Genomic DNA, 72,089 nt, shown 5'->3' with positions numbered 1-72,089 from the left:
TCCTTGGCTGGGTTGTGGTCGTCTTGATCCTCGCAAAGAGGCAGATGAGGATGAGAAGGGTATTAAAACCCTTGCGAGTCAGGCTGGAGGCTCAGAGCCCTGACAACGAAGCAGGGCCACGGAGAACTCCTGCTTTGCCAAGCCTCAGGGACTGGATTCTAAGACAACCATGGAAATCAATGTGATGGGAAAATCAGCTAGAGCCTCGCGGATAGGCATTTGCTGGGCCGACTCGTGCTTCGCTCCTGGAAGTCAGGCTGTGGCCCCTTTAAACAATGGCGACTGCGCGGTGGCAGGGGGAATCCTGCTGCAGCCACAGCAATGGCGGGATGCAGGTTCCAGTAGGGGGCGGCAGGGGAGAAGGGGCTGCGGGGGTCCCAGGGCCAAACTCCGAGGAGTCCTGTCTTAAAGACTTCCTTGAGCTGACTTCCACCGGTGGAGGGAGAGCTTCAGGGTACCTGCTGGTATCTCAAGACCCCTCTTCAGATCCGATTTTGGACCCCTCTGGGTGAAGAAGGATAGGCTCACCACATCTGCTGAGAAAGGAAGGGCCTCGTTGCAGGACAGAATGATCACATGGGCCTCAAGCCATGGTGTCAGCAGAAAAATCACTGACCCAAGAGCCCTCTTCCTCCCTCCTCCTTTGAAAGAGCAGTCACCTGCCCCACTTGTAAAAGCTCTGGGGCCCTTGCAAGCTGATACCTCTTTCCAGGACACATGCAAACAGGGACAAGGGCGATTCCAAAGTGGAGCAAATGCCAACACGCATGGCACTGGCATATCCCAGAGCAGATGGTGTGAATGTTTGTTACCAAAGGCATATGGGGCAATGGCGAAACACAAGATGGTGTTCAGGCATGTGCCAGATGGAAGGGGGGCACAAGTGACCTTTCCATCAATGTCAAGGAAAATCAAAGAACACCAGGATCCAGGAGGGGGCTAAAAGATTCAGGGAGTCAGTCCACCCGGGAGCAGAGGAGAGAATATTTCTCAAGAATGAGACAGGAAGTGCAGAGGAAATGTGACACCACCTGTCTTAGAAGACTAGGCCCATCACAGTGGCCTACTGCTCATTCTAGGCAATCCACCCACCGATGAGATGAAACATGGAGACCAAGGTAGCTTGCCTGTCTGAGACAACTATGGAACTCAAGCTCTCCAGGGTCATCCAACCAGCCCAATCAAGCAGAAACAGGTTGGGAGAGAGAAACAATCATGACAGGGATGTCCACCAACTGTCTCCCTGATGGACTGGGAAGTGATCTTTGTTGGAGACATTCAGCCAGACCAAGAGGCATCTAGGCCACTCAGAAACAGGGGAGACAGAGCAAGAGGGAGGACAGAGCAGAGGCCAGAGCCCAGGGAGGATACAGCACCATGCCACTGCCACAGGCATAAGGGGAGGGGTGTCAAACGGGTGACTTGTCCGGAGAGGCCAGCATCCCAGGGACAAGGATTGCTGCCATCTCCCATTCCCGGCTTCCTCTTCAAGATTGTATCCTGGTGTGGCTTCATTTCTCAGAGAAGAGCCGTGAAAAGATACGACCATCTTCCCTGACGTGGGTCCGCTCCTCTCCTGCAGGACAGTGAGCTCCTGTAAGGATTTTGTCCTTGGCTTCAGTGTGGTCATCTTGATCCTAGAAAAGAGGCCGCTCAGGATGGAGATGAGATTTCAGTTGTTCCGGGACTGACGCATCTCCTCACGCCGTCGAGGCCTTCACACACCCAAAGCGGATCCGCGGCGGTGAAAACGATCGACAGCCGGCCACATGAGCCAGGCAGCGATGCAGAAAGAGGCTCACCAAAATCAGGCCGACATGCGAGAAATCGCTTTTTGGCGCACAGGGCACATTCGTCCAAAGACACAAGCACAGGTGCACACACACACACAAACTGACAGAGAGAGGGAAAGAAACACACAGAGAGTGAGAGACAGAGAGAGAAGAGCGAATGGGAGACACACACACACACACACACACACACACACACAGAGTCATACAGCAGTGGCACAGAAGCACACACCCCCACGCAACTCCTGAGGCTGTGCGGTTCTGCTCTCGACGACAACGACCCTCGGGTGAGAAAGCAGCCCAGCGACACGCAGGCCGACCTGTCCTCGAGATCACGGGGGGCACGACTTTTGGGGAGACTCACCCGAACACCGTCCGGGCAGGCCTGAGGCTGGGATGCCGCGCTGCTTCCCCGGGACTCTGCCTGTGGTTTCGTCATACTGGTCCGCCCTTTGAGACTCCTGGCATCCGGAGACGTTCCTGTCGACCCCTGGAGAGGTCAGGCCTGGGCCTCGGAGCCCCGACGCCCAAGCACTGCCACGGAGGGCTCCTGCTTTGCCAAGCCTCGGGGACTGGTTTCTAAGATAACCATGGGAATCACTGATGGCAGAATCCTCTGGCGCCTCGCGCATGCGCATTGGTGGGGCCGACTCGCGCTCCACTCCTGGCAATCAGGCTGCGTCCCCTTGAAACAATGGCTGCTGCGCCGCTGCAGGCGCGCTCCTGCTGTAACCTCGGCCGCGGCTGGATCCGGGATCCAGTAGCGGCAGCGTAGGAGAGGGGTCCGCCGGTGACCTAGGGCCAAACCCTCAGGAGTCCTGTCTTCAGGACCTCCTTGAGCCGACTTCCACCAGTGAAGAGAGAGCTCAAGGGCGCCTGCTGGGGTCTCAGGACGCCTCTTCGGATCCGACCTTGGACCCCTCCAGGTGAAAAAGGATGGGCTCACCACATCCGCTGACCAGGCAGGGCCTCGCTGCAGCACAGAATGTTCCCATGGGCCTCAAGACGTAGTGTCAGCTGAAAATTCACTGACCCATGAGCCCTCTGCCTCCCTCCTCCTTTGGAAGAGCAGTGGCCTGCCCCGCTTCTAAAAGCCCTGGGGCTCCTGCAAGCTGATACTGCTTTCCAGGACACATGCAAACAGGGACGGGGCGATTCCGAGGTGGAACCAAGGCGACCACGCGTGGCACTGGTGTATCCCAGAGCAGATGGTGTGGATGTGTGTCACCGAGGGCATATGGGGTGATGGCGAAACAAGCAATGGTGTCCAGGCATGTGCCCAACTGAAGGGGGGTACAAGTGACCTTTCCATCAATGCCAAGCAAAATCAAAGAACACCTGGAATCCAGGAGGGGGCCAAAAGATTCAGGGAGTCAGTCCACCCAGGAGCAGAGGAGAGGACATCCCTCAAGAATGAGACAGGAGATGCAGAGGAAATGCGACACCGCGCCCGTCATAGAAGAAAAGGCCAGTCATGGTCGCTTACCATTGCTTCTAGGCAATCCACTACCCATGAGGTGAAACATGGAGACCAAGGTAGCTTCCCTGTCTGAGACACATATGAAAGCTAAGAGCTCCAGGGTCATCAAACCTGCCCAATCAAGCAGAAACAGGTTTGGAGAGAGACACAATCATGACAAGGATGTCCACCAACTGTCTCCCTGATGGACTGGGAAGTGATCTTTTTTGAAGACATTCAGCCAGACCTAGAAGCATCTAGGCCCCTCAGAAACAAGGGAGACAGAGTAAGAGGGAGGACAGAGCAGGGGCCAGAGCCCAGGCAGGATACAGCACTGTGCCACCGCCACGGGCATAAGGGGAGGGGTGCCAAAAGGGTAACTTGTTCAGAGAGGCCACCATGACAGGGCTTGTTGCCATCTCCCATTCCTGGCTTCCTCTTCAAGACTGTATCGTGGTGTGGCTTCACTTCTCAGAGAAGAGCCGTGAAAACATACAGCCATCTTCTTGGACGTGGGCCTGCTCCTCTCCTGCAGGACAGTGAGCTCCTGTGGGGCTTTTATCCTTGGCTGGAGTGTGGTCATCTTGATCCTAGAAAAGAGGCCACTCAGGATAGGGATGAGATTTCAATTGCTCGGGGATCGACGCATCTCCTCACGTTGTCGAGGCCTTCACAAACCCAAAGTGGAACCGACAGGAAAACGATGGACAACTGGCCACAGGACCCAGGGAGAGACGCCGAAAAAGGCTCACCAAAGACCGACTGACATGCAAGAAATTGCTTTCTGGTGCACGGGGCACATTCGTCCAAACACACACACGCACAAGGGCACACACACACACACATACAAACCGACAGAGAGAGGGAAAGAAATAGAGAGTGATAGCGAGAGAGAAGAGAATGGGACACACACACACACACACACACACACACACGCACACAGTCATACAGCGGTGTCATGGAAGCACCCCCACCTCAGCCGGCAGGCAACCCTTGAGGCTGCAGGGTTCTGCTCTCCACGCGAACGACACTCGGGTGAGAGAGCAGCCCACGGACACACAGGCAGACCTGTCCTCCAGATCACGGGGGCACGACTTTTGGGGAGACTCACCCGAACACCCTCCGGGCAGGCCTGAAGATGGGATGCCGCGCTGCTTCCCCGGACTCTGCCTGTGGTTTCGTCATCCTAGTCGGCCCATTTCAGGTCCTGGCGTCCGGAGACGTTCCTGTGTACCCCGTGGAGAAGTCAGGCCGGAGCCTCGGAGCCCCGACACCGAAGCCCTGCTACGGAGGGCTCCTGCTTTGCGAAGCCTCAGGGAGTGGTTTCTACGACAACCCTGGGAATCGCTGTGATGGGGAGAAGCGGCTCTCTCCTTGCGCATGCGCATTGACTTGGCCAAGTCTTGCGTAGCTCCTGGAAGTCAGGCTGAGGTCCCTTTAAACAATGGCAGCTGCGCGGAGGCAGTGGGGCGGTTCTTGCTGCAGCAGCGGTGGCGGCTGGATACGGGGCCCAGTATGGGGCGGCGTGGGAGAGGGGACCGCGGACGTCCAGTACCAAACCGTGTCACCTGGAGTGACTGGCTCTCCAAGGGCCAGCTGGCCATCGTATCCTGGAGATGGTCAACAAAGCTTTGACCCTGACCAGAAAGGAAAATGCTGGCAGTGCCCTGGACTGAGGACAGCCAGGACGTATCACGCTTACCTGGGAAGGGCCCATACACAAACGGTCCTGGAGAAGCACAGGGCCTGTCACCAAGATGAACAACATCTGGGGATTGTGACCCTGGGGACTGGCTATGTGGGTGTACTGTGTGAGCTGCCCCAAAATGCCACCCAGAAAGTGGAAATGGCCCTGGAAAGCTGTAGCAGGGAAACCCCTCCCTGGTGAGTTATTCTCCACCTGCCTCCCTCTGTTCCTGGCAGCCCTGCCCCATCTCGATTTTCAACTCCAGTTGTGCCTGCCTGGAGGGTGGCATGGCCAGCGTTAGTATCTCCTTCTGCAGCTCAGTGATGGGCTCCAGCAGCCCTCACCATGCCTCAGAACCTGAGACCCTTAGGGAAGGACAGGACATGCTGCAAACACAAACCCGGTGAGAGAGGGTCCTCCGGCCACAGAGGTCACAGGTAGGGGTCTATAGACTCCAGTTCTGAGTTCCTGACCAGGTTTCAACCATGAGCATGCTCTTTAACCTTATTATTTCTTGTCATTCCCATCTGTGACGTGGGGAAGGCACCCACCTCAGAGGTTTTGTGAGCAATAAATGAATACGATTAAAGTGCCTTTCCTGGTGCTACACATAAAGCCAGGCATGAGTCCTCATGCAGCTGCCCCCCAACATCCAGGTCCCACAGGCTAGCCCAGACCCCAACATTGGGCCAGTTCTCAACAGATGCCTGGATGCCAGGCCCCCCTGGAGATACTGGGACCCTGGCCTGGGCCTGGACAGAAGGTGTTGCTGTGCCATTTGGAGATGACCACATAGGTGAGGACTGGGGCCTATGTGGCCCTGTGAAGGGGTGTGCCCTAAGGTGGGGCTTGGGTGCCTCACTGGGAGGGCACAGGATGGAAGGGCAGGCAGGTGAGACCCAAGGCCACTCTATACCACGTTTTGAACAAACCCATCACTCTCCACCTGCAGACTCAGCTCTGCATATTTAAGACACTATTGGGCCCTTAGTTAAAAAATGATATTTTGCTTGCACACTCAGCGTTCTCATCCAACATCAATGGGGAATCAAAAATCTTTTATTTGGAAACAACAAGTAAGGGAAGTAATGCTGAAAATTTGTCATGGCTCCATAACCCATATCTCCTCTGAGGATTAATTATTTTCTTAAAATGCAACGTGTACTGTTAGTTTAAATCATCCCAACTGTGATAACACTCTTTAAATCTTCAGTAAACCTTCACACTTAAACCACCTGCAGATGAGAGTAAATCCGTTAGGTGAGAGGAGAGTGAGCACTCAGTGGAGGTGAAATAAAATCAGGTAATAAGAACTTAGATTGTGGTCTCTCGACACCTCCCGCCCTCCCCATCAGAATGTGGCAGCTGAACAAGGAGACATGGCAGGCCTGGCCACAGTGCCCAGTGGGGTTGCCCACCCTAGCTCTTAGGAAACTGGATACTTGGGGCCAGTGGCCACCCAGGGCCTGTTGTCCACCTGGGTCCTAGGGGTAAACCTAAGACCTGTGTCCACCTGTGTCTTAGGAGTAAACCTAAGACCTGTATTTCCCCTGGGGCCTGATGTCCACCTGAAGACTGGAGTTCACCTGTGGCCTACTGTCCAACTGGGGCCTGAGGTCACTAGGGTCGTAGGTATCCCTCTGAGGCCTGGTGCCCACTTGTCCCTGATTTCTCACTGGATTCTGGGTATCCACCTGGAGCCATATATCCATCATAAGCCTGGTTACCTTCCTGGGGCCTGAGCATCAACTGGGGGCCTAATGTACACCTGGAGTTCAGTGTCCACCTGGGGCCAGAGTTCTATGAGGAGCCTGGTCTTTACCTGGGGCCTGTCTCTCTCTCTCTCTCTCTCTCTCTCTCTCTCTCTCTCTCTCTGTGTAATCTCAGTTTCTATGAATAGTTTTGAAAAACAACTTTCTGGGTTTTTTTTGTTATTGCTCTTATACAGTTAAACTTCACATAAACGGACACATTGATTTGTTTCTGTCTTCTCATTTTTTCATATCACCTTGCTTCAGTTGCTTTATTATTTCTATTCATCACCACTTAAAGGGCCAATCACAGGATACCAAAAATGACTTTATAAGAAACAGTGATAAAGAAACATTAATCAAAAAATATGAAAATCTGTAACATAAGTATAATTAAAAGTATAATTTTGTAATTTTAATTTAGACAAATGGGATAGGGAAATAGGTAGAAAATTAATTTTAACTAGTTCTTTGGTAAGCCAGTACAATAATATTGAAAATCAAAAGTAAAAAAGCTGAAAAGGATATAAAAAACATGGTCAATAACTTTATCTAAAAGTATACAAATGTACATTCAACAAAGAAATATAAATTTTGTCATGTTTTCAAATGTAGGTCATGAACTAGACAACAAAGGAGTAATCAATGTATTCTAAATCATCAATATCATATTATATTCCTCAAAGCCAGCAACAATTAAAATTTTCAGATATTTGGAAATCACTAAGCCCATTATTAAGTAATCTTGAAGTTAGAGAGAAAACAATAGGTGAATTATGAAAACAATGTAGTATAATGATAAATACCTTTAGATATGTAAGTTTTTGAGAATGCATTTAAAACAGAAATTGGAGGTATATTTCTAAATTTAAGTACATTTTTTGGAAAAAACTAAAAATCTAATAAATCATCCTTCTGAAAACCTAGAAAAAGCATACAAGTAAACAAAAAGCACAACAAATTTAAGAAACAAACTAAGAAACAACAGAAGACAAAATATTAAAATGAGAAAATAATTTTTGATATTAGTAGCAACACTAATTAAGAACATAAGGTATGCAGATGAAACAGAATTTTGAAAAAGCTATTAATAGAGATGTAACATAGATAAAAAACGTGGTCTTCAAATAGCAGGAAAAAATGTTTATCCTGGTTCCTTTCACAAATTCCTCCAAACTCTCAAAGATACACAGAAAGCAACAAATATGAACAAACAGAAAATAGAAAAGCACAACAAACTAGACCTGTTCATTTCACACTCTCCTATTGGGTTGGTGTAAAAGTTATTGCGGTTTTTGCCATTAAAAATAATGTCAAAAACAGCAATAATTTTCCACTAACCCAATAACAATATTTTGTTTATAATTTGCCTTTTTCTGCATATGGGACTAATCCAAGTATTTAGTTTCTGTTTGGGCATTATGATTGGGATGGGTTTGTGGGTGGTGGATATATAGAGTGTTGGCACAATTTGCTATGTAGGGTTTGCTCTTAGATATCCAGATAGAGTTACCAGGCAGTAGTCCATCACCTCTCTGAGTCTGAAGGTCTGAGAACAGGGTGGGTCGGAGAATATAGCAAGAACTCTGTGAGGAATTAGAGATATGGGGGTTACACCCTTGACCTACATGTAGCCAGCAAGCCCTATTCAATGTGCTGAGTTTAGAGAAAGGCTCAGACAAGGGCCTAGAGGATGGGCAGGAGAATCCGCAAGCTTCCCAGGGTTCTGCCTGGGCCAGGGCCTTGCCCAGCACAGCCTTGAAAGGACAGAACTGGGGTCCTGCAGTCCACCTCTGTGGGCACCTGGAACTACGACCATCCCACCTGCCCTAGTGTAGACAGGGGCTACAGGAGACGAAGCCTCCGTTTTCTCCTGTATATAATGTGAGGTGCTTAGAGCATGAAACCACAGGGTTCCACATGCTTGGATAGTGTTTGTTGACCTTGGTTTTTTATGAATGACCCCGTGTGTGCTGAGACACTTGGAAAAAGCTATTCACTCTGGGGGTCCTTCGGAGCAGACAGAGGCTTGGTAGTTTGGGTGGATGAGGATTTGGGATAGGACAGAATGTGCCCAGGCACTGGACCCTGTGTCAAAAGTCCCGGAACACGATCGAACTTCATTTGGAAGTTGGGGGAAATTGCTGCCCTGGCTGTGGTGAGGACACCTCGAGAGTGAACTTTACACCCCAGGAACTGGAGGCAAAGAGGGGACAAGAGAGACTGCTGAGGTCCTTCTCACTGCCCTTGGAGCCTGCAGATCCTGCTCGTCTGCCTCCTGGGAACCTGGAGAGCCACTGACTTGAGGAATCCTAAATGCAGTTCCCTGTTTTGTTCTGTGATGCTCCTGCCTGAGGCTGCAGTGCTGATGCTGGCTACAGGGTGGGTGGGAGGACAGTGTTCTGTGTTCCTGGTGCCCACTGTGCTGTTCTCATGCATCTGGGTCCAGGGGAGAGTCATGCTGAGGTCATGCAGTTCCTGTTCTTATGAATGATCTCCACATTATGAGATGGCCAGAAGCAGGAAGGGGCATTTGACATCCTCCCATTTATTCACTCAGCAACTCTGCCCTTAGCATTAGTCCTGTGTGCCAGGTGCCCTGGTGGGCCCAGCATATGGTACTGAAAATGTCCACGTGGTCCCTGACCCTCAGGGGCCCACAGTCTGAGGACAGGTAGACATCAAGCCCCAAGTTGATACCTAGGTGTCGGGTGGACATCACGTCCCAGATGGACACCTCGGCCAGAGGTGGACTTCAGGTCCCAAATGGATATTCGGCCATAGGTAGATATCTGGCCACAGGTGGATAGCCAGTCCCAGGTGGACATCAGGCTCCAGGATGACATCAGTCCCCAAGAGGATATCTAGGCCCCAGGTGGATACCCACTGCGTACTTGTAAATTATCAAGAATTTTTTTTTAAAGCAAGTGAGAGCTATCATAAAACATGATAACTTTTAGTAGATTTTGAATATTCCTAAACTCCATGAGAAATCATAATAAATATTTTAAAAATCAGTGTGTATATGGAATGAGTATTTTTAAATGTATCTTTCATGTTAAAGTATTTAGAATAAAATGTTACAAAAGTTATCTGTGTTATTCGTAGAAAGTGTAGACAATGAAAAAAATCAGAGACTAAAAATACCTATATTTTTGGCTATGAGATAATCGCTGCTATGGCACATTCCTTCTAACCTTATTGCCATAGATTTTTTATACCTAATATTGATTTTATGCCACACATTTTATTACATATGCAATGGAGTATTACTTATTCATTACTAAGTCACAAAGAGTTTGATTGTGTGTATATTTAAAAAGGCAAAGGAGACAAATTTACAAAATTCAGGTTTTTCCACTTAGCATTTTATCAATAAACATGAGTGGTTGAGTGCATATGCATGAGAGATTTGGTTCTGCATTTATTTCGGATGGTCTCATGTCCTATGTGCTTATCACTAAATATGATGCTATTGTAAACCATATGCATTTATTTTTACATATGTCCTTGAACAAAAACATTTACCTTTGATGTTAAAGCAAATAAACAACAACAATCTGTTCTAATGCCAGAGGAACAGCAAACTGAGGGTGATTGTAAAATTATATATATGAATACATCACTTTAGAGGCCACTTAATTTTTTTCCAAGGGGATCTTTGACTATATGTCATTTGTATTTTATTTAATGATTTTATAATTTAACCCCTAAATTATAAATCTAGAATTTAGAAGGTATATTTCCTTACTGAATTACATTTTTGGAAATATTATTTTATATGTGTACAAATATTACAAGTCATTGTAGACACTGGAAAAGTATATTATTATTTAAAGGCAATAAAGATTCTACAATAAACTGGTATACCAAATAAAATTGTTGGTGCATTTTTTCCAGTAGATTTTGTACATATTACATATTTAACCTTTTTTATTCAGCACATATTTTTTGAGTATTTACTAAGTGTCTGCATTACGAACTGAGTTTAAAGAGTGAAATAACAGACATGGCCTCAGACATTAAAAATTAAAGTTAGGTCCCCTATTTATATATTTAAAAATGGTAATTATGAAAACTTGTTGAGATTTTTACCTAGATAACATTACAATAATACACTTGATGTTGTTAATATTTGCAAGTGAGCAAAAAAGAAAATAAAAAGATGGTTTAATTCATTCAATGTACACTTTAAAATTGCAGAAAATAGTCGTTTCTTTGCTTTGCAACTGAATGTCTATGTGTTTTTCTCTGCAACTTGGCTTTTGTGGAGTGAGAGAAACAATTATTCATCCAGCCCAATAAAGGCAGAAGAGTAACAATAAATCTAATATTTTAAATGCTGATCAAAAGATAGTAAACATATTATTTCAGAATACTGAGGTCAATAGGTTGACCTACAAAAAAAGCCAAAGTGACAGTATAACTGAATAATGAAAGGCCCAAAAGAGACAAAATACCTTTTGTTTTGTTACCTCGGTATGACACAACTTACCCTAACTATAAAGACCCTAAATTACCAAGATGGGTGGCTTATAATATGCAGAATAAACAAAGTCATTTCACTTTTAGCATTTTTATTTCTCTAAGAATAAAATGTGTATGAGGAATTTATAAAGAAATTGACACTATATGTTAATACTACAATGAGCACTTTTCGAGAAAAGACTTTTTTACTCTCTTACCAACATCATGTTAGCAGTATTTATTTTCTCCAGAAATAATGCGGCAATAAAAATATCAGTATGTGGGTAAAATTAGTGTAGTTTCTTAAAGAAATGAGTTAGGCCACAGGCTAATTATGTGTATTTCACTGGTTTTTGAATGCCTACAATCATATTCTTTATAAGACACAGAGAAGATTTTCCAAAAAAACAAATATGTGAACCTGAAAAGTAATTACCACTTGATAGTGACAATATGGATAGGGTGAAGGGCGTCATCAGGAAGCAATGAAAAAGACACATTTGCAGTTAAATTTGAAAACCATGATGTTTAACACATATGGTAATAAAGAATACTTTCTCCTGTTTCAAAATTATTATAGAATTCAAGATAGAAGCTAAAATACCTAGGGATAATGATATGGTTAATCACAAATTAAAAATTAAAGGGTATTTTGAGTATTATAAGTTAAGAATGAGAACTTATTACCCAATGAAAAGGGGATAATTCATTATGCTCCATATCCATTGAATTAAAAGGCCCCATAACCTGGGTAATTTAAAAGTTTAATTTTATTTAAAAGTCTTGTTTTGTTCATCAAACTGAAGGGTTTGCCCCCAGAAATATTCTAGGATTGCATATTCCCAACTCTGTATGAAGTATACAAATAATGTTATAAGGGTCACCATCTAAACGTTATTATGTAAATAATTTAGTACCATTTCATTTGCCTTTGTAGATTTAAACATGTAAATGGCTTTCTCATATTAGGAAACATCATTTTTCAAAACCCAGATAAACATAATATATTACAGGAGAATAATTATTTATTTATTAAAAAAAGAAATGCTGGATGCTAAGTCCAAAAGACATAAATTATTTTATACTAATAGCTACTAACATTTTATTCATTAACATATAAAGGTCAAAGATTTTAAAATAATCTTTAAATGATTAGCAACACGTTGATCTCTTTTTCTTTTTTTCATAAACCTTTTTGAGTCTTAAAAATACTAAATTATACAAGCAATATTAAATATTAAATTCAATAAACTTGAATTAAAATATTCAAATTTACTAGAATATGGACATTGGAAAAATGAAAATAAACAGAAGCATAAAGCAGCATATGTAAAATTAAGAAAGCTACTGAGAGTGTTTAAAGTACATATTCATCTGTAGTCTAACTTCTGCCATAAATAATGAGTCTTCTCAGTAAAACACAAATTGTTCATGAAGGGAAAAAACATGTTGTATTAGGGAAAAATGAACATAATTTTTTTAGTACTAACTTGTGCCTCGAATTTTATTTGTTTTTGTATTATGAACTTATGCACTTGATAATTTCTTTTTTCATAAAAAATTGTATTTACAACTCTATTCAAAAGCAGTTTTTTTTTTTTGAGACAGAGTTTCGCTCTTATCACCTAGGATGGAGTGCAATGGTTGCTACCTTTGCCTCCCTGATTCAGGCGATTCTCTTGCCTCAGCCTCCCGAGTAGCTAGGACTACAAGCATGCATCAACATGCCTGGCTAATTTTGTGTTTTTAGTAGAAATGGGGTTTCGCCATGTTGGCCAGGCTAGTCTTGAACTCCTGATCTCAGGTAATCCGCCCACCTTGGCCTCCCAAAGTGCTGGGATTACAGGCAAGAGCCACCATGCCCGGCCTCAAAAGCAGTTTTTAAAAGCAAACACAATATAACACCAAAGTTGACAAATCTATGCTGACCGAGTTTTGCCAGGTTTAAAAAATTATTTACAGAATATGGCATCAAAAATAAGGCAATAACCCAAAATATACCATTAAAGATGTATCCACTCCTACAACTAGAAAGAACTAATCTAACTGGTAGCGAATGATACTTCATTCAGTTTCAGCATGTCTGAAATCTTTTTTTTTTTTTTTTTTTTTTTTTGAGACGGAGTCTGGCTCTGTCACCCAGGCTGGAGTGCAGTGGCGCGATCTCAGCTCACTGCAAGTTCTGCCTCCTGGGTTCAGCCATTCTCCTGCCTCAGCCTCCCAAGTAGCTGGATTACAGGCGCCCGCCACCAAGACCGGCTACTTTTTTTGTGGTTTTTGTAGAGACGGGGTTTCACCGTGTTAGCTAGGATGGTCTTCAACTGCTGACCTCGTGATCTGCCCACCTCGGCCTCCCAAAGTGCTGGAATTACAGGTGTGAGCCACCAAGCTCAGCCTCAGCATGTCTGAAATCTTTAAGGACAAAAGTGATAAAACATGACCTTCATTCTTCATTAGACTCTTAGAACACTTGAAGGAAAATAATTTCCAAAGCACCAATTGGTAAAGAGGTGTAACCTTTCAAAAAGATATTCAGTGTTCAAAATCCAAGAATGCAATATTAGGCTGGGCGCGGTGGCTTACGCCTGTAATCCCAGCACTTTGGGAGGCCAAGGTGGGTGGATCACCTGAGATCAGGAGTTTGAGACCAGCTTGGACAACATGGTGAAACCCTGACTCTACTAAAAATACAAAAATTAGCGAGGCATGGTGGTGTGCACCTGTGGTCCTAGCTGCCTGGGGAGCTGAGGCAGGAGAATTGCTTGAACCTGGTAGTTGGAGGTTGCAGTGAACCGAGATCATGCCACTGCACTCCAGCCTGGGTGACAGAATGAGATTCCATCTCAGAAAAAAAAAAAATGCAGTATCGATATACACAGCTAATATACTGAATGAAAGAAATAGAATAATTTGAAGAGGTATCTTGATGAAAAAGGAGTCATGAAGAAAGTTGTATTCATGTCTCTGAATGAAGAAAATTGCAATGTGAGAAATAGTACTATGACTACTACACTAAAAGCTTATTGCTAACCTGTATTGAGTTATTAACCTGTGTTAGGCAGAGTACCATATAATTTAAACGTGTTATCTCATTTATTGTAGGTACAACATAATTTTGAACTCTGGGATTATAAATGAATTAACTGGAATAAACTTCTATTTAAGTGGTCATCTGTAAATTGGTATCTAGGAACAGGGTGATACAGTGCCCAAGTTTTCTAAGTATTCTTACTAAGTGTTGTTTTTCTTGGATATTGCTCTTTTTTGGTCATTTTGATTTTTTTTTATTTTAGAAAACTAATAAATTCACTCTTCCTGGTTTCATAGAAGAAAAAGTAGTTAAATTCTGTACCTTTACTTTTATTTCATTTTTTCTCTTTTAAAATTATTTTTAATTGGCATGTAATAATTGTACAGGTTTATGGGTTACAGAGTGATATTTTGATATATTTATGCAATGTGTAATGATCAAGTCAGAGTCATTAGCATATCCATTACCTAAATCATTTATTATTTCTTTGCAGGAGAATACTAAAAATCTTTTCTTCTAGTTATTTGAAAACACACAATAAATTCCCTTTAACTACAGTCACCCTGCAGTGCTGTAGAGAACTATAACTTATTCCTTCTCTCCAGCTGTAATTTTGTATGTGTTAACCAAATTTTTCTGATACTCCCCTTTCTCTTTCCCGTATATGGTAACCAATACTCTACTATCTAAGCTTCCATACGTAAATGAGAACATGTAGTTATGTGGTGTTTCTTTCTCTTTTTTTTTTTTTTTTTTTTCTGAGACGGAGTCTCGCTCTTTCGCCCAGGCCGGACTGCAGTGGCGCTATCTTGGCTCACTGTAAGCTCCACCTCTCGGGTTCACGCCATTCTCCTGTCTGAGCCTCTGGAGTAGCTGGGACTACAGGTGCCCGCCACCTCGCCCGGCTAATTTTTTTTTGTATTTTTAGTAGAGACGGGGTTTCACCGTGTTAGCCAGGATGGTGTCGATCTCCTGGCCTCGTGATCCGCCTGTCTCGGCCTCCCAAAGTGCTGGGATTACAGGCGTGAGCCACCGTGCCTGGCCTGTGGTGTTTATTTTTCTATGCCAGGCTTATTTCACCTAAGATAATGCCCTCCAGTTGCATTCATGTTGCCACAAATGACAGGATTTTGTTCTTTATTATAACTTAATAGTATTCCATTATATATGTATGTCACATTTTCTTTATCCATTCATCTGTTGATGGACACTTATGTTGATTCCATATCTTGGCTATTGTGAATAGTGCTGTAATAAACATGGGGGTGCAGGTAAGGCTTTGATATATTGATTTTCTTTCCTTTGGATATATATTGAAAACCATATGATTAAATCAATAAACACAATGAAAGCATTTGGCAAAATTAAACGTTCTTACATGACAAAAGCCTCTAAACAATTTAGTGTGGAAAACATATGCCTCAACACAAAAGGGCGTAAAGACAACCCTACAGCTAAGATCATACTGAACGTGGAAAAGGTGAAAAATGTTACCATGAAAACTGGAGCAAGAAAAGGAGGCCCACTTTCACCAATCATATTTCACATAGTGAAAGTCTTAGCCAGGGCAATTAGGTTAGAGAAAGAAATAAAGGGCATCTGAATTGGAAAGGAGACAGTCAAATTATCCTTGTTTGCAGACAATGTGATCTCATACACGGAAGAAACTAAGGTCTCTACCTAAAACTTCTTAGAGTGATAAATGAATTTAATAAAGCTGCAGGATATAAAATCAACATACAAAAAACAGTAGCATTTCTATATGTTGATAGTAAACTAGCAGAAAAAAAATTAAGGAAGCTATTTCTTTTACAATAGCTACAAAAATGTACTTAGAAATAAACTTAACCGAGGAAGTAAATGATTTCTATAACAAAAATTACAAACATCAATGAAAGAAATTAAAGAAAACACAAAAAAGGAAAGACATCCAGGTTTATGGACTGAAATAATTAATATTCTAAAATGACTCACTATCCTACGTGATTTACAAATTCAGTATAATCACTAGCTTGTATTTTTAAAAGCACCTTAGCTGCATATTCTTAAGTCATTCAAATGGCAATGCCTGGATTTAAGTGTAAGAGGTATTTTTATATCTATTTTATATTGGTCACAATATAGTGTGCTCGACCTCAACTTTGCTCGAAGATTGGAGCAGGTGCTGACAGCGAGGAGAACCCAGACAGTGGGGGCAGGCACTTCCGAGCCTGTGTGGTCACGGGGGCCTTCCCAGGCCCCAAGAGTGCAGAGGTGCCTGGGTCTGCAGCTGTGGCTTGAAAGGCTCCAGCTGTGCCTGGGAGGGTGGGGCTCCTGCCTTCTCCTGGCTCCCAAGAGCACAGGAGTGCCTGGGTCGCAGACCCTCCTTGGGCAGCTGCAGTTGCGCCTGGGGAGTTCCTGCCCTGGCAACTTGGAAGGGGCTGGGCTCCCACTTGTCCCCAGCTGCCACTGGCTCCATAGAGTGTGCAGCCTTGGCCGTGACTCCTCTCTGCGTTTTCCCTGCAGTAGTGCATGGGCGAGGTGCAGGTGGCATGGGGGCCCTGGCTAATGCCGCACAAATGAACCTGATGCTCCTGGGGCCAATCCTGCAAGACCCGGCTGCCAGCGCTGATGGGCTCCCAGATGTGGTAGGAAGCGAAATTGAGGCCGCCATGGAGGGTCTGCACCTGGCAGTGGGTCCTGCCCAGCCATTAGGGGGCGGCGGCGCAGTCAGATGCCTTGGGGACACAGGGAACGGGGTCCTACCACCGCCACTGCTGCTCCTGCTGCTGCTCCTGACAACACTGCCCATGCGGCCCAAGCGCTACTGGCATGATGGCAACTGCCACTCCAGATGGCCAGCCGCTCCCATCAATAGTGTCCATATCTGAGAAGAAAAGTCAGGAAATAAATTATTGGTCAATAAAAATAATAGCAATAATATTCCATGTTAAATTGACTGATCAACAGTGTTTGCTTTTGTTTAGGATTTTGTTTTTTGCTTCATATTTATTAAACACATTTTATTTTATTGAGAACAAAATGTTAGATTTTTGGAAATTCAGTTAGAACTTGTAAGGGTACTCTAGCAATGAAATTCTTAACCAAACAGTTTAGACTCTAGTTTATATTTTATTGGTCAGAAATATTGTGTAATGTTTAAAATCTTAGTATATGTCTACATATGTTTAGTTGCAATTTAACTTTACCTACAGTCAGGTTTAATAGCTATCCTTTTGTGAAAGGATGATATCTTACCCTTAGTAGATCCACAGTGCCTATCAACAATGTTTACTTGCAACATGTTGACAACTAACAGAAGCAAGGTATTAATTTGCTAATAACTTATTATCCTGGGGGACAGTACTATTCATTCCCAGGCACTTAAATTCATACCAAGACACATTTATATATAGCTGGAAAGAAATTAAAGAAAGCACAAAAAAGACATCCAGGACTGTACTATTTTAATTAATTAATTATTAAATTAATGTTTCAATTATCTTTAGTGCTTTCTCATATCAGATTTGTCTGGAATAGTAACATACCAGGACTTCTGCTTTGGAATTTCTTTTTTTGTGAATTTCTTTTTTTTGTGACAACTTAGCATTTTTTTATATCTTTCTATGTTGATACAGTTTTATTATTTCCTTCAAGAATTGAGAGTGTACTTACATATTAAGTATATTAAATTTCCCATTATATCAAATCTTTATTTATTACAAAATTCAAATAAGCTAATAGATCCTAATGTTGCTATTGTTTGCATTTTCCTCTAGCCTAAAATTATTTTTATTTCAATTTTTGGAAAATTATAACTCTTGTTTAATATCATCTCCCAACTCAAAACCAGATAAATAAAGCAATAAAGAAAACAGAGGCTAGGGACAGTGGCTCATGCCTGTAATCCCAGCACTTTGGGAGGCCAGGAATAGTTGATCACTTGAGCCCAGGAGTTCAAGACCAGCCTGAGTAATATAACAAAACCCTATCTCTATTAAAAATACAAAAATTAGCCACGTGTGCTGGTGCGTGCCTGTAGTCCCAGCTACTTGGGAGGCTGAGGCACAGGAATCACTTCAACTTGGGAGGCAAAGGTTACAGTGAGTGGAGCTGGTGCCACTGTACTCCAGCTTGGGTGACAGAGCCAGACCTTGTCTCTGAAAAAAAAAAAGAAAAGAGAAAAAAAAGTTTCCTAATTAGTAAAGATAGTTTATAAACAAGGTCAATAATAAACAAGATGTTTATAATAAAGATTAACAATAAACAAGACGTTTATAAACAACCACAATTACATAAGTTGGAAAACAATCATTTAGGTAAAGTTCTGGTGGTGTCATATGTGCCTGTAGGTGTGATAACATTTATCTATTAATCTTAATGTCATGCAAGGAGAGTATCTTGATTTCTGCAATCCAAATTATTTCTTATTAGTAAATAAAAAATAAGTTTATCAGCTAGCAAATATTGCTTAGAAACTCGAAACACAAAAACATTGATATTATATGTATATATTTGTCAACACTTAAAATATTCTACATTTGTCATTTGCTCAAGTCTGAATGCTTCGGTTAGAAAAAAAACTTCTAAATTTTATTTATAGAAGATCATGATCTGAATTTCATATTCCCAAAGTTAATAAACAAATATAGTTGATAATTTTTCACAGCTGAAAGATAGGCATTATGATATATAAAATAGAAAAAAGTGAAGATTTATGTGGTTTAGCTGAGTCAATGAGTCAAAAATGTGGAATGCTGAAAAAAATGAAATATTTTATCCCATTCATAGAAGCACTTCTTCAAATTATAATTTTCCAGAGATGATCATAGTACACTCAAAATTAATTTTTAAATTTTGGTAACTGCTTTAATAAGGATGATTGAGAAACTGCAGTGTATTAAGAATATAATAGTAGGGAACTAGGAACATCAGCCCTGACTCAGATTTCACCCGTAACTACTGAAAATGATAAAGAGAGGTTGGGATGACGTGATTCATATATTTGAATGTCTATCATGCTGAAAATTTCATTTTATTTTAATTTCTTAATTGAAGGATAAAATTTTATGTATTTATTTTGTACATGATATTCTGAGGTATATTTACATGGTGAGGTGACTGAATCTAGCTAATTAGCATATGTATTACCTTATATTGTTATGAATTTTGTGGTAATTAACATCCAAAATATATAAGAAATTCAAACAACTCAATAGCAAGAAGGCAAATGAACTGATTAAAATATAAGCAAAAGATCTGAGCAGACATTTCTCAAAAGAAGACATACAAATGGCCAAGTAGGCTTATGCAAAAAATGTTCAACATCACTAATTATTATGGAAATGCAAACTAAAGCTCCACTCTGCTGTCATCTCACACCTATTATAATGGTTATTATCAAAAATACAAGAATTAAACGTGTTGATCAGGGTATGGAGATAAGGGAACCCTTGTACACTATTGGTGGGAATATATTAATTTCGTGTAAAAGTAATTGCAGTTTTGCCATTACATTCAATGGCAAAAACTTCAATTACTTTTGCACTAACCTAATAAATTAGTACAGTCTCTATGTATTAAATATTAAGTATTAGGCCGCTAAGTACTATGGTTCTCCAGAAATTTTTTAATTGAACTACTATATGATCCAGTGATCCCACTGCTGGGTATCTACCTATCCAAAGGATATAAAATCAGTATATGGAACAGATATCTGCACTCCCATGTTTATTGCAGTATTATTCACAGTAGTCATGATATGGAATCAACTTGTGTCCATCGACGGGGGGATGGGTAGAGAAAATGTGGCATATACATACAATGAAATACATTCAGCCACAGAAAAGAAGGAAATCCTGTTGTTTGTGAAAACATGGATGAACCTGGAGAATATTATGAGCTAGGCCAGGAAGACAATTATCACATAGTCTCATTCATATGTGGAATCTAAAAAAGTTAACAAGCAGAGAGTAAAATGTTTTTTTTGCCAGCAGCTAATGTGGTTGGGAATGGACTTTGGTAGATGTTGGTCAAAGGATACACAACTACAGTCAGAGAGAAGGAGTAAAATTTCAAGAGATCTATTGTGCAACGTGCTGACTATTGTTAGCAACTTAATGTATTTTTGAGAAATTCTGAGAGTGGATTAGTGTTCTAAACCAAAATAATAATTATGTGAGATGATGCTGGAAACTAATGGAAACATTTCTTTTTGTATGAAGACAGGACTGTGAACAAAGGTGATTGTAGCATTGTTGGTTGAAATGCGGATGAAGGCCATTGGTTTCTTTCAATGTTCTTCAAGAGCTTTGGAATGCCAGGAACCAACGTGGCATGGAGAAAAAAATGTTACATATAGTGTCAGAAAACTCAGTTGATAAACTTCATAAATGCATGAATTTGGGAAGATAATTTACATCTCTCAGGATCAGTTACTTCATACCAAGGTTTATACGTGGGTTATTAGGAAGTCTGATTTAAATAATGTAAGTGAAATGTCTGAAACATAAGTTATTCTCAGTAATATTATAGTTATTTAATACAACATTTTAATGGGCATATGATATTAATGAAACATTAAACTATATTTTAATATTTTAAGAAAATACTTTTACAAAGGAGTTTCATTCTTGTTGACCAGGCTGGAGTGCAGTGGCACGATCTCGGCTCACTGCAACCTCTGCCTCCTGGGTTCAAGCTATTCTCCTGCCTCAGCCTCCCAGGAAGCTGGGATTACAGGCATGCGCCACCACGCATGGCTAATTTTGTATTTTTAGTAGAGACGGCATTTTGCCATGTTGGCAAGGCTGGTTTTGAACTAGTGACCTCACGTGATCCACCCACCTTGGCATCTCAAGGTGTTGGGATTACAGGCGTGAGCCACTGCAGCCAGCAGAAAATAATTTTATTACATTTAAAATACTAATAAAACTTATTTAATCTACATTTTCTTATATTACAAAAATATGGTTGCAATATGAATTCAGATGGTTTACATGTTAAAATTACTAACCTCTGTGGCTGAAAAAGTTACCTATAAATGTTCATTGCCTTTAATTGATATTCATTCATATATGAAAATATATCACACTAATCAAATTGCAGATGTAGTAATAAAAAAGCAAAACTGTGCTATGAGTTTTGAACACTAATTTAATTTGACAGAACTTAAGTGACCAGAAAGAAAATAGAATTATTTGCAACTGCAGAAATTGCTGCTGGGTTAAAATTGACATTGAAAAAGCCTACCTTTTGACACCTCCCTCCCCAACATTGGCAACTGTTGGAATCAGTTGTCATGTTCCCAAGGCAAATTATTGTCCATAATATCACAAAAAGTAATGAGAGCAAAAGAATTTCTGAAAGAACATGAGGCTTTCCTAAGCACTAAACTAACAAAGCTTGAACTTAGCCAAGAAATGGGAAGTTGCAGACACTGCACATTAGCAAAATGTCTTGGCAGAAGATGGACATGCAGAAGTGCAATCACTATCTTATTTATTTTCCACTCTAGGGGACACTAATATGAAAGTGACTAATATTGGATAATCATTCCCAGAACCAATTAAACATAGCATGCCATTTCTTGTGGAGAATATTTCATGCTCAGGGAAATTAAACCATTTTATTATGATTAAGTTTCCTTAGTCAAACATGCTTTAAACTTACATTCTCACACTGTTAACTAGGTGGGTATGAATTTACTTTCCTATGGTGTACAGGTGATTTCTGGAGGAAAATAGCTGAAGTGCTCATGTGGAATGGAACTAGAGTGTGATTCTTTTTGTATTCTACTTTGTATTAACTGAAATATTTAGTGTATTGGTCCCACTTCCCAAGTGAATAAAATGGAGTTCAGAAAGCTTACGTGATTTGCAAATTGAGGCAGAGCTGATAAGACACAGTGTTGTCTTGGCAGTGCAAGTTTCTGACTTCAAATCCGTTTAGAACACACAGTTTTATCTATACAGCATAATTATGACCAGATCTAAAAAATCAAATTCTAAAACAATAGAGACTACTATATTTTGATGATGCTTTACTATATCATCAAGAACAATGAGTAAGGATACATTTAAATGACTTTAGTGTGTTTCATCAGTTTAATTTTTATGACTGCATTGTGAATTATAGGCATTTTAAGCTTATTTTAATTGTATTTTCCAAATGCGAATTGGACAAATATTTAAAATTGTTGTATTCTCAACACAAAAATTGTATGTAAGGCAATGCATATGTTCATTAGCTAGATTTAATCATTCCACAATATATATACTTTAAAACATCATATTGTACACAATATGTACAATAGTATCTACAAATTAAAAATGAAAATAATAATAAATTATGTCTTAGGCAAATATTCACAGATATTGGAAATAATATTTATGCATCTCATTGACTCAATTTATACTAAAAGGCAAATAGCCGTCTTCCTTAATAATAGTTGTAGTATTTTCATAGCCATCTCTGTTTATCTCTGCAGTTTACTGTGGAGCAAATTTTCATACTTCTCTTCAACACTCAGAGGAATACTTCAAAGAAAAATTAAGATATGAAGGTTGGTTGAAGGTTTTATTGGGTAAACTGGGTTCTTTGTGGATAGACGTCATAGCACACAACCGTGTAGCAACTTATACTCAAGTACCATTCAGATATCTCCTCCTCACAAAACGCCTTCTGCTCCCTCGATCCCTTTCTTTAGGCATCTCCTGGTCTCTCATGGGAAGAATATGTAATAATAGTCAAGAGGGCTTGGGAGGAAAACAGACTAGTGTTGGCTAATCCATTACGTACTCTGGGGAAATTGTTTGAGCCATATTCACACCCTGTTAATAAAACCTATCCCATATGGTTAAAATGCGCATCCAATAACATGTCTTTAATGTGTTTAACACAACATCCAGCTAACTGTACCAATTGTGATAATGGTAACAAAGAAGTGGTCTGAAGCAAACAGAGAGGGAAAGCCCTTATTCCACTTCCATAATCTCCATCATTCTTGCCCCAAAGAGTATGTAACATACAATATAATTAAAAATGAGTATAGGACATTTAAGATTTCCAGGCTTATCTTCTGAACAACTTGCCATTAAATTCTTCTGCTGCAGATATTATAGACACTTTATAAAGTAAGCACTCAAAATCCTCGTCTCCCTGGTCATCCTCATGTTTGTTTGCCACTGGCATCCTAGAGAATGAACTGGCCTTCTCAATAACTTTTTTTTTTTTTTTGAGATGGAGTCTTGCTCTTTCGCCCAGGCCAGACTGCAGTGGCACAATCTCGGCTCACTCTGCCTCCCGGGTTCACGCCATTCTCCTGCCTCAGCCTCCCGAGTAGCTGGGACTACAGGCGCCCAGCATGGCGCCTGGCTAATTTTTTCGTATTTTTAGTGGAGACGGGGTTTCACCGTGTTAGCCAGGATGGTCTCGATCTCCTGACCTCGTGATCCGCCCGCCTCGGCCTCCCAAAGTGCTGGGATTACAGGCATGCGCCCCCGCGCCCGGCCCTCAGTAACATTTTGACTTGATCTGTCAAGGTGCTTTCGTCAGTGCTTCTGGGCCGCAGCCGCCACCTACAGCCTCCACAGTGCCCGGCGTCCCGGATCTGGCCCCACTCCAGTTCCTGAGCACCAAGGCCACAGCAGCTGAGGCCCCTGATGGAGGAGCCAAGGCCCTGGGGGTGGTTGCCCGAGTCCCGCGCCTGTCTCCTGAAAGGCCAAGGGTGGCCTGCACCTCGCTGACAGCTGTTCCCTGCACTGTTCAGCCCCTCCTGGGAAGCCAGTGACAGCCCCTGCAGCATGCACTCAGCTGCTCCTGCCCCGCAGGTGGGGCTCACTTGCCTCCAGCCCCACTCCAGCTCCTGAGACTAGAAGGAACCGGACGAGGAGGTGTGCAACCTGACCAAGGTGGTCCTAGCGGGCAGCTTCGCTCCAGCGCTCTTCCGGGGAGGCTGGCTCACTTCTGGGACAGTGGCCAATCCAGGCCTGCGACCACCTGCCGAGCCAGTGACCGACGCCGCCCGACCCTCCCTCGCCCGCCAGGGCCCAACGCCCGCTGGACGAATCCCTGCTGCACAGCGGGCTCTGGTACCTGCGGTGCCTCATTTAACGGGGTGCCAGGGCCAGGCGACTCTGGCTGCACTTTCAGCCCCAAGACTTCTGCGGCTTGGACCCCGCTGTGCGAGCTGCTCAGTGAGATCTGCTGCTGGAGGGGTGGGCTGCATCTAGGAGGGGTTGATGGTGTCTCATCTCTGCAATCCTATGGAATCAGGCTGTCTCAGAGAGGGGAGATGGGCTGTGGATACCTGGCTGGATGGCCTGGACGCAGCCCTCAGCAGCTTGGAGAAGCTGGAGGGCTAGATATCCACAGATGGGCTGGAAGCCCGTGTTCTGTGACACACCTTGTCACAGAAGTCAAGGTGTGTCCTCAAATCTCCCAGCCCCAGAAGCTGACCCTGAAGGGCTGAGGCCAGCACTGGGAGCTGTTCAAGGAACCCATGCAATCCTGCCATGAGAGCCAGGCCACGCCCCAGTGGACACCAGCCCCACACCCTCGGCAGCTCAACCTCAAGGGCTGTGAGGGCATTTCTGGTGTTAGCGCCTCTGGCTGCGAGTTCTGCATCCAACTCACCAAAGGCAAGCGACCCCCACCTGCGGAGCAGGAGCAGCTGGGTGCATGCTGCAGGGGCTGCCACTGGCTTCCCAGGAGGGGCTGCACCATGCAGGGAACAGCCGCCAGCGAGGTGTAGCCTTCCAGCAGACAGGCACCGGGTTCGGCAACCACCCCCAGGGCAGTGGCGCCCTTGTCAGGGGCCTCAGCCTCTGTGGTCTTGGTACTCCCTCCACACCCCCCACCCTGCCCTTCCACAAAAGTTCAAGGCCAAGCAGCTCATCCCACGGATCCTGGAAGCCCCTAGAATGTGGCTTGGCTCTTGCCGACCAGGCCCAGCTGTGCCTCCATCAGGCCTGGCAATGCTTGCCTGACTTTGGCATCTACTACCTCATGGTCAGGCTCAAGAGCAGAAAAGATCCTGGGACTCGTCAACAATCAACAGTTCACATCGACTTGACCATTGGTGATGTGGTGACCTGGGTTTCAGCGATATGTGGTACTGGGATGTCAACTGGGATACCAGCAGGCGGTTATCCACATGGCCTTCAGCTCCATGTCTCCCATCTGTCCAGTTATGCACAACCACATCAGGGGCTACATTTTCCTGTTGATCCAGAGTGGGCCCCTGGGGAGGAGCTGGATGAGGGGATCTCTTTCTGCAGCTCAGGGGTGGAGGCCTTCTAAGGGCTGTCTGACTGCCCTTGTCCTGCTCATCCTCTGCGGCTAGGCTCCCAAGCCCACACCCACTGGGTCTGGCTGCCCCACACCTGCTCCAGGCAGTCACTGAGCTGGGCACGTTCACCTGGTGCCACTGGCTTTGTGCAGGCCAGGGACCTGGCTGAGCCAGATTCTGCCATTATCCAGGCTAGGGACAGGGATCCTGAGCTCATAGGGTGCCCACTTCCCTTGTCCAAGAGGCTGAGGCCAACACCCCGGACCTCTCTGTAGTCCCTGAGCACACAAAGAAGACCAGCTCTAACTATGGGATGATGAGTCCTGGTTTCAAACTGAAGTTTATGTCTTCTTACTTTTAAAAACTAGAAATCACTGTAATTCCCCAGGAAGATAAGGTGTCATGAATGTATTTTTTAAGTGTCGTAGACTTATTGAAGTGAGTTTTGCAGTTCTAGTAATCCACAGGACACATTTTAAAAAACTGAATAATCTACCTTTGTTTCAGTGTCGGGTACTGATCTTGGTATGGCATTGGAAAGTAAACATGATATAAAAAATCGCTGGTCTTATATAATTTATATTCTAGCAGGTGAGAGAAACAAACTGTGTATTAGTAAAATATACAGTGCATCAGGTGGTTCTAAGGAGGAAAACAAAGCAGGGCAGAAAAATGAAGTGCTTAGAAAAACTTAGTAATACGATTAAGGTAGGCACCACTTTGAGGAAACATTAGAGCAAAATGATGAATACGGTAAATGTTCATTGGAAAAAAGTGGAATTTTTGTAAAATGGGAGAAGATGTAGGTGAAGAATTTGACAGTTGTGGATATATTAATTTTGGGATTTCCATTAAATAGTTAATTGGAGATGTTAAGTAAGCATTTAAATATATAAATCTGAAACTCAGAGGAGAGTTCTGGCCTGGATATAAAATGTTGAAAATCATTGTTATATTGTTCTTTTGGGCATGTTCAGCTGCATGGGTGCTGGCAAGGATTAGACACACAGACAGTTGCATTTAACCGAGGTTGTAATTTTGGCAGTAGAGTTGAATAAAGCAAGGGAAAGACAAATGAGTTGAAGTTGCATAAGCTCTAGAAATTTCAAGTTGACAATTAAGTTCAATTTGTTTGAGGAAGATAGATGGGAAGCGAAGGGATTATAGATAGTCAAAAGTTGATAGAAACAGTAGATCATTGTTTCTGTTGAAGCTCACACTTTATTTCTAGATATATTGTTTTATGGCCAAATGGAGATACTAGCATAAAAAATAGAATGGTTTGTATTAAATAACATTAAATGGAAAAGTGTATTTTGAGTTGTCACTTTATATAAAAAAGTTGAAGAGACATAAGAGTTACAGTGATTTACATATCTATAGGGTATTTTTAAAGAGAGATTTGGGGAATGATGAAGGTTAAATGATTAACACACAAACTAAGATTAAATGAGCTGGTCATGGAGACTCATGCCTGTAATCCCAACACTTTGGGAGGCTGAGGTGGGTGGATCGCTTGACCCCAGGAGTTTGAGACTAACCTGGGTAACATAGTGAGACCCTGTCTCTACAAAAAATACAAAAATTAGCCAAGTGTTGTTGCATGCACTTGTAGTCCCAGCTACTGAGGAGGCTGAGTTGGGAGAAACACTTGAGTCTGGGAGGTTGAGGCTGCAATGAGCTATGATTGCACTACTGCACTCCAGCCTGGGTGACAGACTGAGATCCTGTGAAAGAAAAGAAAAGAAGATGACAGAAGGGAGAAAAGGGGAGGAGAGGGGAGGGAGAGAAGAGAGAAGAAGAGAAGAGACTGAAGAGAAGAGAGAAGAGAAGGGAAAGAAAAGGGAAAAAGGAAGAGAAAAGAAAGGAGAAAGGGGAAGAGAGAAAATAAACAACAACAAAAACAACAATCAAATCAAACAACAAATAGATTTACAGAAGCAGAAAGAAAGACCTAAGCTTATAGACCAACAGATTGGAGCTCCAGATGACAGTGCTGAGAAAAAAAATCCCCATGGAATCACATGCTAAAGAATATGTGTTTGATTAGGAACTCCAGAGAAGGGGTAGATGCCAGTAATGAAATGGAAAGAGTAACAAGGGAAGAAAAAGGAAATTAATAACCAGAGTGATCAATAACCAGAGGAAAAAACCCACAAGGTAAACCAATAAATGTAAAATAAGCCAAAAGAAATAAAACCAACTACAGTAGATCAATTGTTTAATGAAATGTGAACAGATGAATTCCCATTAAAAGACAAAGGTCAGCCTGGGTTTAAAAATAAAGTGATAACTGGGCAATATGGTGAGATCCCCATCTCTCCAAAAAAAAAAAAAAAAAAAAAAAAAACCAAAAAATTAGCTGGGTGTAATGGTGCATGCCTGTAGTCCCAGCTACTGTAAAGGCTGAGGTGGGAGGATCACCTCAAACTAGGAGGTCAATGCTGAAGCAAGCTGTGATGTTGCCACTGCACTCCAGCCAGGGCAACAGAACAAGACCCTGTCTCAATCAACACCACCACCAACAAAAAAACCCAGTGATGTATATATACAAGAAAAACACTTAAACAATGATAATGGTGGAAAATAAAAGAATGCCAAGAGATACCAGGAAAGTGCAAAAGCTAAAGTAAAATAAAGAGTGGCCATAATAATAATAGAAGGGTGGAATTTAAGGTTAAGCACTGAAATGGGATAAAGAGGGACACCATGTAATGATGGGCACAATTCATAATGAGAGAACACTCGAAATCTGCATGCTCCCGACAGCATCACAGTAAATACAAAAAGCAAAATCTAGTAAAAGATGAGATTTATAGAGAAAATTATAAAGAACACTCAAAATCTGCATTCTCCCCACATCATAGTAAATATAAAAAGCAAAAACTAGTAAAAGAAGAGATTTATAGAGAAAATTTGAGTGGAAGGCTAAATCTCTGTTAGAACTACAGTAAAAGCCTCCTCCCCCAAAGGATACAAAAGAAGTGACAGCTTGAATAACCAAAAACTTGATTTGGTATATATGGGACCTTATATCCCTTAAATAGAAAATATACATTTTTTCAACGTCTATGAAAATCTTAGAAAAATCATTTGTTTGGCCACAAATAAATTCATAATAAATTTTAAAAGTGGAGAGTTTACACATTTGGAGAAAATGAATGCTTTCCTAGTAAAATATAAAGTGCCCCTAATGAACTAGATAATGAGTAGAAACTTAATTACCACTGATGATAAAAAAATCTGCCACTGAAAAAAGCACCAGGTCCAGACGGTTTCATGAGAAGGAACTGTAGAAACCTTTAGAATTCACCTCTGTCAACACCTTCCTCCTCTGGGAAGCACTCCTGGATTTCCCTCTTGCTGACAAGATCCTGGGAGAGTGGTTTCTCCATCATGTCCCTGACACAGCTCCTTGAAGATGTACCATATCATATCATAACCATATGATATCATATCTGCATACCACATCCTAACTGGATTTGATGGCCAATCTGTCCTGGACAATAAGCTACCTGAGTGTAGGAATCACACTTTTTTATTGGTTCCTAGTGCCTGGTACAGCAGCTGACACTGGCTGACTAGGTGAATACGGTAAGTGAAAAAGCAGAATGCACAATAATCAGTACTCTATGATGCCCCTATGGGAACTCCCCAAGACACACACATAGGAAGGAGAATAAATGAAAAGAAACCAAAATGCTAACAGTAATTAGATTGAGATATCCCCCTATTATCCAAATATTTGTGATGGAGTTAAACAATTTTTATAGGGGTGAATAGTAATTTATACAACCACCTGGGCCAAGGAGTAGAAAAGGAGGAGGAAGACTCAGAGGATCTTCAGGCAGGCCCTTCTGCTACCTCGGCTTCCTTTTTCCGGCCAGGTGGTCCAGCCCCCAGGCAGACATGAAGGCCCTGACAGGGGCCTCTGCCCCACCAGCTTCATGCCTCATAGGGGACCTCTAGCTAGGAGAAGGTGAGGAGATAGGGTAGGCACCTACAGGAGCCTAACCTGGACAGAAGGGTCCTGCGGGTCTTACCTGGCCCAGGCAGCAGCTCTGGAAATTCTATCAACACTAGTTTCCTTTAAACAGAGCCTCCCAAATTTTAGCAAGAGCTCTATGCCCTTCAGCCCCAGGGCCTTAGTCCTGTCGGCCCCATTTTCCCCTCAATATAAACCAACAGCCACTGTCCCCTCACTTTGTGGCCCAGATCCAGCTCTGAGTCTCCCTAGCATTCGGGCATGGAGTCCCAACTACATTCCTGGTGATCAGCTACCCCTGGTCATGATCCTGGACTTTCCTATGCCCCAGAACCTGGCACTGACCATCCATCTAGGCTGGCATTCCATACTAATGCCCACCCCTCCCTCTAATGGAGCTGCCAGCTCAGATATGGGGCCTCCAGAGCTGCTTGTATAAGAAGTTGCAGCAGCCAGGCTCCACCGGCCTGGGCTTTCTCCTTTGGGGGTGGGAATGATGACTGCACCCTGAAATCCCTGAGTCAGGATGGCAGCAGTGGGGAGGAGGCTCAGAGGCCCCTTTATTCCACAGGCTTTTGTCTGGCTTCCCTGGGATTCCTGAGTGGCCTCCTTTGAGGGAGGGGAAGAGTTGTCCCTGCTTACCTCCCCCTTACCCCTCTCTCTCTCCTTCAAGAGGGCTTGCTTTCTGCCCTCTCCTAGGCAGCCATGGAACAGGAGACATCCCTCTCCTGGGACATCAAATTCTCCAACTACACCCTCAGCTGCAGAAGGCAAGGTCACGATTTGGAATTCATGTCTCCTTCCCTGCCGCCCATGCCCACAACAGGGATGGGCACACAGAGGATGCTCAGAAGAATGAGTACGTGCTTGCCTTTGGCTTGTATTCTTCTTGCCGAGTCGAACAGGGTGGTCAACCCTGAAGGCCACCTGGCTGAAACTGAACCTGGTGGCCTGGGTGGGTTTTATGGGCAGGAGACCTGCAACTGTCCTGGACACAGCCATTTCCTGGCAGCGTGACCTTTGACCAGTCACTAAACCTCTCTGAACATCTGTTTGTACTCAAGGCAAATGGAGGTGCCTATGTCTGCCTTCCAACTTGTTAGAAGCTTAACCCTGGGTGCAAGCCTTTGAGTAAGAGGCCACAGTACTGTTAGCCCCTTTGGGACTGTGTCTTACCATATTTTATGTCCCCCGTGTCCAACACAGTGACCAGTACATACCAAGTACTCAGTATGTGAAATTAGAGTGCATGGTGAATGACAAAACTGCGCCATACATGGCAGGAGCTCCTCTCTTCTAGGGGTCTGTGGGCTTGCCCAGTAGCCTGCCCTAAGCCATGAGCCGATGCCCAACAGACAGGTGTCCCCACACACTCCCCAATGACCCTGTGTCACTGCCACCCTCACATCGTTGCCCCCTCTGTTCTGCTCCACCTCTACTTTCTTATGAGATCCCTTCTCAGCAATGATCTCCTGCCCATCCACCTAAACTTGGGGATATTTCCATCTATGACCCTACACCCCCTCTATCCACACCATCTCTCTCCCCTTCTGCCTGTTGTCTACACTCTCGATCCACATCATCACCTTCACTCCTGACCCACTGTCCTCTGCCTTCAGCAACACCCTTGACCAGCTGGCCTTCTGGTGGCCACATTGGATAAGTGTACTATGGCCTTTATCTAACTTGACCTTTCTGTAGCCCCCTTCTTCTGGACACTTCTTGCCCTTTGGGCCAGCACTCTTGTGCTTCTCCTCCTTGATCTGTACCTGCTGCTTCCTCTCAGGCTTCTCTTTTCCTCCCTTTGTCTGGCATCTACCTTCAGGCAGGCCCGGTGTTTCCTCCATCCTACTCTTCCTCAGGTCATCTCCCCTCAGTAAAATCACCACTGTCTGCCCATGAGTGCAAACTGGGAAGCTAGAACTCGGTCTGATTTCCCCTAGATGCCCCTCGACCACCAGACCCTGCCTACTCTACTTCTCAAACCTCCGGTCATTGCCACATGCCCATGGTACCACCAAGGACCTTAGCCATTCTTGCAGCCCTGGCCATGGGGATTTTTTTCTCAATCCCACTCCCTTCTCTGCTAAAAGCCTTACAAAGGCCACAGGATGGCATGCACATTCCTGGCAAGGGCCCATGAGACCATGCCCAGGTGGGCACTAGCCACTCGCAACTTCCTACTCCACTCTTGAACCCGACCCACATGTCCTCTCCTGCTGGCCTCCCATCTAAGAGGGTGAGACCCCCAGGACCATGGCTGTGTCTTAGTTCTCTCTAGATGCAAAAGCTCACCTGGGTCTTGGCAGATGTTCAATTAGTTCATGCCTAGTGATTAGGTGAACAGACCTGGAGGATCATGGTGAGAAAAGGGGATAGAGAGGGCCGGCTTTTCCTGAACCCTCTGAGGAGATAACAGGCAGGCTCACCTTTCAGGATATTCCTTCCCAAAATGCTGCTGGAAAATATAAGATCGAGGTGGAGGTCCAACTAACTCCTGACACTGGACTTTGTTGGGGATGGAGTGTCAGGGAGGCCCACAGCTGACTCCTGAATAAAACACAGTCACAGGGACTGTGGTATTGTTGTGCCCATCACATAGTTGTGGGGGGGGGAACAGGACCAGAGATGCTGAATGACTTGTGGAGGTCACATAGTAAATTAGGGACACAATTGGGGTCAGGGAGCAGCCTCTTTGGCCAATGTCCTAGTTCCTTCCTGCAAAAGTCCCTGGCCCCATCACCTGCACCCCTCCTGCACAGGCCACTGCAACCATGAACCTGCTGGGAGCCAGAGGAGAGATGGGCAGAGGCACTATCCAACAGGGACCCTGGTACTGGGATGATGTCTTCTCAGAAGATGCTGGGACCTGGGATGCCACGTTCACCTTAGGGCCTGGCCCCTGGGATGTTGGCCCTTGGGTAGACCTGCAGAGCACTGGCTCATAGGTAAAGGGCTGCCACTCCTCTACCCTCCTCAACACACACTCTGTGCACTCTGTCTGAGCCAGACCCTGGGCCAGAAGGGAGGTTCAAAGGGCATGGCCATTTCCCAACCTCCAGGGGCACCTTTCAGAGGGGGAGACACTCCCACCATCACCAGGACAGAGAATGTGGAGAGGCCTGGAAGTCTGCCACCACGAGCCTATGCAGGAAACAGAGGGATGCCAGGACAAGAGCACTGGCATCCAGCCACCCATCCCAGAGATGCTGCCTGGCCGACTTTCAGGGGCTCCAGACAGGGACCCGCCTAGTCCCCATGCCCTCCTGCCAGGTGCTGTTTTCTAGCCTGGTCACAAGGTGACAGACTGCCTCTGCAGGAGCCTGAGTGAAGGTGGCACAGACCTGGAGGGAAGCAGACCGAGGCCTACCCAGACAGTCTGGGTGGACCACCTGCTGCTGCCAAGCACTTCCAAGCCTCCCCTTGCATAAGGCTGACAGCAACCCTAATTGTGTATTGTGCTTACACACAGGGATGTTGGGCCTGGAGGAATTAAGTGGCTGTCAGCAGCTGGCAGGTGACCCAGTGGAGTCAAATTCACGTTTTCCTGGTCTCAAAACCTGAACTCTGCCTTATAATGAGAAGGGTGGATGGAAGACCCATTAGCAGGCTCAGGGGAATGGTGCCTCCTTCCTCTGGGAATCCGGGACTCAGTCCTGGCACATAGCAGGCATCAATGTTCATCGTAATGACATCAAATACAAAGAAAGAAATCAAAGGCACCCAAGGTTCAGAGGTAATCTGTCCACCCCACTCCCTTTGGGCTAAAGAACAAGCCAAGACCCTGAGAAAGGAAGTGAAAGTGAGGAAAAGAGGAGGCCAGTGCAGAGGCCACATCCCACCCAGCATCCATCCATCCCAATCTCATGTGGCTTCAGGAATGAAAGCCCAAATTGGGAGCTGACCAGAATGGCCCAAGTTTGTGCTCCAACTGTTCCCTGCACGTTGGAGTACTCCCAACTGGGCACTGAGCTACGTGTGGACTGCCTGTGTAATGAAGGGAATGCGAGGATGGACTTGGAAGCACCTTCTGTGTCATCTGTCTGCATCTTTTTTGCAGGTGAAGGTGCAGGACCCCATCCACACCTCACCAGATTATATCCTCTCCCCTACCTGACCTTATTGCTGCTCACACTCTCCATCCCTAAATGTAATCCCAATACAAGGGAGCAGTGTCCTCCTCACGATGGGAGGCACCTGCTTGGCTGGAAACCCAATCCGAGGTAAATTCAAGGAGCCCTGTGGACAGGACTGCTAGGGTCTTTCTCTGGGATGGCCACAGGATAATGAAGCACTGGGAGTTGTCTGTTCTTGGGTGTGGTGTGGTCCTTTTCTTTCTAGATGAGTGGCTTCTTTGCAGAGGGAGGTGACTTAAACCCCGGCGGGTCTCAGCCAGCCTCCCAATTCATCGCGGATTCAGGAACCACGGAAACACAAAGGACACAGAGTCCCACAGCCCAAACAAAGCCACACAGACAGGCCACAAAAAGGTGGGGGAAAAATCTGTAGTGAGTTAGCCGCATTTCTTTAAGCCGACTCCACTTACAGGCGCGCACACACACACGTACACACATACACAAAGCCACACACACACGCAGACATCCAACACTTGCAACACTCCCTCAGAAACACACAGCCCGGCAGCTTCTGAGGCTGAGTGATTCTGAAGGAAGCCCCACCTGGGAGACAGCAACCCCGCGGAAAACAGGGGGCTATACCTAGAAATCAAAGTGGGCAAGTTTCAAAAAGACTCACCCCTACAACGACTAGACAGGCCTGAGGCATCCTTCAGATCCTTTTGGATCCCTAGGGATTTCGCGGTTTACTCCTGGGGCTCTGCCTGACGTTTCTTCAGGCTCGCTCACATCTGCCCTCTCCTAGGATCCTCGGACTATCCTGTGGATCCCACGGAGAAGACAGGCGAGAGTCCACCGCCTTTGCACCTCCACGGTGGTCTCCTTCCCAGCTAAGCCGCAGGGATTTGTCATTAGGTAACAGTGGCATTCATTGTGATGCTAGCCAGAGCTCACAGCTCAGGCCTGGCGCCCTGAAACTAGCGCATGCGCATTAGCGAGGCGGACCGGGGCGCCCGGCTGTCAGAGCTGTCAGCCTGCCCAAGCAGAAGAAAATGGTACAGGCAGAGACGGCCTGGTATCGGGAGAAAGGCTGCCTTCCATAACCCATTGCGGGACCCTAAAAGTCTTGACCTTAGGGCCCCCTCGGGTCGTCTCTGTTGTCGGGTCCCGCTGGAGGAGGAGGCGTTTCAAGAGTGTGAGTTGGTTGCTGGAAACTGCTCTTCTGACTCCCTTCCTGAAAGAGGCTGTTTGCAGGAATCGGGTCCCATGGGGATTGGAATATAGTCTGGTGAGTTGTTGAGGGGTCTTTGGGTGATGGAATCTAAACTGAGACCCCAGAGGCGGGTGTCAGCAAAAGATGGCCGGGCCCTTGGCCTCACTGCCTTACTTCATCCCGGGCCTCGCAGAGGATCTCTGGGAAAGGCAGAAACCGCGACAAATGCAAGTCCAAGGTAGAGCAGTGTTCTCACACTTCGAACTGGCCTCTCATGGCTGCAGATGAGGTTGAGACATTGTCTCAGAGGTTGTCTGTGGTGATTGCAAGCCTGAAAAGGGTGCCCAGCAGTGCTGTGGACGGGCACTGTTGACCCCCCATGAAAGCCAACAAAAATCAAGGCTTGCCTGAGAGAACGAGCTGACTTGCGCTGGAGTCCAACCAATGTTCAAAGCTTCCTGTCAGAAAACCCAAAACCCTCCTGCAAAGTGCAAACAACCTCAGCCCCAAAAGGAGACCACGACCCACAACCTGGAGGGCAGCCTGATTACCTGAAGTCCCTTTTGCTGCCTGAAATCCCTCGCAGCCAAAAGATTTATGGCGAGAGGCAGTCCCACCTAGCAACAGCCCAATGAAAGAACCTCCACAATGAGAAAGGACGTGCAGATGAGATGAAACAGAGCCTAGATTACCAGGCAAAAGCCAGACATGGCTGCCTGCTACTCATCCTATAGGAATCATGCAGCCCTTCAATAGAAGTGGGAGAACAAGAGTTTCCTTGTTGGTGAATGTAATGGGAATTTACGGTTTTAAAATTATAACAGCTGCCAGTCATTAAAACGTGACAGCGTTTAGAAGAAAACACTCATGTAATGGATTCCCATGAGGATCGTCCTCTGTGAACTGTGAAACATTTAGTGTGTAAGACGTTGAGCCAGCCCCAGGAAACCCTAGGCCGATGAGGAACATGGAAGTCAGCAAAAGAAGAGGCAAGTGCGGTGGCCACATCCCACCCAGCATCAACCCATCACACTTCCATTTGGCTCTAGGTATAAAAGCCCCCAAATTGGGAGTTTGTCAGGATGGCCTCAGTTTGCACTCCAAATGTTCCCTGCACCTTGGAGTTTTCCCACCTGAACACCGGGCCATGGGTGTACTGGTTGTGCAATTAAGGGACTGAGGGGATGCAGCTGGAAGCACCTTCATCTGTCTTCACCTTTTTTGCAGGTAGAGGTGTGGGACCTCATTCACCCCACAACAGATTGTATCCTCTCCCCTATCTGACCTTATTGCTGCTCACACTTTCTGTCCCTGAATGAAATCCGAAGATGATGGAGGAGTGCCCCCTCACGACGGGAAGTACCTGCTCGGCTGGGAACTGAATTCGATGTAAATTCTGCCCTGCGGACAGAACTGCTAGTGTCTTTCCCTGACTTGGACGCAAGACGGTAAAACACTGGGAGATGTCCTTTCTTGGGTGTGGTGTGCTCCTGTTCTTTCTAGAAGAACATCTTTTTTTTTTTTTTTTTTTTTTTTTTTTTTTGCAGTGGAGGTGATTTTGACCCAGGCCGGTCTCAGCCAGCCTCCGAATTCACTGCGGATTCATGATCCACAGAAAGATAAAGAGCACCGAGCCGCGCAGACCAAGCAGAGCCACACAGACAGGACAACATAAGGTTGGGAGACTCAAAAAAAAAGAAGCGCTGCAGTGCATTAGCCACATTCCTTTAAGTCGACTACACTTACAGGCACATACACACACACACACACGCAGACTTCCAACACTTGTAACACTCCCACAGAACACACAGACCGGCAGCTTCTGAGGCTGCATGTTTCTGAAGGAAACCCCACCTAAGAGAGAGCAACCCTGAGGAACACAGGTGGGCTGTATCTAAAAATCACAGTGGGGCAAGTTTCAAAAAGACTTACCCCTACGATGACTAGGCAGGCCTGAGGCATCCTGCAGATCCTTTTGGATCCTTAGGGATTTTGCGGTTTATTCCTGGGGCTCCTGCTTGGCGTTTCTTCAGGCTGGCTCACGTCTGCCCTCTCCTAGGATCATGGGACTATCCCGTGGATCCCACAGAGAAGACAGGCGAGAGTCCACCGCCTAGGCACCTCCACAAAGTTCTCTGTCTCCGCCAAGCCGCAGGGATTTGTCGCTAGGTGACGGTGGCATTCATTGTGACGCTAGCCAGAATTTACAGCTCAGGCCTGGCGCCCTGAGACTAGCGCATGCGCTTTAGCGAGGCAGTCTCGGGCGCCCAGCTGTCAGAGCTGTTAGCCTGCTTAAACAGAGGAAAATGGTACAGGCAGAGCTGGTCTGGTATCAGGAAAAAGGCTGCCTACGATAATCCACTGCAGGACCCTAAAAGTCTCGACCTTAGGGCCCCCTCGGACCGTCTCCAAGGTCGGGTCCCGCTGGAGAAGGAGGCATTTCGAGAGTGTGAGTTGGTCTCTGGAAACTGCTCTTCTGACTCCCTTCCCGAAAGAGGCTGCGTTCAGGAATCGGGTCCCATGGGGATTGGAATATAGTCTGGTGACCTGTTGAGGGGTCTTTGGGTGATGAACTCATACCTGAGACCCCAGAGGCGGGTGTCAGCGAAAGATGGCCGGGCCTTTGACCTCATTGCCTCCCTTCATCCTGGGCCTCGCAGGGGCTCTCTGGGAAAGGCAGGAACTACGGCAAAGGCAAGTCCAAGGCGTAGCAGTGTTCTCACACCTTGAACTGGCCTCTCACGGGTGCAGAGGAGGTTGAGACATTGTCTCAGAGGCCGTCTGTGGCGATTGCAAGCATGAAAAGGGTGTCCAGCAGTGCTGTTGAGGGGCACTGTTGACCCCCCCCGCCCCCATGAAAACAAAGGAAAATCAAGGTTTGCATGAGAGAACGAGCTGACTTGTGCTGGAGTCCAAGCAACGTTCAAGGATTCCTGTCAGAGGACCCAAAAGTCTCCTGCAAAGTGCAAACAACCTCAGGCACCACAACGAGATCATAATACACAACCTGGAGCATGGCCTGCCTACCCGAAGTCCCTTTTGCTCCCTGAAATCCCCGGCAGCCAATAGAACTGTGGCGAGAGGCAGTCCCACCCAGCAACAGCCCAATGAAAGAGCCTCTCCACTATGAGAAAGGACGTGCAGATGAAATGAAACAGAGCCTAGATTACCAGGCAAAAGCCAGCCATGGCTGCCTGCTTTTCATCCTATAGGAATCATGCAGCCCTCCAATAGGAGTAGGAGAACAAGAGTTTCCTTTTTGGGGGATATGGTGAAAATGCTTTGTGATGTGTGGATTTATTACATAGAGTTAAACATTTGTTTTGATTCAGAAGGTTGGATACACTCTTTTGAAATGTCCCCTCATTTGGAATGTCCCCTCATAGATTTGTACAATCTTTTGAAATGTCCCCTCATTTGAAATGTCCTCTCATAATTTTGTACTGTCTATGAGGGAACATTTCAAAATTTTTTGAGGCATATAGTGAAAAACTGAATATCCTGGGATAAAAACTACAAAGAAGCTATGTATGAAAATGCTTTCTGATGTCTGATCTCATCTCACAGAGTTAGCCTTTCCTGAGATTCAGCAGGTCAGAAACACTTTCTTTCTAGAATCTACGAGGGAACATTTTTGAGCAAATTGAGGCCTATAGTAAAAAACTGATTATCTTGTGATAAAAACTAGAAACAAGCCTTCAGTGAAATGATTTGCGATTTCTGGATTCATCTTATGAAGCTAAATCTTTGTTCTGATTCAGCAGTTTTTAAGACTTTTTTTGTAGAATCTGTGAAGGGACATTTGGCAGCCCTTTGATACCCATTGAGAAAAACATAATATCCCCTGATAAAAACTTCATGCAAGCTGTCTGTCAAAAGGCTTTAGAATGTGTGTATTTATCTCACAGAGTAAACCTTTGTTTTGATTCAGCAGGTTGGAAGCATGTTTTTTGCAGAATCTAAGAAGAGACATTTCAAAGCACATTGAGGCCTATAGTGAAAAACTGAAAATCCTGTGATAAAAACTACAAACAAGCTGTCTGTGAAAATGCTTTGTGATATGTGAAATTATGTCACACATTTAAACATTTGTTTTAATTCAGTAGTTTGGAAACACTCTTTCTGTAGGATCTACGAGGAGACATTTCGGAGTCCATGCAGTCCTATAGTGAAATAACAAATATCCCATGGTAAAAACTAGAAACAAGCTATCTGTGAAAATGCTTTCGGATTTGTGGGCTCATCTGAAAGAATTAAACCTTTTTTTTGATTCATCAGGTTGGAAACACTCCTTTTGTAGAATCTACTAATAAATTTTGTGGAACCCATTGAGGCATATAGTGAAAAACAAAATATTCTGTGATAAAAACTAAAAGCTTGCTATCTGTGAATATGCTTTGTGATGTTTGGATTCATCTTACAAAGGTAAAACTTTCTTTAGATTGAATAAGTTAAAAACACTCTTTTTGTAGAATCTGAAAAGGAAAGTTTCAGAGCCCATTGAGGCCTATACTAAAAAACCAAATATTTCACGATATAAAGTAGAAACAAGCAATCAGTGAAAACACTTTGCTATGTGTGAATTCATCTCACAGAGTTAAACTTTTTTTTTTTTAGTAGGTTGGAAAAACTCTTTCTGTAGAATCTGCGAAGGAACTTTTTTAAGCCCATTGAGGCATATAGTGAAAAACTGTGTATCCTGTGATAGAAACTAGAAACAAGCTATCAGTGAAAATGTTTTGCAATGTGTGGATCTATCTCACAGAGTTAAACCTTTGTTTTGTTTCAACAGGTTGCAAACACTTTAACTGTGGAAACTATGAAGAGCCTTTTCGTAGTTCATTAAGGCCTATAGTGAAAAATTGATTATCCCACGATAAAAACTAGAAACCCTATTTGTAAAAATGCTTTGCAATGTGTGGATTCATCTCACAGAGTTAAACCTTTGTTTTCATTCAGCAGGTTGGAAACACTTTTTTTGTAGAATTTCAGAAAAGTTATTTGGAAGCCCATTGAGGCCTATAGTGAAAAACTGAATATTTTCAATAAAAAAACTAAAAGAAAGCTTTTTGTGAAAATGCTTTGCAATCTGCGGATTCATCTCACAGTGTTAAACCTTTCTTCTGATTCAGCAGATTGTTAACACTTTTTTTTGTAGAATCTAGGAAAACATGTTTCAGAGCCCATTGAGGCCTATAGTGAAAAACAGAATATCTCATGATAAAAACTAGAAGCAAGTGATCTGTGAGAACACTTTGTGATATTTGGATTTATCTGACAGAGTTAAACCTTTGCTGTGATTCTGCAAGTTGGATACACTCTTTTTGTACAGTCTACAAAGGTACATAGACCCATTGAGAAGTATAGTGAAAAAACGAATGTTCATCAATAAAAACTAAAAAGAAACTATGTCTGAAAATGCTTTGCAATGTGTGATTTCATCTCACAGAGCTAAACCTCTCTTTTACTCAGCAGATTGTGAACACTTGTTTTATAGAGTATACAAAGGGACATTTCACACCCATTGATGCTTATAGTAATAAACCAATATTTTGTAATAGAAACAATAAAAAATATATCTCTGAATACGCTTTGCCATGTGTGGATTCAGCTCACAGAGTTAAACCTTTGTTATTATTCAGCAGGTTGGAAACAATTTTTTTGGAGGATCTAAGAAGGGACACTTTGGAGGTCATTGAGACCTGTAGTGAAAAACCGAATATCCCATGGTAAAAACTAGAAACAAGCCATCTGTGAAAATGTTTTACATTGTGTGGATTCATTTCACAGAGTTAAACCTTTTTTCTGATTCAGCAGATTGAAAACTTTCCTTTCGTAGATTCAACAAAGAAACATTTCAGAGCCCATTGACAAACCGAACATCACACAATAAAAACTAAAAACAAGCTATATGTGAAAATACCTTGTGATGTGTGGATTTATCTCACAGAATTAAACCTTTGTTTTGATTCAGCTCTTTGGATACACCCTTTCTGTACAATCTATGAAAAGAGTTTTAGAAGCCTGTTGAAGCCTACAGAGAAAAGTTGAACATCCCATTATAGCAATAACAAATAACTGTGTCTGAAAATTATTTGCAATGTGTGATTCCATCTCACAGAGTTACACCTTTTTGTGATTCAGCACGTTGATGAACAACCCATTATCCCATGATAAAAACTAGAAACAGCCTCTAAGTAAAAATTTTTTGCAATGTGTGGATTCATCTCATAGATTGAATCCTTTGTCTTGATTCAGCAGATTGGAAAATATCTTTTTGTAAAATCTACAAAGGGATATTTTGAAGCCCATTGAGGCCCATAGTGAAACACTGATTATCCTGCAATAAAAAGTAGAAACAATCTATCTTTGAAAATGCTTTGCAATATGTGGATTCATCTCACAGAGTTAAACCTTTGTATTTATTCAACAGGTTAAAAAAAAACTTTTTTAAATAGAATATACAAAGGACATTTCATACCCATTGATGCCTATAGTAAAAAACCGAATATTTTGCAATAAAAATAACAAAAATTCTATCTCTGAAAATGTTTTATGATGTGTGGATTCATCTCAAAGAGTTAAATCTTTGTTTTAATTAAGCAGGTTGTAGACAGTCTCTTTGTAGAATCTAAGAAAGGATATTTTGGAGCCCATTAGGGCCAATAGTGAAAAACCAAACATCCCACAATAAAAACTAGAAAAAAGCTACCTGTGAAAATGCTTTGTGATGTTTGGATTCATCTGATAGAGTTAAACCTTTGTATTTATTCAGCACATTGGAAACAGTCTTTTTGTACCATCTCTGTGGGACATTTCAGAGGCCATTGAGGCCTACAGTGAAAAATTGAATATCCCACTAAAGAAACTAGAAACAACCTATCACTAAAAACTCTTTGCCATGTGTATATTTATCTCACAGAGTTAATCCTTTGTCTTGATTCAGCAGTTGGAAACACTCTTCTTGTAGAATCTGCAAGGGTACATTTTGGAGCCAATTTTGGTCTACGGTGAAAAACCAAATATCCCACAATAAAAACTAGAAACAAGCTATCTGTGAAATTGCTTTGTGATGTGTCAATACTTCCCACAGAGTTAAACATTTGTTTTGATTTAGCAGGTTGGAAACACTCTTTTTATAGAATCTATGAAGGGACATGTCAGAGTCCATTAAGGCCAAGAGTAAAACACTGAATATCCCACGATAAAAACTAGAAAGAAACTGTGAAAATGCTTTGCGATGTGTGGATTCATCACAAAAAGGTAAACCTTTGTTTTGATTCAGCAGGACGGAATCACTCTGTTTGTCCCTTTGTCTACAGAGTGACATTTCAGAACCCATTGAGGCCTACAGTGAAAAACTGAATATCCCACAAGGAAAACTAGAAACAAGCTATCTATAAAAATGCTTTGCCATGCAGAGATTCATCTCCCAGAGTTAAACATTTGTTTTGATTGAGCAGATTAAAAAGACTCTTTTTGTAGTATCTACAAAAGGACATTTTGGAGCCCGTGGACGAGTATAGCAAAAAATCAAATATCCCGCAACGTAAAATAGAGAAAAGCTATCTGTGAAAATGCTTTGAAATGTGTGGATTCATTTCACAGAGTTAAACCTTTGTTTTGATTCAGCAGGTTGGAAACTCTTTTTGTAGAATCTGTGAAGTGATATTTCAGAGCCCATGGAGAAGTATATGGAAAAAGCAAATATCCTTTGATGAAAAGGAGAAACAAGCTATTTGTGAAAATGGTTTGGGATGTGTGGATCCATCTCACAGGGTTAACCCTTGTTTGCAGGCTGGAAACACTCTTTTTGTAGATTCTATGAAAGGATATTCCAAAGTTAATTGAGGCCTGTAGTGAAAAGTTGACTATCTATGATGAAAACTAGAAACAAGCTATCTGTCAAAAGGTCTTGTGATGTGTGGAATAATCTCTCATAGCTAAATCTTTGTTTTTATTCAGCAGGTTGGAAACGTTCTTTTTGTAGAATATACCAAGAAACATTTTGGAGCCCATGGATGAGTATATTGAAACATTGAATATCTTGCAATAAAAACTACAAAGAAGCTATCTGTAAAAATTCTTTTTGTTGTGTGGATTCATCTTACAGACTTAAACACTTATTTTGATTCAGCAGGTTGGAAACACTCTTTTTGTAGAATCTGCTAAGGGCCATATCAGAGCCCATTGAGGCCTACAGTAAAAGACCAAATATCCTGCCATGAAAACTAAAAACAAGCTATCTATGAAAATGCTTTGCATTGTGTGGATTCATCTCACAGAGTTAAACCTTTTTTTCAGTCAGCAGGTTAAAAAAACTCTTTTTGTATAATCTACAAATAAATATTTAAAAGCCTATTGAAGCCTGTAGTGAAAAACAAAATATGTGGAGATAAAAACTAGAAACAAGCTGTCAAAATGCTTTGCAATGTATGGATTCATATCACAGAATTAAAACTTTGTTTTGATTAAGCAAGTTGTAAACAGTCTGTTTGTAGAATCTACAGGACATTTTGGTGCACATTGAGGCCTATAGTAAAAACTGAATATCCCATATCAAAAATGAGAAACAAATTATCTGTGAAAATCCTTTGTGATGTGTGGATTCAACTCATAGAGGTAAAACTTTGTTTTGATTTAGCCAATAGGAAACACTCTTTCTGTAGAATCTATAAAGGGACATTTCAGAGCCCATAGAGAAATAAATGGAAAAAGTGAATATTCTTTGATAAACAGTAGGAACAAGCTATCTATGAAAATGCTTTGGGATTTGTGGGTCCATCTCAAAGAGTTAAATGTTTGTTTTGATTCAGCAGGCTGGAAGAACTCTATTTGTAGATTCTATGAAAAGACATTACAAATCTTATTTAGGCCTATGGTGAAAAGCTGAATATCCCGTGATGAAACTAGAAGCAGGCTATCGATCAAAAGATATTGTGATGTGTGGAATCATCTCTCAGAGTTAAACATTTGCTTTTATTCAGCAGGTTGGAAACACTTTTTGTGGAATATATGAAGGGACATTTCAGAACCCATAAATGAGTATATTGAAACACTGAATATAATATCCTGCAATAAAAACTAAAAACAAGCTACCTCTGAAAATGCTTTGCATTGTGTGGATTCATCTCACAGAGTGAAATATTTATTTCGATTCAGCAGGTTGGAAACACTCTCTCTGTAGAATCAACTAAAGGCCATTTTGGAGCCCATTTAGGCCTACAGTGAAAGAACAAATATCCTGCGATAAAAACTAGAAGCAAGCTATCTGTGAAAATGCTTCATGATGTGTGGATTCATCTCACAGAGTTAAACCTTTGTTTTAATTCAGTAGGTTAAAAAAAATCTCTTTTTGTAGAATCTACAAAGAAACATTTCAAAGCCCATTGAAGCTTGCAGTGAAAAACAAAATATGTGGAGATAAAAACTAGAAACAAGCTATCCGTCAAAATACTTTGTGATGTGTGGATTCATATTACAGAATTAAAACTTTGTTTTGATTAAGCAGGTTGTAAACAGTCTGCAGAATCTACAACAAGACATTTTGGTGCACATTGAGGCCTATAGTAAAAACTGAATATCCGCATTAAAAATGAGAAACAAGCTATCTGTGATAATGCTTTGAAATGTGTGGATTCAACTCACAGAGGTAAACCTTTGTTTTGATTTAGCATTTAGGAAATGCTCTTTTTGTGGAATCTATGAAGGGACATTTTGGAGCCCATGGAGAAGTAAATAGAAAAAGCGAATATCCTTTGATAAATAGTAGAAACAAGCTATCTATGAAAATGCTTTGGGATGTGTGGATCCATCTCACAGAGTTAAATGTTTGTTTTGATTCAGAAGGCTGGAAATCCTCTTTTTGTAGATTATATGAAAGGACATTACAAAGCTCATTGAGGCCTATAGTGAAAAGCTAAATATCCTGCAATGAAAACTAGAAACAGGCTATGTGTAAAAAGGTACTGTGATGTGTGGAATCATCTCTCAGAGTTAAACCTTTGTTTTTATTCAGCAGATTGGAAACACTCTTTTTGTAGAATATACAATGGGACATTTTGGAGCCCATAAACAAGTACATTGAAACACCGATATCCTGCAATAAAAACTAAAGACAAGCTACCTCTGAAAATGTTTTGCATTGTGTGGATTAATCTCACAGAGTTAAACATTCTTTTTCATTCAGCAGATTGGAAATTCTCTCTTTGTAGAATCTACTAAAGGCCATTTTGAAGCCCATTTAGGCCTACAGTGAAAGACCAAATATCCCATGATAAAAACTAGAAACAAGCTATCTGCAAAAATGTTTTGTGATGTGTGAATTTATCTCACAAAGTTAAACCTTTGTTTTAATCCAGCAGTTTGGAAAACTCTTTTTGTAGAATCTATGAAGAAACATTTTAAAGCATATTGAAGCCAATAGTGAAAAAAAAGTGGAAATAAAAACTAGAAACAGGCTATCTGTGAAAATGCTTTAGAATGTGTTAATTCATATCACGGAGTTAAACCTTTGTTTTGATTAAGCAGGTTGGGAACAGTCTGTTTGTAGAACCTACGAGAAGATATTTTGGTGCACATTAAGGCCTACAGTGAAAAACCAAATATTTCACAATAAAAATGAGAAACAAGCTATCTGTGGAAATGCTTTCCAATGTGTGGATTCATCTCATGGAGTAAAACCTTTGTTTTGATTCAGCACATGGAAAGCACTCCTTTTGTACAATCTACAAGGGGACATTTGGGAACCTATTGAGGTCTATAGTGGAAAACCAAATATCCTGTGATAAAAACTAGAAACAAGCTATTTGTAAAAATGCTTTGCAATGTGTGGATACATCTCACAGATTTAAAGCTCTGTTTTGTCAGCAGATTGGAAACACTCTTTTTGTAGAATCTATGAAAGGAAATTTGGGAATCCACTAAGGCCAATAGTGAAAAACTGAATATCCAGTGACAAAAACTAGAAAAAAGCTATCTGTGAAAACGCTTTGCAATGTGTCAATTCATGTCACAGAGTTAAACCTCTATCTTGATTCAACAGGTCGGAAACACTCTTTTTGTAGAATCTAAGAAGGCACATTCAGAGAACATTGGGCCCTACAGTTAAAAACCTTATATCTCAAGATAAAAACTTGAAACAAGCTATATATGACAATGCTTTGTGATGTGTGGATTCAACTCACAGAGTTAAGCTTTTGTTTTGATTCAGCTGGTTGGAAATATTCTTTTTATAGAATCTATGAAGGGACATTTCAGATCCCATGAAGAAGCATATGAAAAAAACCAACATCCTGTGACGAAAACTGGAAACAAGGTATTTGTGAAAATTCTTTGAGATGTGTGGATTCACCTCACAGAGCTAAACCCTTGTTTTGATTCAGCAGGCAAAAATCTCTCTTTTTGTAGGCCTGAGTGGACATTTTGGAGCCCACTGTGGCCTGTAGTGGAAAAATGAATACACACGATAAAAACCATAACCAAGCTATCTGTGAAAATTCTTTATGATGTGTCATTTCATGTCACAAAGTTAAAACTTTGTTTTGATTCAGCAGGTTGAAAGCACTTTCTTTTTGTAGAATCTATGAGGGGGATATTTGAGAGCCTATTGAGGTCTGCAGTGAAAAACCAAACCAAATATCCAGTGATCAATACTAGAAACATGCTATACGTGAAAATGCTTTGTGATGTGTGGATTCATCTCACAGAATTAAACCTTTGCTTTGAGTAAGCAGGTTTGAAGCACTCTTCTTGTAGAAACCATGAAGGTACATTTTAAAGCCCATTGAGGCCTATAGTCAAAAACTGATTATCCTGCAATAAAAACTTGAAACAAGCTGTCAGTGAAAATGCTTTGTGATGTGTGGATTTCTCTCACAGAGTTATACATTTGTTTTGATTCAGCCAGTTGGAAACACTCTTTTCATAGAATCTATGAAGGGACATTTCAGAGCCCTTTGAGGCCTATATTAAAAAACTGAATATCCCACAATTAAACCTAGAAACAACCTATCTGTAAAAGTGTCTCATGATGTTTGGAATGATCTCTCAGAATTAAACCTTGGTTTGATTCTGCAGGCTGGAAACACTCTTTTTGTAGAATCTACATAGGGATTTTTCAGATCTCAATGTGGCCTCAAATGAAAAACAGAGTATCTCATGAAAAAACTAAAAATAATCCTTCTGAGAAAATGCTTTATGATGTGTGCACACATCTCACAGAGTTAAACCTTTGTTTTTATGCAGCAAATTGGAAACTTTTTTTTAGAATCTACAAAGGGACACTTAGGGGCCTATTGAGGCCTCTAGTGAGAAACCAAATATCCCGTGATAAAAACTAGAAACAAGCTATCTGTGAAAATGTTTGTGATGTGCAGATGTTTCTCCTAGAGTTAAGCCTATATTTATATACAGCAGGTGGAAAACATTCTTCTTGCAGAATCTAAAAGAAGACATTTCTGAGCTCTCTGTGGCCTATAGTAAAAAACAAAATATCCCCGTATAAAAACTAGAACAAACAATTTGTGAAAATGCTTTATGATGTGTAGATCTATCTCATGCAGTTAAAACCTTGTTTTGATTTGGCAGGTTGAAAATACTTTTTTATAGAATCTACAAAGAGAAATTTTGGATCCCATTGGGCCTATAGTGAAAAATCAAATATCACACGATAAAAAACTTGAAAAAAACTATCAGTGAAAATGTTTTGTGATGTGTGGATTTATCTCACAGAATTAAACCTCTCTTTATATTCAGCAGGTTGAAAACCCTCATTTTGTAGAATCTGCAAAGGGACATTTCGGAGACCTTTGAGGCCTATAGTGAAAAACAGAATATCTCATGATAAAAACTAGAAATAATCTATGTCTGAAAATGGTTTGCAATGTGTAGATTCATCACACAGAGTTAAAACTTTATTTTTATATGGCATTTTGGAAACACTGTTTTAGTAGAATCTAAGAGGGAAAAATTCTGAGCTAGTGAGGCCTACAGTAAAAAACCAAATATCTCGTGATAAAAACTGGAAACAAGCTATCTGTGAAATTGCTTTGTGATGTGTGGATTCAACTCAAAGAGTTGAACTATTGCTTTGATTCAGCAGGTTAGAAAAACTCTTTTTGTAGAATCTATGAGGGGTATTTTTGAGCCCACTGAGGCTTACACTTAAAAACAATATTCCACGATGAAAACTAGAAAAAATGATATTTGTGAAAACGCTTTGCAATAGGTGGATTCATCTCACAACGTTAAAACTTTTTTTTTCAGCAGGTTGGAAACTCTTTTTTTGTGCAATCTATGAAGAGACATTTTAAAGCTTATTGAGGCTTACAGTGAAAAACCAAATATCCCATGATAAATCTATATGAAGCTGTCTCTCAAAATGCTTTGCAATGTGTGATTTAATCTCACAGAGTTAAACGTTTCTTTTGATTCAGTGGTTGGAAACACTCTTTGTGTAGATCTTCAATAAAACATTTCAGAGCAAATTGAGGCCTACAGTGAAAAACTGAATATCCAGCAATAAAAGCTAAAAACAAGCTATCTTTTAAAAATGCTTTGCAATATGTAGATTCATCTTACAAAGTTAAACTTTCTTTTGCTTCATTGGCTTGGAAGCTCGGTGTTTGTAGAATCTATGAGGGGACAATTCAAAGACAATATTGACCTGTAGAGAAAAACCAATATCCTGCAATAAAAACTAGAAACAAGCCTCTGTGAAAATGCTTTGTGATGTGTGGATTCATCTCAAAAAGTTAAACGTTGTTTTGATTCAGCAGGTCAAATTTGTACACTCTACAGAGGAATGTTTCAAAGCCCATTGAGCCTTAGTGAAAAACTAAACATCCTGTGATAAAAACTAGAAACAAGCTATCTGTGAATATGCTTGGCAATGTGTGAGTTTATCCCACAGAAGTAAACCTTTGTTTTTATACTGCAGGTATGAAAAACTCTTTTACTTGAATCTAAAAGAATAAATTTCTGAGGGCTTTGAGTCCTATAGTGTAAAACCAAATATTCCATGATAAAAACTAGAAATAAGCTATCTGTGAAGATGCTTTGCAATGTGTGGATTCATCTCTCAGTGTTAAACCTTAGTTTTGTTTCAGCAGGTTGGAAACACCTTATTTGTAGAATCTACGAAGGGACATTTTGGAACCCATTGAGACCTATAGTGAAACACTGATTGTTTCACAATGAAAACTGAAAACGTTATCTAGGAAAATGCTTTGCGTGTGTAGATTCTACTCAGACAGGTAAACCTTTGTTTATATACAGTAGGTTGGAAACACTGTTTTTGTAAAATGTGAGAGAGGGCAATTTAGAGTCCATTGAGGCCTATAGTGAAAAAATGCAATATTCTGTGAGAAAAAGTAAAAAAAGTTTATCTGTGAAAATGCTTTGTAATGTGTGGATTCATCTTACTGATTTAACCATTGTTTGTATTTAGGAAGTTGATAATAGTCTCTTAGTAAAATCTAAGGAGGAATATTTTGAAGCCCATTGATGTTTATATTGAAAAACCAGTTATCCCACGATAAAAACCAGAAAAAAGCTATTTGTGAAAAATGCTCTGTGATGTGTGGATTCATCTCACAGAGTTAAAATTTTGTTGAGGCCAACCCTGAAAAACCAAATATTTTGTGGTGTAAACTATAATAAAACTATCTCTGAAAATGCTTTGTGATGTGTGATTTCATCCCACGGAGTTTAACTTTTCTTGATTCAGCAGGTTGGAAACAATTTCTTTTGTAGAATCTATGAAAGGGCATTTCAGAGCCTATTGAGTCCTACAATAAAAAGTGAATATCCCTTGATAAAAACTAAAAAAAGCTATCTGTGAAAATGCTTTGCAATGTGTGAGTTGATCTCAAAGATTATATTGAAAAACCAATATCTGGTGATAAAAATTAGAAACAAGCTATCTGTGAATTAGCTTTGCAATGTATGGATTTATCTCACAGAGTTAAACCTATGTTTATATACAGAGGTTGGAAACACTCTTTTAGTAGAATTAGAAAAAAGACATTTCTGAGCCCTTTGAGGCCTATTAAGAAAAACCAAATATTTCCCAATAAAAACTGAAAACAAACTATCTGTAAAAACACTTTGCCATGTGTGGATTCATCTCACAGAGTTAAAGCCTTGTTTTGATTCAGCAGACGGTAAATACTCTTTTTGTAGAATCCACCAAGGGACATTTCGGAGCCCATGAAGGCCTATAGTAAAAAACCAATAAAAACTAGAAACAAGCTGTGTGGTAAAATGCTTCACCATGTGTGGAATCATCTCACATAATTAAACATTTGTTTCTATTAAACAGGTTGGAAACACTCTTTTAGTAGAATCTATGAAGGATCATTTTGAAGCCCATTGAGGCCTATAGTAAAAACCAGATATCCCATGATAAAAACTAGAAACAAGCTATCTGTGAAAATGCTTTGTGATGTGCAAATTCATCTCATAGAGTTAAACCTTACTTTTAATTCAGAAGGTTGGAAGCACTTTTTTTGTAGAATCTAAGAAGAGACATTTCAAAGCCCATTGAGTCCTATGGTGAATAACCAAATATTCCCTGATAAAAACTAGAATCAAGCTATCTGTGAAAATGCTTTGCAATGTGTGGATTTTTCTTACAGAGTTAAACCCTTGTTCTGATTCAATAGTCTGGAAACACTAATTTTGTAGACTCTACGAGAGGACATTTTGGAGCCCCTTGAGGCCAATTCTGAAAAACTGAATATATCTTGATAAAAACTATAAAGAAGCTATCTCTGAAAATGCTTTATGACATGTGATTTCATCTCACAGAGTTAAACTTTTCTTCTGATTCAGCAGTTTGTAAACACTTTCCTTGTGGAATCTATGAGGGGATACTTCAGAGCTCAGTGAGTGTGACAATAAATAAATGAATATCCCTTGACAAAAACTACAAACAAGCTATCTGTGAAAACACACTGAGATGTGTGAATTCATCTCACAGAGTTTAAACTTTGTTTTGATTCAAAAGGTTGGAAACACTTTTTTTGTAGAATCAACCAAAAAACATTTCCGAGCCTGTTGAGGCCTATAGTGAAAAACCAATATGCCATGGTAAAGTCTAGAAACAAGCTGCCTGTGAATTATCTTTGAAATGTTTGGATTTATTCCACAGAGGTAAACCCTTTTTTGTTTTTGATTCAGCAGTTTGTAAACTGATGTATAATCTATGAGGAGACATTTCAGAGCCCATTAGAACCTATAGTGAAAAACCAAATATCTTTTGATAAAAACTAGAAACAAGCTAACTGTGAAAATGTTTGTGATGTGTGGCTTTATCTCACAGAGTTAAACCTATGTTTATATACAGCAGGTTGGCAACACTCTGTTAGTAGAATCTAAAAGAAGAAATTTCTGAGTCCTTTGAGGCCTATCATGTAAAACCAAATATCCCCAATAAAAACTGAAAAAAACATTATCTGTGAAAATGCTTTAAGATTTGTGGATTCATCTCACAAAGTTAAACCTCTGTTTTGATTCAGAAGGTTGGAAACACTCTTTTTGTAGCATCTACAGAAGTAAATTTTGGAGCTCACAGTGGCCTGTACTAAAAAAACTGGATATCCCGTGATAAAAACTAGAAACAAGCTATGTGTGAAAATGTTTTTCAATGTGTGGATTCATGTCACAGAGTTAAACTATTCTTTTCATTTAGCAGGTTGGAAACCCTCTTTTTGTAGAATCTATGAAGGGACATTTCAGAGCTTATTGAGGCCTATAGTGAAAAACCGAATATGCCATGCTAAAAACTAGAACAAGCTCTCTGTAAAAATGTTCTGCAATATGTGATTTCATCTCACAGATTTTAACTTTTGTTTTGACTCAGCAGGTTGGAAACACTCTTTTTGTAGAACCTATGAGGGTACATTTCTCAGTCAGCTGAGGACTATAGTGAAAGACTGAATATCCTGTGATAAAAACCAGAAAGAAGTTATCTGTGAAAATTCTTTGCAATTTGTGGCTTTATCTCATGACGTTAAACTTTTGTTTTGATTCAGCAGTTTGGAAACTCTCTTTTTTTTACAATCAACTGGGAGATATTTCAAAGCCTATTGAGGCTTATAGTGAAAAACCTAATATCCCACTATAAAAACAATAAAGAAGTTATCTCTGAAAATGCTTTGCAATGTGTAATTTCACCTCACAGAGTTAAACCTTTCTTTTGATTCAGCAGGTTAAAAACACTCTTTTTGGCTGGGCATGGTGGCTCATGCCTGTAATCCCAGCACTCTGGGAGGCCGAGGCTGGTGGATCACGAAGTCAAGAGATCAAGACCATCCTGGCCAACATGGTGAAAACCCTGTCTCTACTAAATATACAAAAAATTAGCCAGGTGTGGTGGCAGGCATCTGTAGTCCCAGCTACTCAGGAGGCTGAGGCAGGAGAATGGCATGAACCCGGGAGGTGGAGCTTGCAGTGAGCCAAGATCACACCACTGCACTCCAGCCTGGGCAAAAAAGAGCGAGACTCATTCTCAAAAATGAAACAAAACAAAACAAAACAAACAAACAAACAAACAAAAAAACACTCTTTTTGTAGAATATATGATAGGACATTTCAGAGCAAACTGAGGCATATAGTGATAAACCAAATATACTGTGATAAAAACTAGAAACAAGGTATCTGTAAAAATGCTTTGTGATGTGTAGATTCATCCCACACAGTTAAAACTTTGTTTTGCATCAGCACGTTGAAAATGCCCTGCCTGTAGATTCTACAAGGGGACAATTTGGAGCCCATTTTGGCATGTAGTGAAAAATCAATATCCCACGATAAAAACTAGAAACATCTATCTGTGAAAATGCTTTGCAATGTGTGGATTTATCTCAAAGAGTTAAAACTTTGTTTTGATTCAGCAGGTTGGAAACACTTTTTTTTTGTAGAATCTAAGCAGGGACATTTCAGAGCCATTTGAGGCCTATAGTGAAAACCGAATATCTCACAAGAAAAACTAGAAGCAATGTATCTGTGAAAATGCTTTGTGATGTGTGGAGTCATCTCACAGTGTTAAACCTTTCTTCTGATTCAGCAGGTTGGAAATACTCATTTTATAGAATCTACAAAACAATATTTCAGAATCCATTGAGGTTTATGGCAAAAAATCAAATGTCCCACAATAAAGACTAGAAAAAAGCTATTTATGAAAATGATTTGCGATGTGTGGATTCATCTCACAGAGTTAAACTTTGGTTTTGATTCAGTAGTTTTGAAACACTTTTTTTGTAAAATCTACAAAGGAATATTTTGGAGCCCATTGAGGCTTATGGAGAAAAACGGAATATCCTGTGATAAAAACACAAAGCAAGCTATCTGTGAAAATTTTTTGCCATGAGTAAATTCATCTCACAGAGTTAAACCTTCATTTTGATTCAGTAAGTTGGAAATGCTCTTTTGTACAGTCTATGAGGGGATATTTTGGAGCCCATTGAGGCATATAGTAAAAAACCAAATGTCCCATAATAAAAACTATAAAAAAGCTATGTCTGAAAATGCTCTGTAATGTGTGATTTTATCTCACAGAGTCAAACCTTTCTTTTGATTTAGCAGGTTGGAAACACTCTTTTTCTTGAATCTACGAAAAGACATTTTGGAGCAAATTGAGGCCTATACTGAAAAACTGAATATCCCATGTTAAAAACTAGAAACAAGCTGTCTTTGAAAATGCTTTGTGATGTGTGGATTTCTCTCACAGAATTATACCTTTGCTTTGAATCAGCAGGTTGGAAACACTATATTTTTAGAATCCATGAAGCAACATTTCAGAGCCCAAGGAGGACTATATTGAGAAACTGAATATCCTGCAATGAAAACTAGAAATAAGCTATCTGTGAAAATGCTTTGTGATGTGTGGATTCATCTCACAAAGTTAAACTTTGGTTTTGATTCAACAGGCTGGGAACACTTTTTTTTTGTAGAATCTACAAAGGGACATTTTGGAGCCCGTCGAGGCCTATGGTGAAAAACTGAATATTCCCTATAAAAACTAGAATCAAGCTATCTGTGAAAATGCTTTCTAATATGTGGGTCTCAGAATTAAAACTTTGTTTTGATTCAGCAGTTTAAGAACACCCTTTTTGAAGCATTGACAAAGGGATATTTTGGAGCCCATGTGCATATATATTGATAAACCAAATATCCTATGATAGAAACTAACAACTATTTATTTGTGAAAATGCTTTGCAATGTGTGGATTTATCTGAGAGAGTTAAACTTTATTTTCACTAAGAAAGTTGGGGCAATCATTTTGTAGAATACACAAAAAATACATTTTGGAGATCATTGAAGCCTACAGTAAAAAATTGAATATTTCACAATAAAAACTAAAAACAATCTATGTGTGAACTTGATTGGCAATGTGTGGATTCATCTCATGGAGTTAAACCTTTGTTTTGATTCAACAGGTTGGAAATGCTTTTTTTTGTGGAATGAACAAAGGGCCTTTTTGGAGCCCATTGAGGTCTATAATAAAAAACCTAATATTTCGTGATTCAAGCTAGAAACAAGCTATCCGTGAAAATACTTGCTGATGTGTGGATTAATTTTACAGAGTTAAATCTTTGTTTTTATTCAGCAGGTTAGAAATGCTCTTTTTGTAGAATCTGTGAAGGGACATTTCAGAGCCTATTGAGGCCTAGAGTGGAAAACAAAATATCCCACAAAAAAAAAATAGAAACAAACTCTATGTGAAAATGCTTTGCAATGTGTTCATTCATTTTACAGAGTTAAACCTTTGCTTTCATTCAGCAGGTTGAAAACACTCTTTTGTAGAATCTACAAGGCAACATTTCTAAGCTGATTGAGGCCTATGGTGTAAGAGTGAATATCTCGTGATTAAAACTAGAAACAAGCTATCTGTGAAAATAATTTGTGCAGTTTGCATTCATTTTACAGAGGTAAACCTTTGTTTTGATTTCATAGGTAGGAAACACTCTTTTTGTAGGATCTACAAGGGGACATTTCAGAGCCCATTGAGGTCTACAGTGAAAAATCCAACATCCCATGATAAAAACTGGAAACAAGCTATCTGTAAACATGCTTTGCGATGTGTGGGTTCATCTCACAGAGTTAAACCTTTGTTTTGATTTAGTAGGTAGAAAAAACTGTTATTGTAGAATCTAAAAGGGACACTTTGGAGCCTGTTTAGGCCTATAGTGAAAAAACCGCATATCCAGCAAAAAAACTAGAAAGGAGCTGTGTGTGAAAATGCTTTGCAATGTGGGCATCTCAATGAGTTAAATTTTTCTTTAGATTGAGGAGGTTGGAAACACTCTTTTTGTAGAATCTATGAAGGGACATCTTGGAGCTCTTTGAGGCCTGTAGTGAAAACCAGAATATCCTGTGATAAAAACTAGAAACAAGCTATCTACAAAAATGCTTTGTGATATGTTCATTCATTTTACAGAGTTAAAACTTTGTTTTGATTCAACAGTTTGGAAACACTCTTTTTGTGGAATCTATGAAGGGTCATTTTTAAACCCATTGAGGCATATAGTGAAAAACTGGATATCCCTCTATAAAAACTAGAAACAAGCTATCTGTGAAAATGCTTTGTAATGTGTGGATTCATCTCATAGAGTTAAACCTTAGTTGTAATTCAAAGGTTGGAAACACTTTTTTTTTTTTTTTTTTTTTTTGTCTAAGAGGGGACATTTCAAAGCCCATTGAGGCCTATGGTGAAAAACTAAATATTCCCTGATAAAAATGAGAATCAAGATTTCTGTGAAAATGCTTTGTGATGTGTGGATCATCTCTCAGAGTTAAACATTTGCTTTGATTCAGCAGATTGGAAACACTTTTTTTTTAAGAATCTACAAAGGAACATTTTGGTTTCCATGGATGAGCATATTGACAAACCAAATATCCCATGATAGAAACTAGCAACAAATTATTAGTGAAAATGCTTTGTGTTGTGTGGATTCATCTCACAGAGTTAAACCTTTGTTTTGATTCTGCAGTTTGGAAACCCACTTTTGTACAATCTATGAAGGGACATTTCAGAGCCCATTGAGGTCTTATAGACTGAAAACTGAATATTTCACTACGAAAACTAGAAACATGTTCTCTGTGCAAATGCTTTGTGTATATAGATTCATCTCAAAGAGTTAACCTCTGTTTATATACAGCATGTTGGAAACACTCATTTTGTAGAATTTAATAGGGGATGATATAGAGTCCATTGAAGCCTATTGTGAAAAACCCAATATTCCATGATAAAAAGTAGATAAAATCTATTTGTGAAAATGCTTTGAGATGTGTGGATTCATCTCATGGAGTTAAATCTTTGTTTTTATTCAGGAGGTTGAAAACAGTCTCTTTGTAGAATCTAAGAAGTTCCATTTCAGAACCCTTTGAGGCTTATATTGAAAAACTGAATATCCCATGATACATATTAGAAACAAGCTATCTGTTAAAATGCTTTGCAATGTGTGGATTCATCTCACAGAGTTAAACCTTTGTTTTGACTAAGTATGTTGGAAACACTAATTTTGTTTACTCTTTGATAGTACTTTTCAGAGCCCATGGAGGCAAATACTGAAAAAATGAATATTTAATGATAAAAACTATTTAAAAAACTATCTCTGAAAATGCTTTGTGATGTGTGATTTTATCTCATAGAGTTAACTTTTCTTCTGATTCAGCAGCTTGGAGAAACTTTTCTTATAAAATCTATAAGGGGACATTTCAGAGCCCACTGAGGCCTACAATAAAAAAAAGAACAACCCTTGATAAAAACTAGAAACATATTATCTGTGAAAATATTTTGTGATTTGTGAATTCATCTCACAGAGTTAAATATTTGTTTTGATTTAAAAAGTTGGAAACAATTTTTTTTTGTAGAATCAATGAAAAAACATTTCCAAGCCCATTGGGGCCTAGAGTGAAAAAGTGAATATATCATGATTAAAAACTAGAATACGCTATCTGTAAAAATGTTTTGAAATGTGTAGTTTCATCTCACAGAGTTTATCATTTGTTTTGACTTGGCAGGTCAAAAACACTATTTTTGTAGAATCTACAAGGGGACATTTCAAAGCCCACTGTGGACAATAGTGAAAAACTGAATATCTGGTGATAAAAACTAGAAACTAGCTATCTGTGAAAATGTTTTGTGGCTGGGTGCAGTGGCTCACACCTGTAATCCCAGCACTTTGGAAGGCTGAGGCTGGTGGATTACCTGCAGTCAGGAGTTCAAGAGCAGCCTGGCCAACATTTTGAAACCCTGTCTCTACTAAAAATACAAAAAAAAAAATAGCTGGGCATGGTGGTGTGTGCCTGTACTCCTATCTACTCAGGAGGCTGAGGCAGGAGAATTGCTTGAACCCAGGAGGTGGAGGTTGCTGTGAGCTGAGGTCACACCACTGTACGGCAGCGTGGGTCATAGAGTGAGATTCCATCAAAAAAAAAAAGGCTTTGTGATGTGTGGATTCATTTCACAGAGTTGAATGTTAATTTTGATTCAGCAGGTTGGAGAAACCTATTTTGTAGATTTGATGAGGGGACATTTCTTAGCCCACTGAGGCCTATAATGAAAACCAAATATCCTGTGATAAAAACTAGAAACAAGTTTTCTGTCAAAATGTTTTGCAATTTGTGGATTTATCTCACAACATTAAACCTTTGTTTTGATTCAGGAAATTGGAAACTCTCCTTTGGTACAATCGACAAAGAGATATTTCAAAGCCCATTGAGGCTTACTGTGAAAAATAGAATATCCAGTGATAAAAACTATAAAAAAGGTATCTCAAAAAAATGCTTTCTTGTGCATGATTTCATCTCATAGAATTAAACCTTTCTTTTGGTTCAGCAGGTTGGAAACACTCTTTTTGTAGAATCTACGGAGGGACATTTAGGAGCCTATTGGTGCCTATAGTGAAAAACAGAATACCCTTCAAAAAAAAAAAAAAAAAAACTAGAAACAAGCTATCTGTGAATAGATTTGCAATGTGTTGATTCATCTCAAAGAGTTAATTTTTTGTTTGTTTGTTTCAGCAAGGTGGAAACAATCTTTTTGTGTAATCTATGAAGGGATGTTTCAAAGCCCCTTGAGGTCTATAGTGAAAAACTGAGTATCTCCTGATAAAAACTAGAAACAAGCTTTCTGTGAAAATTCTTTGTGATGTATGCATTTGTCTCAAAGTTAAACCTTTGTTTTTATGCTGCAGGTTTGAAATACTCTAAGACATTTTGGAGCTCTTGGGGCCTATAATGAAGAAACGTATATCCTGCGATGAAAACTTGAAACAAGCTACCTGTGAAAATGCTTTGCAATGTGTAGATTCATCTGACAGTTAAACCTTTGTTTTGATTCAACAGGTTAGAAACACTGTTTTCATATAATCTACGAAGGGACACTTCGGTGCCCATTGAGGATTATAGTACAAAACCAAATATTATGCAATTAAAACTACAAACAAGCTATTGGGGAAAATGCTTTGCAATGTGAAGATTTGTCTCACAGAGGTAAACACTTACTTACATACAGCAGGTTGGAAACACACTTTTTGAAGAATTAAGAAGTTACAATTAAGAGTCCACTGAAGCCTATAGTGAAAAACCCAATATCCAGTGATAAACACTAGAAACAAGTTATCTGTGAAAATACTTTGAGATGTGTGATTTCATATAGAAGAGTTAAACCTTTATTTTGATTCAGAAAAATAAAAGCCTTTTTTTTTTGTAGAATCTACAAAAAGACATTTCTGACCCCATTGAGGCCAATAGTAAAAATTCGAATGTCTCATCATAAAAGCTAGAAACAAGCTATCTGTGAAAATGCTTTGCATCGTGTGGATTCATCTCATAGAGTTAAACCTTCATTTTTTTTTCAGGGGTTTGGGAACATACTTTTTATATAACTTATGAATGGACATTTCAGAGCCCATTGAAGCCTATACTGAAAATCCAAATATCCTGCGATAAAAACTAGGAGTAAGCTATCTGTGAAAATGCTTTGCGAGGTTTGGATTAATCTCACAGATTTAAGCTGTTGCTTTGATTTAGCAGGTAGGAAATACTGTTTTTGTAAAATCTACTATGAGACATTTCTGAGCCCATTGAGGGTTATAGTGAAAAACCAAATATCATGCTTTAAAAACTAGAAACAAGATATCTGAATATATGCTTTGTGATGTGTGGATTCCTCTTAAAGCGTTATACCTTTGTTTTCATTCAGCAGTTTGAAAACACTCTTGTTATAGAATCTACAAAGGGACATTTCAGAGCACTTGAGAATTTCAGTGAAAAGCCAAATATTCCACAATAAAAATTAGAAACAAGCCAACTGTGAAGATGATTTGCAATGTGTGGATTTATCTCACAGAATTAAACCTTCCTTTTTATTTTGCAGGTTGGAAACACTTTTTTTGTAGAATCTACAAAGGGATATTTCAGAGCTCATTGAGGCTTATATTGAAAAATCTAATATCCCATGATAAAAACTATAAAGAAGCTATCTCTGAAAATACTTTGTGATGTGTGATTTCATCTCACCAGTTGAACTTTTCTTTTGATTCAGCAGTTTAGAAAGTTTTTTTGTAGAATCTACTAGGGGACATTTTGTAGCACATTGAGGTGTACTGTGAAAAATAGAATATCTCTTGATAAAAACTAAAAACAACCTTTTGTAAAAATGCTTTGTGATGTGTAGATTCATCTTACAAAGTTAAAACTTTGTTTTGCTTCAGCAGATTGGAAATTCTTTCTTTGTAGAATCTACAAGGGACTGTTCATAGCTCATTGAGGCATTTAGTGAAAACCAATAACCCACGATAAAAACTAGAAACAAGCTATGAGTGAAAATGCTTTGTGATGTGTGGATTCATCTTACAAAGTTAAAATTTTCTTTCGATTCATCAGGTTGGGAACACTCTTTTTGTAGAATCTACAAAGGGACATTTCAGAGCCCTTTGATGCTTATAGTGAAAAACCAAATGTCCTATGATGAAAACTAGAAACAGGCTATCTGTGAAAAGCTTTGCATGTCATCTCACAGAATTGAACATTTGTTTTGAATCAGCAGGTTGGAAATATTCTCTTTGTAGAATTGACAAGGGGTAAATTTGGAGCAAAATGAGGCCTACAGTATGAAATCTAATATCCTGTGATAAAAACTAGAAAAAATCTTTCTATAGAAATGCTTTGCAATGTGTGGGTTCATCTCCCAAAGTTAAATCTTTGTTTTCATGCAACATGTTAGAAACACTTTTTTTGTAGAACCTACGAGGGGACATTTCATAGCCCATGGAGGCCGATAGTGAAAAACTGAATATTCCATGATAGAAACTATAGAAGCTATATGTGAAAATGCTTTGCAATTTGCAGTTTCACCTCATAGAGTTTAAACTTTCTTTTGATTCAGCTAGGTTGGAAACACTCTTTTAGCAAAATATATGAAGGGACATTTTGGAGCCCATTGAGGCCTATAGTGAAAAGCCAAATAATTCTTGATAAAAACTAGACACAAGCTATCTGTGAAGTAGGTTTGCAATGTGTGGATTCATTTCACAGAGTTAAACTTTTGTTTCTATACAGTAGGTTGGAAATATTCTTTTAGTAGAATCTAATAGGGGACAATTTTGAGGCTAGCAGTGAAAAATTCAAAATTTCATAATAAAAACTAATACAAACTACTGTAAAAATGCTTTTTGATGTGAAAATTCATCTCACAGTGTTAAACATTTGTTTTGATTCAGTATGTTGGAAAAAAATTTTGTAGAATCTACAAAGGGACATTTTGGAGCCCATTGAGACCAATATTGAAAAAAAATCCTGCTATAAAACTAGAAACAAGCTGTCAGTGAAAATGCTTTGTGTTGTGTGGATTCACCTCACAGACGTAAACCTTTGTTTTTATTCAGCCAGTTGGAAACACTCTTTGTATAGAGTTTACTATGGGACATTCCAGAGCCCATTGAAGTCTCTAGTTAAATACTGAATATCCCATGATAAGAAAAAGAAACAAGCTATCTGTGAAAATGCTTTGCAATGTGTGGATTCATCTCACAGTGTAAAACCTTTATTTTAAGTCAGCAAGTTGGAAACACACTTTTTATAGAATCTACAAAGGAACATTTCATAGCCCATTGAGGCCTACAGTGAAAAACCAAATATCCTGTGATAAAAACTAGAAACAAGCTATTTGTGAAAAAGCATTGTGATCTGTGGATTTCTTTCACAGCGTTTAATATTTGTTATTATACAGTACATTGGAAGCAAATATTTAGTAGAATAAGAGGAGTCTTTTTTGAGCCCATTAAGGCCTGTAGTGAAAAACTGAATATCCCATGATTAAAACTAGAAACTGGCTATCTGTAAATATGCTTTGTGATATATGGATGTATCTCACATAGTTAAATTTTGATTTTTATTCAGAAGGTTGGAGACACATATGTTTTACTATCTGCTTGGCCACAATTCAGTCTTTGAGGCCTATAATCAAAAACTGAATATCCCATGATAAAACTAAAAACAATCTATCTGTGAAAATGCTTAGTGATGTGAGGATTCATCTCAACAAGTTAAATGTTTGTTTTGATTCAGCAGGTTGGAAACACTCTCTTTGTAGAATCTTTGAAGTGACATTTCAGAGCCCATTCATTCCTATAGTGAGAAATGGAATATCCCATGATAAAAACTAAAATGAACTACCTGTAAAAATGTTTTGCAATGCGTGTATTTATCTCAAAAAGTTAAACCTTTCTTTTGATTCAGCAGGTTGGAAACACTCTTTTTGTAGAATCTATGAAGCAACATTTTGGAGCCCATTGAGGCCTATAGTGAAAAATCAAATATCCCGTGATAAAAACTAGAGGCAAGCTATCTGTGAAAATGCATGGCGATATGTAGATTTGTCTTACAGAGTTAAATGTTTGTTTTGATTCAGCAGATTGGATATGCTCTTTTTGTACAATCTACCAGGGGAAATATCAGAGCTCATTGAGGCCTATAGTAAAAAATCAAATGTCCTGTAATAAAAACTACAAAGAAGCTATGTCTAAAAATTCTTTACAATGTGTGATTTTATCTCACAGAGTTTAACCTTTCTTGTAATTCAGCAGGTTGGAAACCCTCTTTTTCTACAATCTACTAGGGTACTATTCGGACCAAATTGAGGCCTATACTGAAAAACTGATTATCCCGTGATAAAAACTAGAAAAAAGCTGTCAGTAAAAATGCTGTGCAATATGTGGATTCATGTCACAAATTTAAACCTCTGCATTTATTCAGCAAGTTTGGAATACCTTTTTGTAGAATATACAAAGGGATGTTTCACACCTATAAAAGCCTATAGTAAAAAAGTGAGTATTTTGCGATAAAAACAATAAAAAAAATTATCTCTGAAAATGCTTTGTGATGTGTGGATTCATCTCACAGAGTTAAACCTTTGCTTTTATTCTGCAGGTTGGATACACTCTTGTTGTAGAATCTACAAAGAGACATTTTGAAGTTCATTGAGGTCTATAGTGAAAAACCAAATATCCAGTGATAGAAACTATAAAGAAGCTATCTCTGAAAATACTTTATGATGTGTGATTTCATTTCACAAGTTGAACTTTTCTTTTGATTCAACAGGTTGGAAACTTTTTTTTGTGGATCTAGAGGGGACATTTCATAGCCCATTGAGACCTACAGTGAAAAATCAAATATCCCTTGATAAAAACTAAAAACAACCTATCTGTGAAAATGCTTTGTGATGTGTAGGTCTATCTTACAAAGTTAAACTTTGTTTTGCTTCAGCAGGTTAGACTCTTTGTTTGTAGAATCTACAAGGGGACAATTAGGAGCCCATTGAGGCCTCTAGTGAAAAAATAATATCTCTCGGTAAAAACTAGAAACAAGCTATGGGTGAAAATGCTTTGCGATGTGAGGATTCGTCTCACAAAGTCAAACCTTTGTTTTGATCCAGCAAGTTGAAAATACTTTATTGTAGCATTTAAGAAGGTACAATTAAGAGTCCACTGAAGCCTATAGTCAAAAACCCAATATCCTATGATAAAAACTAGAAAAAGCTATCTGTGAAAATCCTTTGTGATGTGTGATTTCATATCACAGAGTAAACTTTTATTTTGATTTGGAGAAATGAAAAATCTGTTTTTGTAGAATCTAGGAAGAGACACTATGGAGCCCATTGAGGCCAATAGTGAAAAATTGAATGTCTCATTATAAAGGTTAGAAACAAGCCATCTGTGAAAATGCTTTGAGTAGTATGGATTCATCTCACAGAGTTAAACCTTTGTTTTTATTCAGCAGATTGGAAACGCTCCTTTTGTAGAATCTGCGAAGGGATATTTCAGAGCCCACTGAAGCCTATACTGAAAAACTGAATATCCTTTGACAAAAACTAGAAGAAAAGTATCTGTGAAAATGCTTTGCAATGTGTGGATTCATCTCACAGAATTAAACCTTTCTTCTGATTCAGTAGGTTTGAAACACTCCCTTTGTAGAATCTATGAAGAAACATGTCAGAGCCCATTGAGGCCAATAGTGAAAACCTGAATATCCCGTGATAAAAACTACAAGCAAGCTATCTTTGAAAATACTTTGCAATGCATGGATTTATGAAAGGATACATCACACCTGTTGGGGTGATCAGACCCAACACCAGGTTGTGGGGTTGATGAAGTCCGGTGGAGTCAAATGATTGAGAAAAAGACAGTTTGAGAAGTAAAGTGGGACCAGGGTCCATCACGATCATGGAGGCTATGAAGGCCTTGAGCTCTGGAAGCCCGTAGTATTTATTGGTAATCCAACAAAGAAACAGGTGGTGAGAATGTGGTCAAAAGAGTGTGTTGCATTAAACACATGATTTACAGCTGTGATGGTTTAGCATTTGCTCTGCTACTTGAGATAATGGAGAGCAGGTTCTTCTAACTCAAGATACAATCAATTCTGGGAGAGCAAGGAGCAAGGATCCAGCAATTCTGGACACATTCCAAAGCCACAAACCCTGGATTCTATCCCTGCCATCAGGGATTTTATGCCCTGGGCTTAGATTATTGTGCATCTGGATAGCCTTCCACCCTTTAGCACAGACTTTGGTGTTCCAAATGCCACAAGGGGTTTTAGACCCTGGACCCTGGACATGTTCCAAGACTCTTTTACATTATGTCAGACATGCAAGCCCTGTCTCAGCTTCTCCCAACACTCACCTTTTCCCAACAACACCCATTAATGCCTACGGTAAAAATCTGAATATTTTGCAACAATAACAATAAAAAGTCTATTTCTAAAAATGCTTTGTGATGTGTAGATTCATCTCACAGAGTTAAACCTTTGTTTTGATTAAGCAGGTTGGAAACACTCTCTTTGTAAAATCTAAGAAGGGACATTTTAGAGTCCATTAGGGCCATTAGTAAAAATCCAAATATCTCACGATAAAAACTAGAAACAAGCTACCTGTGAAAATCCTTTGCAATGTTTGGATTCATCTGATAGAGTTAAACCTTTGTTTTGATTCAGCATGTTGGAAACAGTCCTTTTGTACCACCTACGTGTGGACATTTCAGAGGCCATTGAAGCCTACAGTGAAAAACTGAATATCACATCAAAAACACTGGAAACAACTTATCACTAAAAATTATTTGCCATATGTATATTCATATCACAAAGTTAATCTCTTGTCTTGATTTAGCAGAGCTGGAAATACTATTTTTGAAGAATCTATGAGGGGACATTTCAGAGCCAATTGAGGTCTATAGTGAAAAACTAAATATCCCATGATAAAAACTAGAAACAGTCTATCTGTGAAAATGCTTTGTGATGTGTGGATTCATGTCACAGAGTTAATTCTTTGTTTTGATTCAGCAGCTTGGAAACACTCTTTTTGTATAATCTACGAAGGGACATTTTGAAGCCCATTGAGGCCAAGAGTAAAAAACCAAATATCCCATGATAAAAACTAGAAAAAACCTATCTGTGAAAATGCTTTGCAGTCAGTGGATTCATCCCACAGAGTTAAACATTTGTTTTGATTCCACAGACTGGAATCACTCTTTTTGTAGAATCTATGAAGGGACATTTTGGAGCCCATTGAGGTGTACAATGAAAAACTAAATATCCTGAAATTAAAAACTAGAAACAGGCTATCTGTGAAAATGCTTTGTGATGGGTGGATTTATCTCTCAGATTATTAAACATATGTTTTGAATGAGCAGATTGAAACTATTCTTTTTTTAGAATCTATGAAGGGGCATTTTGGAGCCCATGGATAAATATATAGAAAAAGCAAATATTCTTCTATGAAAAATGGAAACAAACTATTTATGAAAATGTTTTGGGATGTGTGGATCCATCTCACAGAGTTAAATATTTGTGTTGATTCAGCAGGGTGGAAACACTGTTTTTGTAGATTCCATGAAAAGACATTACAAAGCTCCTTGAGGACTACGGTGAAAAGTTGAATATCCCACAATGAAAACTAGAAACAAGCTATCTGTCCAAAGGTCTTGTGATGTTTGGAATCATCTCTCAGAATTAAACCTTTGTTTTTATTCAACAGGTTGGAAACACTCTTTTTGTAGAATATACAAAGGGACATTTTGGAGCCCATGGAAGAGTATATTGAGACACCAAATATCCTGCAATAAAAACTCAAGCAAAATATCTGTTAAAATGCTTTGCATTGTGTGAATTTGTCTCACAGACTTAAACAATTATTTTAATTCAGCAGGTTGGAAATACTCTTTTTGCAGAATCTACTAAGGGCCATTTCAAAGCCCATTGAGGCCTACAATGAAAGACAAATTATACCATAATAAAAACTAGAAACAAGCTATCTATGAAAATGCTTTGTGATGTGTAGATTAATCTCACAGAATTAAATCTTTGTTATAATTCAGTAGGTTGGAAAATCTCTTTTAGTACAATCTATGAAGAAACATTTCAAAGCCCATTGAAGCCTGTAGTGAAAAACAAAATATCTGGAGATATAAACTAGAAACAAGCTACCTGTGAAAATGCTTTGGGATGTGTGGATTCATTTCACAGAGTTAAATCTTTGTTTTGATTAAGCAGGTTGGAAACAGTCTGTTTTTGGATCTACAAGAAGACTTTTTGGTGTGCTTTGAGGCCTATAGTGAAAAACTGAATATCCTGTGATAAAAACGAGAAACAAGCTATCTGTGAAAATGCTTTGTGATGTGCAGATTGATCTCACCAAGTTAACTGTGTTTTGATTCAGCACGTGGAATACAATCTTTTTATATAATCTAGGAGGAGACATTTTGGAGCCTATTGAGGTCTAAAGTCAAAAACCAAATATCCTGTGATAAAAACCAGAAACAAGCTATTTGTGAAAATGCTTTGCAATGTGTGGAGATTTAAGCCTTTGTTTTGTTTCAGCAGGTTGGAACTACTCTTTTTGCAGAATCTATGAAGGGCCATTTTGGAGTCCACAAAGGCCAACAGTGAAAAACTGAATTTCTGTGACAAAAACTAGAAAAAAGCTATCTGTGAAAATGCTTTGCAATGTGTGAATGCATCTCACAGATTTAAGCCTTTGTTTTGATTCAGCAGGTTGGAACTACTCTTTTTGTAGAATCTTCAAAGGGCCATTTTGGGGTCCACAATGGCCAACAGTGAAAACCTGAATTTCTGTGACAAAAACTAGAAAAAAGCTATCTGTGAAAATGCTTTGCAATGTGTCAATTCATCTCAAAGAGTTAAACTTTGGTTTTGATTCAACAGGTTGGAAATACTCTTTTTGTAGAATCTAAGAAGGCACATTTCAGAGAACATTGAGGCCTACAGTTAAAAACTTTATATCTCGAGATAAAAACTAGAAACAAGCTACATATGAGAATGTTTCATGATGTGTGGATTCAACTCACAGAGTTAAACCTTTGTTATGATTCAGCAGGTTGGAAACACTTTTTGTAGAATCTACAAAGGAGCATTTCAGAGCCCATGAAGAAATGCATGAAAAAACCCTAATATCCTAGGATGAAAACTAGAAACAAGCTATCTGTGAAAATTCTTTGTGATGTGTGGATTCATCTCACAGAGTTGAACCTTTGTTTTGATTCAGCAGGCCAAAATCACTTTTTGTAGAATCCACGAAGGGACATTTTGGAGCCCACTGTGGCTTGTAGTGAAAAACTGAATGTGCCATGACAAAAACTAGAACAAAGCTCTCTGTCGAAATGCTTTATGATGTGTCATTTCATGTCACAGAGTTAAACTTTTGTTTTTATTCAGCAGGATGAAAGCACTTTTTTTGTAGAATCTATGAGGGGACATTTCAGAGCCTATTGAGGTTTATAGTGAGAAACAAAATATCCCACAATAAACAACTAGAAACAAGCTATCTGTGAAAATGCTTTGCAATGTATGGATTTATCTCACAGAGTTAAATGTTTGTTTTGATTTGGCAGGTTGGAACAACTCTATTTTTAGAATCTATGAAGAAACATTTTGGAGCCCATTGAGGCTTGTACTGAAAAACTGAATATCTCATAATAAAAATTAGAAACAAGCTGCTTGTGAAAATGTTTGTGATGTGTGGACTCATCTCATGGAGTTAAACATTTGTTTTGATTCAGCAGGTTGAAAACACTTTTATTGTAGAATATAAAAGTTTACATTTCAGAGCCAATTGAGGCCTATAGTAAAAAATCAAATCTCCCATGATAAAAACTAGAAACAAGCTATATGTGAAAATGCTTTGTGATGTGTGGCTTCATCTCACATAATTTAACCTTTGCTTTGATTAAGCAAGTTTGAAGCACTCTTTTCGTAGAATCTACGAGGGGACATTTTAAAGCCCATTGAGGCCTATAGTCAAAAACAGATTGTCCCAAGATAAAAAGTAGAAACAATCTATCAGTGAAAATGTGCTGTGATGTGTGGATTCATCTCCCAGAGTTAAAGCTTTGTTTTAACTCAGCAGGTTGGAGACAAACTTATTCAAGAATATATTAAGGGATATTTCAGAGTACATTGAGAACTGTAGTAAAAAACCAAATATTCCATGATAAAAACTAGAAAAATGTATCTGTGAAAATCCTTGGCAATGTGTGGATGTATCTCACAGAGTTAACTTTTGTTTTGATTCAGCAGACCAAAATTACTCTTTTTGTAGAATCTACAAGAGGACATTTCAAAGCCCATTGAGGCCTGTAGTAAAAAACTGAATATTCTGCAATAAAAACTAGGAACAAGCTACCTGTAAAAATGCTTTACAATGGGTCATTTCATGTCACAGAGTTAAATCTTTGTTTTGATTCAGTAGGTTTGAAACACTCTGTTGTAGAACTAAAAGGGGACATCTCAGAGCATATTGAAGTCTATAGTGAATAACCAAATATCCCATGATGAAAAGTAGAAACAAGCTGTCTGTGAAAATGGTTTGTGATGTGTGGATTCATCTCACAGACTTAAACCTTTATTTTTATTCATCAGGTTGGAAATACTCTTTTGACACAGTTTACAAAGTGACATTTCGGAGCACATTGAGGCCTATAGTCATAAAACTAAATATCCCGCTATAAAAACTTGAAACAAGCTACATATGAGAATGTTTCATGATGTGTGAATTCATCTCACAGAGATAAACCTTTGTTTTTATTCAGCAGGATGGAAATACTCTTTTTGTAAAATCTACAAAGGGGAGGTTGGAAACATCCTTTTAATGGGATCTACAAAGGGACATTTTGGAGGCCATTGAGGCCTATAGTGAAAAACCGAATATCCTGCAATTAGAACTAGAAACAAACTATTGGTGAAAATGCTTGGCAATGTGTGGATTCATTTTACAGAGCTAAATCTTAGTTTTTATTCAGCAGGTTGGAAACACTCTTTTTGTAGTATCTGCGAAGGGACATTTTGGAACCCATTGAGGCCTACAGTGGAAAACTGAATATTCCATGATAAAAACTAGAAACAAGTAATTTGTGAAAATGATTTGCAAAGTGTGGATTCATCTCACACAGTTTAACCTTTGTTTTGTTTCAGCAGGTTGGAAACACTCTTTTGTAAAATCTACAAAGAAACATTTTGGAGTCCATTGAGGCCTATAGTGAAAAACTGAATATTTCGCCTTGAAAACCAGAAACAAGCTATCTGTGAAAATGCTTTGTGATGGAAGATTTATCTCACAGAGTTAAACGTTTGTATTGATTCAGCTGGCTGGCAACACTCTTTTTGTAAAATCTACAATGGGACATTTCAGAGACCATTGAAGTCTACAGAAAAAGACTGAATATCCCATGATTAAAACTAGAAACAAGCTATCCATCAAAATGCTTTGTGATGTTTGGATTCACTTTACAGAGTGAAACATTTATTTGGATTAAGTAGGTTGGAAACACTCTTTTTATAGAATCTACGAATGGATATTTTAGAGCCCAGTGAAGCCTATAATGAGAAACCAAGCATTCCATGATAAAAACTAGAAACAAGCTATCTGTGAACATGCTTTGAGATCTGTGGATTCATCTCACAGGGCTAAACCATTATTTTGGTTCAGCAGGTAGGATACACTGTTCTTCTAGAACCTAAGAAGGGACACTTCAGAGCTGATTTAGGCCTACAGTAAAAAACCGCATATCCCATGATAAAAACTAGAAACATGCTATCTATGTAAATACTTTGTGATGTGTATATTCATGTCACATAATTAAACTTTTGTTTTTATTAAAAAGGTTGAAAACACTGTTTTAGTAAAATCTACTAAGTGCGGGTTGGAAACACTTTATTTTTAGAAACTACAAAGGAACTTTTCGGAGCCAAATGAGGCCTATAGTGAAAAAATGAATATCCCGTGATAAAAACTAGAAACAAGCTATCTGTAAAAATTCTCTGAAATATGTGCATTCATCTCCCTGAGTTTAACTTTTGTTTTGATTCAGGAGGTTTTAAATACCTTTTTTGTAGAATCTAGAAAGGGACATTTCAAAGCACATTGAGGCCTATAGTGGAAAAAAAGCATCCCACGATAAAAATTAGAAAAAAGCTATCTGTGAAAATGCTTTGTGATGTGTTCATTTATTTCACAGAGTTAAACCCTTGTTTTGATTCAGCAGGGTGGTAACACTTTTTTGCAGTATCTACAAAGGGACATTTCTTAGCCCATTGCAGCCTATAGTGAGAAACTGAATATCCCATGATAAAAACTAAAAACTAGTTATATTTGAAAATACTTTATGATGCATGCATTTATCTCACAGAGTTAAACATTTGTTTTGATTCAGCAGGTTGGAAACAAGCTTCTTGTGGTATCTATGAAGGGACACTTCAGAGCCCATTGAGGCCTATTGTGAAAAAAATGAATATTTGCGATAAAAATTAGAAAGATGCTACCTGTGGAAATTCTTTGCAATGTGTGGATTCATCTCACAGTGTTAAACCTTTCTTTTAATTCAGTAGGTAGAAAACACTCATTGAGTAAAATCTAAGAAGGGACGTATCAAAGCACATTGAGGCCTATAGTGAAAATCTGAATATGCCACGATAAAAACTAGAAACAGGCAAACTGTGGAAATGCTTTTAGATGTGCGGATTCATTTCACAGAGTTAAACCTTTGTCTTGATCCAGCAGTTAGAAAACATTCCTTTTGTAAAATCTATAAAGGGACAGTTCGAAGCCCATTAAGGTATATTGTGAAAAACCGAATATCCTGCCATTAAAACTAGAAACAAGCAATGTGTGAAAATGCTTTGCTATGTGCAGATTCCTTTCACAGAGTTAAACTTTGTTTTGATTCAGAAGGTTGGAAACATTCTTTTTGTAGAATCTAGGAAGGGATCATTTAGAGCCCATTGAGGCCTGTTGGGAAAAATCAAATTTCCCTTAATAAAAACGACATACAAGGTACCTGTGAAAATCCTTTGTGATGTCTGGATTCATCTCACAGATTTAAACCTTTGTTTTGATTCAGCAGGTTGAAAACATTCATTTTGTAGAATCTACAAGGGAACGTTATGAAGCCCAGTGAGGCCTATGGTGGAAAACCGAATATCCCATGATAAAAAGTAGAAACAAGATATCTGTGAAAATGCTTTGTGATGTGTGCATTCATCTCACATAGGTAAACCATTGTTTTGATTCACAAGGTTGGAAACACTCTTTTTAAAGAATCTACAAAGGGACATTTAGAAGCTTATTGAGGCCTATAGTGAAAAATCGATTATCTCTCAATACAAACTAGAAACAAGCTATCTGTGAAAATGCTTTCAGATGAGTAGATTCAGCTAAAAGACTTAAACCATTGTTTTCATTCAGCACGTTGAAAACACTGTTTATGGAAAATCTATGAAGGGCGGGGTGGAAACACTCTTTTTGTAGAATCTATGAAGGGACACTGTGGAGCCCATTGAGGCCCGTATTAAAAATCTGAATGTCCCGTGATAAAAACTAGAAATAAGCTACCTGTAAAAAAGTTTTGTGATGAACAGATCCATTACACAGAGTTAAACCATTTTTTTTTTTTTGATTCAGCATGTTGGAAACACTCTTTTTAAAGAATCTACGACAAGACATTTAGGGACCCATGGACAAGTATATTGAAAAACCGGGCTGGTGTGGTGGCTCATGCCTGTAATCCCAGCACTTTGGGAGGCTGAGGCAGTGGATCACAAGTTCAGGAGATCAAGACCATCCTGGCTAACACAGTTAAACCCCGTTTCTACTAAAAATACAAAAAAAAAATTAGCCAGGCGTGGTGGCGGGCGCCTATAGTCCCAGCTACTCAGGAGGCTGAGGCAAGAGAATCGCTTGAACTCAGGAGGCAGAGGTTGCAGTGAACCCAGATGGCACCACTGCACTCCAGCCTGGGCAACAGAGTGAGACCCTGTCTCAAAAAGATATAAATAAATAAGTAAATAGGCCTCTTCTTCCTTTATCTGTGATCTCTGACTCTCTGGAAATGTTTAGAATGTTCTTTTTGTCTCTGGTATTCTTAAATTTCCCCAAAATATTTTTTTTTAGACAGGGTCTTGCTCTATTGCCCAGGCTGAAGTGCAGTGGAGTGATCATGGCTCACTGCAGCCTCCATCTCCCAGGCTCAAGCGACCCTCCTACCTACAGGTTTGTGCCACCACACCAGGCTAATTTTTTTTTTTTTTTTTTTTTGGTAGAGACAGGGTTTTGCCCACCCAGACTGATCTCCAACTCCTAGGTTCAAGAGATCCTCTGGTCTTGGGCCTCCCAAAGTGCTGGGATTACAGGCGTGAGCCACCACGCTTGGCCAAAAATTTGTTTTTTTTTTTTTTGAGACAGAGTCTTGCTCTGTCGCCCAGGCTGGAGTGCAGTGGCATGATTTCGTGAGCCACCGCGCCTGGCCACGCTTGGCCAAAATTATTTTTAATGAGGAATAATCTGTATACAG

General features: G+C 40.1%; 3 long non-coding RNA genes and 1 pseudogene across 3 annotated transcripts; 2 read left to right on the top strand and 2 right to left on the bottom strand.

Moving 5' to 3' along the window:
• Positions 1–3,435: 3,435 nt before the first annotated feature.
• FAM27E5 (family with sequence similarity E5) lies at positions 3,436–4,565 on the bottom strand. The gene is made up of 2 exons (NR_028336.1): positions 4,361–4,565; positions 3,436–3,839 (listed from the first exon to the last, which is right to left on the bottom strand). It is a non-coding gene; the product is annotated as a family with sequence similarity E5 (long non-coding RNA).
• A 10,740-nt stretch (positions 4,566–15,305) lies between these two features.
• Positions 15,306–36,865, bottom strand: LOC105371597 (uncharacterized). The gene is made up of 2 exons (NR_188343.1): positions 36,661–36,865; positions 15,306–17,051 (listed from the first exon to the last, which is right to left on the bottom strand). It is a non-coding gene; the product is annotated as an uncharacterized LOC105371597 (long non-coding RNA).
• On the top strand, positions 23,923–25,455 carry LOC100421165 (FERM domain containing kindlin 3 pseudogene; annotated as a pseudogene).
• A 105-nt stretch (positions 36,866–36,970) lies between the features above and the next one.
• Positions 36,971–69,003, top strand: LINC02002 (long intergenic non-protein coding RNA 2002). Its single transcript, NR_187277.1, has 7 exons — positions 36,971–37,177; positions 48,840–48,983; positions 57,930–58,080; positions 58,596–58,770; positions 61,821–62,063; positions 62,167–62,337; positions 68,719–69,003. It is a non-coding gene; the product is annotated as a long intergenic non-protein coding RNA 2002 (long non-coding RNA).
• The last annotated feature ends 3,086 nt before the right edge of the window (positions 69,004–72,089 follow it).

Source organism: Homo sapiens, chromosome 17, assembly GCF_000001405.40.
Source record: "Homo sapiens chromosome 17, GRCh38.p14 Primary Assembly".
NCBI lineage: Eukaryota > Metazoa > Chordata > Mammalia > Primates > Hominidae > Homo > Homo sapiens.
This window is presented reverse-complemented; position numbering and strand designations above follow the sequence as displayed.